We start from the raw sequence: 72089 nt of genomic DNA, 5'->3' as shown, positions 1-72089 counted from the left end.
AGGCTGTTTATTGTTTATACACTATCCAATGTCCTCTATATTGCATGTGGAAGGTGCCTCGCTAAAGAACCACATTTCCCAGTGTCCCGTGTAGAGAAGCATGGTCACATGACAAAGACCGGCCAATGAGATGTAAGCAGAATGGTGTGGCGGGGCTTCCGCAAAGATCATCCTAAGAGAGATGGACTCAGCTGAAGGTGTGTCCTGGACACTGCTTGCTTCTTTCTTCCTAGAAAGAGAACTTGATTACCAAAGCTGAAGCAACTTCCAGTGATCAGAGGGAAAGGCCGAGAGAACTGCCGAGGACTTGGCCTTGACATCCTTAAACCAGTAAACCTACACCAGCGCCTACCCACCCATGGACTTTTCATTATGATGAAAAATAAACCCCTCTGTGGTTTAAGCCATTCTGATTCGGCCATTTGATTACAATCATGCATTTATTTGTTTATTTTTCTCTTCTCCCTGGAATGTAATTCCACAAGGACACCGACTTTGTTCATCACTGTGTATTATTCCTGGAATGTCACATGCACTTGGTAAGAACTTGCTGACCCTGAATGAAGGCGGCCAATTCACTTACTGATACAGTCTGCAAGCCAGTAAGAGCTAAATTTGTCACTGGGTCTTCTCCCAAGGCACATCCCACTCTCAGAGGGTACTAAAAAACCAACTTGCTAAAAGCAGATTTAAAACTTTTCATTTAGGGGCACCTGAGTGGCTTAATCAGTTAAGCTTCTGCCTTCGGCTGGGGTCATGATCCCAAGGTCCTGGGATGGAGCCCCAGGGTCAGGCTCTCTGCTCAGTGGGGAGCCTGCTTCTCTCTCTCTCTCTGCCTGCCCCTCCCCCTGCTTGTGCTTGCTCAAGAGCTCTCACTCTCTCTCTGTGAGTGTCAAATAAATAAACAAAATCTTAAAAAAAAAAAAACTCTTCATTTAAACCATGAAATCTTTAGGATATTTCTACATGGGAGTAAACTTTTGGTAGTTACTAACGATCTTCATTAACATAGTTCCCAAATCATGGAGTAAAAGGGGAATTTTAGAGATTCTCCCCGGAAAAATCTACCTGCCTGTCTAAGCTAGAGTCCAGTCTTGTGCAAGGTAAAGCATTCCTGACCATGGGAGGGACTGCCCTTGGGATACCGCAAGCCAGTCTAATACTCTGCAACATGACCCTTCAGGGATTTTCACAGTTGCTCTTGAACCACTGGCCCAGTGTGAGGCAGATAAGCCAGGGGGCCTTCTTTCACTACCTTGTCTAAAATGAAGGCAGTTGGGCCAAAGGCAGGGTTTGGCATTCTGCTCGGCCAGCACCTCGAGGTGCTTCGCCTCTTGAGAAATCATATTCTGGGGATTTGGACCCTCCATGCTCATTCTATGTAAAGTTTCTCAGTAGTATGTATGGTGTTATTTACTTAGTAAATGCTTCTCCTTGCTTATCTCTTTTTGTTATGTGGTTTAACCCGGATGAGCCGGGTCCCTTGCCACTCAAATTGCCCCCCTTCAGTACTGCTGCATCTAAATCATACCGTACTTAAAAAAGAGCTAAAATTCCAAGGCCAGAGTGGGGCTCTCCTAGTCCCATGACAATCCTGGTTGTCCTCTAGAGACCAAGTGATCTGCCATGATCCTTTTTTTTTTTTTTAGAAGAGGTTCCCCTATTGTTTGTCACCAGATGTCTGATGAGCTGTGACTAGCACTGCCTACTCCAAACCTGGACGGGAGGGGTAGGGAGGACAGGCTTCTACATTGCCCAGCAGCGTCTGGACAGAACCCCGGAAAAGCCCATTAAATATTTATTTAGGTCAAATCATTGAATCATCAACTTATCTTTATACACAAAGAATGGAGCTGGAATAGATTTTAATAAAGCAATGAGGAACTTTCTATTTTTTCTTCTTATTGTTTCCTGGGCAAGCAACTCAAGCATATGCTATATTGGAGGTTGTCTCATGAAAGCCAGTCGGGGAAAAAAAGAACAGCTAGCATTTATACACCAGCTAGCGTTTATGAATTTACAAAGCATTTCACATACATTATTCTTACCTCTTCATTTAACTCCTCTGTGTCTCAGTTTACCAAACTGTGAACTGGGATACTAGTACTCTCCCCCCCAGAGTTGCTCGGAGAGGCTGTCTATAAAGCTCCTAGCCCAGGGCTTGGCACACAATAGGCCCTTAAAAGGTGGTGGTTAATGTTTTCTCAAACATCCTCAGCATTTCAGTGTCCTCACACTGTTCCTCCACATCCTTTCCAGCACCTTGGGCCAGGGTGTCCCCAGCACCCTCCGAGGATGGATGCTTGTCAGCTCAGGGCGCTGGGTGGATGTTCTTCACGCTCTGTGCCTCCAAAGCCGGCCGTCGGGGAGCCTGCGCTCTCCATCATGCTCACCGTGTCCTCCACAGACGCCCTCATTCACTGATGATGTGCTGTGTGGCTCACAGTTGTCAAGCCACCCTGGCCTTGCCAAGCTCCTGTGGCTTCAGTGCACACAGGCAGGGCCCACCAAAACTTGGCTTCTCACATCTTCCATGGACGCACCCCTAGCCCCCACCCTTTGGCCACTCTGGATGTTCCATTTTCTGGGACGGACCACAACACCCCGAATTCAAATCTGTGGCTAATGAACCCTGACTCCTCCACCTGTAGCCCCCCAGGAAATCCCTGCCCCTGTGCTGGCTCCTCAGCCCCCCTGCGGCCTCCTGCTCCACCACTCTGATCTTGTCCCCCTGGCATATGCCTCTTCCCCTCTTGTCCTCGCCTACCCAGGCTGCGGTGGGCCCAGCAATCACTCTCTTGCCAATATTCTTAACTCCCCTTGTGTGTTGCATGTCTGGCCCCCTAGCAACCCTACCAAGTTGCCACCAGTCCAGCGCTGTGCCTTCGGGAGACTGCCACCCAAGGGAATAAGCTGATGGTCTCTGATCTCCGCTTAGACCACAACCCTGCCCCCAAACCCTCTGTGTTCCCCCAGCTCACTCGCCACTATGATTTCAGCCCTTCTGCACTATTACCTCCCTCTTGCTATTTTATGATGATTTAAATTACTACCTGACAAAAAAAAAAAAGGCATATAAACCTTCGTAGGGGAAGTCCCTAGCTTAGTGCCTGCATCCTGACTTGCTTTTCCACCACTGCCCTGCTTGTTTGAGAGAGAAGGCCTCTCTCCAGAGCCCTCACCAGAGCACTTAACCTGCTCTTCTCTGTTGGTTCCTTGACATTCCACTGAAATGTTCAAGTCTCTGACATCCTAGACATAAAAACCAACCAACCAAACAGGAAAGATAACATATCTCCTTGCAGCTGTAGTTCTATCTCCTCTCCCTTCCCATCTCAGCTTCTTAGAGCAGGTGTCCCCACGCAGTGTCCACTTCCTCACCTCCCCTTAGTGCCTGTCCCCCTCTCCTCTGACTTTTGACGTCACTGCCCTGGAATGGCCCACCGTGGCATTTGGAACCTGGCCCCACTTTCTCTCCAGCCTTCACTCACATCACTCCTTCCACACACTCTTCACTCTCGCCACGATCCACGACCAGCGGCCTCCTTATGAGCCAGGCTTTTCCCTTCCCCCTGGGTTTTGACACATGGTCTTCCTTACCTTAGGAAAGATTTCTTCTCACGTTTCCTGACTGACTCCTGCTATTCCTACTATTAGGATCCAAACCTAAAGCCAACCCTGCATCCCCAAAAGTCTGGGTTAGGTGCCCCTGCCATGTACTGTCAAAGAGCTCTGCACAGCCCCATCCCCAGCAGCATGGACAGCATAAATACACATTTCTGCCTCCCTTCTGTAGTAGAAATTGTACCTTTTTTGTTGGAGTATAGTTGACACAGGCTGTTGGACATCTCTCTGTGCTATGCTGGGCTCACTGGGTAGCGATCATCTGTCACCATACAACACTATTACAGCGCCGTTGACTGCATTCTCCACGCTGCACCCTTTACGCCTGTGACTTATTCATTCCATACTGGAAGCCTGTACCTCCCACTCCCCTTCCCCCATTTTGCCCATCGCTCTACCCTCTTACATCTGGCGACCATCAGTTATTCTCTGCACTTGTAAGTCTGTTGCTGCTTTTTGTTTGTTTACTCATTTGCTTTGTTTTTCAGATTTCACATAGAAGTGAAAGCTTATAGTATTTGTCTTTCTCTGATTGACTTATTTCACTTAGCATAATATCTTGTTGCAAATGGCAAGATTTCATTCTTTTTAATGGCTGAGCAATAGTTCATTGCACATCTTCTTTCTCCATTCATCTACCGATGGCCACTTGGGCTGCTTCCCCATCTTGGCTACTGTGAATAATGCTGTGGTAAACACAGGGGGAGGCATATAGCAGGAATTCTATCTCATTCACGGTTGGGAGTTGCTATAGTTTGTAGTTGCCTAAAAAATGTTTCTTCATTTGGATCAAATTTCCACCTGCAAAAAGGATTTAACAACTGCTTAAAAGTAGATTCAGGATTCATTTATTTTATGATCCCACTTTCTTGGAGTGCAAGGTTACGGACACCTGTCTCCCTGCCTGTGTGAAGGTCATGGGCTTCCAGGACAGTGCTGGAATCACAGAGCTCCACAGCTCCTCAAACACAGTGGGTCCCAATGTGGACTCTTGTATCTGCTCTCCCTAGAGGGAGTTTCACGGTCTCCCACCCCAAAATGGGATGCCAGTTCCCCTCAGCCTCCACCCCTCAAGGGTCTGAGGGGGTCTAACAACCCTAATCCCACAAACTCAGGGGCTTAGATGTCACCTCCACGCTTATTTACACCTGGGGCCAGGTGCCAGGTGCTGCCACACAAGGAAATAGCAGCCACCCCAGAATAGCCCCTCTCCTTATAGAATGGCAGCCCCAACTAACCACCCCCACCCCCACCAGGCACTCGATGATGATGTGGGGCCCGTGCAGGGACCAACTGCATGTGACATGCCCCTGTTTGAGCATATCTGGTCCACCACCCTCTCTCAGCTGCTCCGCGGGTCACTGCACCCAAGATACCATCACCCCATATGTGGTCTGGTTTCCAGCGTGTGCCCCTCCCCGGGCTTGGGGCCTTCCCTTCCAGCATAGCCGCTCTACAGCATCCTCTGGCCCGACTTCACGGCCACGGCTCTTGTGTCCACTGCCGCTTCTGGAAATGTCCTCTCTCCTACCCCCTACAACTCCACCCCTTCCTCGTGCACCCGTTTAAGCAGCACATACCTCATGTAGCTGTCCCGAAGTCAGCTGCTGCTCGTGGCTGTAGAACCTGCCAGCGGACTGTCCTTTGTCGGCACTGCCTGTGCCTCCCACTTCCCAGGGCTCAGGGAAGGGCTTGACTTCGAGATTGCATCTCATTCATTCTACAAACCTAAGCGGCACACCGCTCTGTGCCAGGGTCCAACGCCGTCGCTAGGGGGCGTCGGTGAGCACAACGGACGGAGATCCTGCCTCCGCCCAGCGGCTAGTCCAGGGGTTGAAGACCTACAGGCAATCACCACTACACTGACAGGAGGTAATGCGGGGTATTTTAGAAGGTGATCAGTGCTGTGGAAAGAAATAAAAATTAGAACAGAGTAAAGGAGATGAAGAGTGCCCTAAGGCAGTGCCTGCTTTACAATAAATAATTGTTTTTATTTTCATTTAAATAGGTTGGTTTTTTTTTTTTTTAATTAAAAAAATGGTACTTGCTCCTTAGGCGAATAGTACTCATTGCAGATCTAGGAGCCTTTGCACTCCCTCCCGGGGCCCCAGGAGAGCCTGGGCTGTTAGAGTGAGTCAAAGGACCAGTTGGTCCAGGAGGTCTGGAGGCAGTGGATCTGGGGTGGAGGGGCAAGTCCCCGCGCACTCCTGTGGCTCAGTGTGCTGTCTGTCCTGGGGAGACTTGAACAGGTCAACTGTGGCTCAGCGGTCCGGTGGCCACCAAAGACCACCTGCCCACTCTACTATATTTGAAAGGGCTTTCTGTGTTTTGATGAAACCTGGCAGTTCTTTCTTACCTTGAGTCGATCTGAATGGAGAGCCTGGAGCTTTCCGCTTATGATCATCAGCACCTAATCTCTTGGGATGGATATGTGGGTTTGCTTCTCTGCAGAGAGACTGGATCTTCACAAGGATAGCAGGTGCCAATTACTCAGTGTCACCTTGGGGCACACAGGGTTTGCATGGACTAGCAACCAGAAGGTTCCTTCTAGACTGTATTAGCTATAAGTGCATCTTAAAGATCCCAAGGGTCTGTAGACATCCTCCACACCTTGGTAGGCACACTGCTCCTGAGTCTGTTTCTCGGGCCACACCAGCTTGTGGTACCCGTGGGATCACATCCCGAGTGATGATAAGACTGTCACTGCCTCAGCCCCACCATGTGCCTCTTCTAAGGCTTTAGCCACACCTTCTAGGGCATCCTTGAGGATACCTCAATTGGCATAACGAATAAGCCTTCATCAACCTTCATCCCAAGGTTGTTCTCTGCTGTCCTCAAAGCCTCACCCTTGATGCTCCCCTGGGGTCCTCACTCCTGTATTCTGATCTTCAACTTTGGAGGTGCTGGGGCAGTCTGCCTTCTCTGGGCCTCCCTGGGCAGGAGCCATACCCTCCTTCCTTGCTGCTTGGGACAGGCCTCTCATGAGGGGTCCCTGGAAGCCACTTCTTCAGTGTCGCTCTGCAGCCACTTTCGCCAGGGCTCAGACCCAAGTCGCTGGGCCCCAGGCCCTGGTGCCCCTTCTCCCCACCCTGGATCTTGCTCAGGCACCCATGCACAAACCTCTCCTCGTTCAAGCAGAGCCTTCCCCTAGTGATGCTTCCTGGAAGCTTTTGCTCACAGCTCACCACACAGGTCTGGAGCAGCGTTTAGAACCAGAGCACGGTTCTCACTGTGTGTGTGTGTCCATGCATGTGCATCTGTGTGTTTGTGTGTGCACGTGTATGTGTTGTACACCAGAGTTCCTTGTTTGGTAAACTGTCAGAGTGCCTTTCTGTGGCTCAGTGCCACCCAATAATTTATAACCATTTTCACAATTAACGAAAAGAAATAATCTCCAAGAATTCAGCTCTTCATGCTGAGGCTGGGTCACACGTGCCTCCCTGGCCAGGCTGCTCTGGGAGGGAGTTTAACACGGGTTCTAGTACTTGGAGTCTGGTGGCTTTTTTGCTTTTTCTTTTCTACTTTTTACCTATTCACCTTAGTCCCTGTTATGGGCTGAATTGTATCCGCCCCCCTCCACGCATAATACCTCAGAATGTGACTGTATTTGGAGATAAGTTGGTTATTAAAAAGGTGATTAAGTGAAAAACAAGGTCATCTGGTGGGCCCTAATCCAATCTGACTGGTGTCCTTTGAAGAGGAGGAAATTTAGACATAGATGCACCCAGAGGAAGGACTATGTGAGGACACTGGGAAGAGAAGTGACATCCACAAGCCAAGGAGAGACACCTCAGGAGAAACCAAAGCTGCTGACCTCCGAATTGTAGACTTTCTGCTTCCGGAACGGTGAGAAGTTCCATTTCTGGTGTTCAAGCCACCCAGTCTCTTGATACTTGTGATGGCAACCCTAAGCTAGCTGATACAGCCCCTTTAAAATGTTTTGTTTTAATTTTAATCAATGAAAAAATCATCATTTTTAATCTTTAAAAAAACATAAGTTCTGTGTTGGTATCTGGGGAAAGGACAGAGACCACTTTGCTCAAAATTAAGGGATTTATTTTTAGTTACTTCTAACTTCAAATCTTTCAATCCCCTTTTATCTCTATTCCTTATTGAGTCTGATCCCATTGTCTATTTGGTCCTCTACTCTTATCAAGACAAGCCCCATATCTGATCTTGCTTTGTTCCAGTTAAGTAGATTAGACCCACTTTGCAGAAGAGGAAGCTAAAGGCTGAGGGCTCTCAGGTCTCCTCCTGTCTCACCTGTCTGAGAGGAACTCAAGTGAAAATGTATTCCAAGCTTCTCACCAGACCCTGACAGCTGCTTCCCTAAGCAGCCATATGAATGTGGGAAGCAGACAGCCAAGATCCCAGGGACTGAGAACATAGCAAAGGTGGGCCTGATGCCTGGCGTAGAATATTGTCAATAAAGATTTAGTGATTGGCTTAACTTTTGACCACATAAACTCTTACGGATGGTTCTACCCACCACACTTTTGTTCAGATAAAAAAGCAAATTTCCAGGGTTTTTTTAATACCATGGGGAAATTAGCATAGTGTGGTAGTAAGAGAATTAAACTGGGAATCAGAACTAGGTTTGGATTCTGACTGTCATGTTCTAGTTGTGCGACCACAGACAAGTCCCTTATTTCTCTGGTCCTCGGATTTATTATCTGTAAAATGAGGGTGTTGAATCAGATAACTTTTAAAAGTTCTATAATGCCATAATTCTAAGAATTTTGGTAGGAAATGCTAGCTTCTCTAGCCTCTGCTTCTTCTCACTCGTCATGCGTCTAAAGTGAGTTTTCCTTTCTACTGACAGTCATCTCTCAATTATCCATGGGGGAGAGGGGACACTTGGTGCTCACAAAAGCTTTTCTAGCCTGAGGCCAACGTGCTGTTTCTTAGGCAGGAAGGAGCCTTGGGGCTTCGGTGCTGCCCATTCTAACCAGTGAGGCAGCAGGGAGACTGGCTTGTCCCCAGCAGTCCTCTGCCTCCTGCGAGGGCTCCTGGCTCTGAGCATCAGCATTCCTTGAACTGAGCATTATGGGTCAACTAGTGTGCAACTGATATCCTGGGGCCAAAATGGATGAAAATGGCATGACCCCTTAGCACCACACATGACTGAAACTCCACACATGGGGAGCTTACTGTTGTTTTCCTCCTGGTGTCTCTGTTACTGTTGCTCATTTTGGATCCCAGGGTCCTTGAGGGAAGGGACTGTGGCTCACATTTGTGCTCTGTATCCCTAAGGGCTCAGTTAGTGCCACTGAGTGAGGATGTTGCCAGAACATTCAAATACTCTCCAAGGAAGAGCACCTGCTTTGGCTGTTCAGTGCTATTTCTAAATTGGATTTCTCACTAGCTAACATATCTTACTTTCAAGAGGGGAAATACATGGAACTTAATTCCCCTGTCCTCTTCCAGGTGGTTGGGATTACATGACCCTGAAGAAAGTCAACACGTAAGGAGCTTCAGAATGGCCTCCCCACTTCTTACAGTAGGACAAAGTGTAAACAGCAATAGGCCTGAAATAGCTGACCCCTGGCCAGAGGTGGTGTGCAGGCCACGGCCAGGTGCAGGTGAGCTCACTCTCCCCTGCTTGCCACTGCTGATTTTACCAGAAGCTGCTGAGTTTGAGGGGGGTTTTCGTGAGTTGCCTCTTCCTATGTCAGAGCCCGTTGGGGCGGCTGTGCTGTCCAGCTGATGTTCAGGCTATGTCTTACAAGCACCAAAACTTAAAATGTTGCCTGGTTTGTCTGTTTAATCAAATAACCAGATTTTAAAAATTGAATAACTGGCTGTTTCACTAATCACAAATCAAAGGGTTTCTTTAACTATAGAAATGGGCTTGATCCCTAACTGGCCAGCTTGAAGAGGATTTATTCCTTCTTTGTTCCTTATCCCCGTTTGCCATCATCAATCTAGCCTCTGCTTGGGGCACTTGGGTGGCTCAGTTGGTTAAGCATCTGCCTTGGACTCAGGTCATGTTCCTGGCATCCTGGGATCGAGCTCTGCATTGGGTTCCCTGTTCAGCAAGGAGTTTGCTTCTCCCTCCCTCTGCTTTTGTGCTCTCTCTCTCTCTCTTACTTTCTCTGTCTCTTTCTCTCTCTCCCTCTCAAATAAATAAATAAAATTAAAAATCTAGCCTCTGCTTGAGAGAGTGGCAGCATCCCTGTTTCAGACACAAACCAAAAGCCCTGTGGGCCTGTGGAACCATCCTGCTGAGGCCAGGCATGGGGTTTCAGAGAGCAGAGAGCATGCTCTTTCACAGAGAACAGGGAGAACGAGCAGAGGGGTGTGAGGGAGTGTGTGGGTAGCATGTGTGAAACAGGTTAGAGCACAAATTTGTGTGGGCTAAAGATGTATTCAAGCTCGAGAAGGGTTTAGATGAATCTCCAGATCACTGCCTGCAGGTGGAACATGAAGGATGCTGATAGCACCCATCCTTCTAGGCTGGAGCTTGAATTCCCACTTCTCTCGAGCCAGTCCCATTTCTAGAAGCTGTTACTGCTGTCCCCTCTACCTCACCTCCTTTGGACAGACTTCCCTGGACAGGATCCAGCTCTGCATCAGGACCCCTTCACCTCCGCCCTGGATCTCTGAAGCCCTGTCGCATCTTGCTCCCTCAAACACAGAATCTCACTTCTTGCCCAGAGTCTGACTGGAGTTTTGTTGTGTCCCATATGGGGCTTGATTTATGGTGGTAAACCCCTTCCCCAGGATGCATATCCTTCCTGCGGCCCCCAGCTCAGCTTCATGAGCCTCACTCCAGGCAAGCCCTCAGCCTCAGGGTTGAAGGATGGCTTCCCATCAGAGGGCAGGGGCCATGCCTGGGTTGGTCACTGAGGTCACTTGAAACCCGGTACCTGTCCAAAAGCAACACGCATTTGCTGAATAAAGGGATACCATTTGCCTTATGGGAGCTATTTTTGGAAGTCATGAAGAGAATAGTCAACTGGATTACTGTGGGTCTGACTCAGAAAAATTATGTATGTAGGCCGACTCCCTCACTACACAATTAATGTAGTCTCCACGCTACAGCCGATAGCATTTCCCAAACACTGTTTTCTTCCAGTGGTTCCTCTGCTCAGAAACTTGGCTCCTCTTAGAATTCCACTCTCCTTAGCCTGGCAGCAAGACCCTCCAAAGCCTGCATCTCTTCCTTTCTCAGCACTCGGCTACACAATCGTTTACCCAGTTAGCCTGGTCTCTTAGCTGTCTCTGAGCATGCATGCTCATTCCTATTTCTGCATTTCTATCATCCTCCCCATCACTTTCCATAAGCCAACTCCTAACCATAATGCCAATGCTCTGCCCAATGGTGACTTTGTCTATGGATCCTCCTTGAGCATTCAGCTCACAGTATCTCTGTCCATCATAGACCTATGAGACTGACAGCCTCTGCTATTCATGAGACACTGCAGTTTTATGACATCATGGATGATTTACCTCCATGTGTGGAACTCCTCTCCACATTGACTAGACTATAAGTCCTCGCGCTGCTTCACTGTGCCCCGCCACATGCCTATAGGGGTGCAACTTTTTGCTTCTAAAAAGTTGGTTGAATGAATGATTGAAAGGCCAAGACTTCTTCTTCTCCTCCTTCTCTGGACAGCCTGACCAAGGCCTCCAAGGGCTTCTAGAAGGGAGAAGTAGAGAGATGTCTTCTGCCTGCATGCCTTGGGAACAATGCAGGGTGGTAGCATGCCTGGGACTGTCCCAGGCTGAAGAGAGTGAAGGCTGCTCACGGGCAATCTGGGACAGCCCCCTGCGAGTGTTGAAGCAGGCTGCACAGGCTGGGGACATGCTTGGGTGCCTGAGAAAGAGACTAGTGCCCCCAGGGATGGGCTCTGGAGACCAGCCAGTTGGCATGCATGCTATAACTGTGGCAGCCACTTGGGCTCTTTTCCATAAGAATCAGTGAGTCATATTTTAGAGTATTGTGTTAAATGCAGATTTGTCCTTCAACTCCAAAAACACGATCTTTTGCTTCTGTATCAAACCAGCTGGCTTCATAGTATCTATGGACAGCATATTTTCCAGGAATGAGTCTTTAAATCTCCTTTGGCAAATGACTCTAACTGGCATTTCTCCATCAGATGGGCCTTATCCTGCACAGCAAAATTGATTTTCCCTTAGAAGTTGTTGTATAAGTAACTATCATGTACTGAGAGCACATGTGATGTGTCATGATACATATTGTCATTAATGTGTTCACTCTCTTGGTTATTAAAAATTGCCAAGGCTCGGGCTCAGTCTTGAATTATCTCTAGTAGATCGTGGACTTTTTCCCCCCTGAGATTGTAACAAAGAGCTCGTTGTCCTCCAGTATCCAGTCTCCTCCTTTTACTTAGTAACAGGACCCTTGATTTTCAGCTGCACACAAAACTTCTTGGCATAGATAATGCATTTCTAGTCCCCTTTGGAGGTAGGTGTGCTCATGTGACTAAATTCTGGACAATTAGAGGTGAATGGACTTGTCATGTGTGACTTCAAATAAGTGCCTTTAAAGTAAGAAACTATGCCCTTGCTTCTTCCTTTTTCTTTCATCTTCTGGCATGTTGGAATATCAACATGATATCTGGAGCTCAAGCAGCCATCTTGCACCTTGAGGTAATATGCAAAGGAAAAGGAGTAGCTAGATAGAAGGAGCCTGGGTCCCCACTGTTTGGGAGCCGACATATTAACCCTGGACTTCACTTATATGAGACACACTTCTAAATTGTTTAGTTATTGTTATCCTGGTTGCCTGTGGATGCAGCCAGTCATAATCCTAATTGTGGTGACTGTTTTATGTCTGTTTCTACACAGATCCTATGGGCTGCGTAGCTTGTCTCCCTTGCCCTCTGGCTTTTGACTAATTCTAGCCAATGGAGGCACTGGCAAGAGAATGGAGGGCAGGAGTTGAGAAAGAAAGAAGGATGTTTTTCTTAAATGCTTACTCCATGCTTCAGTGCCTTGATACAGCAGTTTGTTCCTTTTTATACTACACTTCTTGCCAGGGGGACTCTCCTCTCTGTCTCTATTTTTCACTGGGCTCTGGCAATGCTGTATTTTCCATCTAGACCAGAAGTAGTAATATCTTCTCAATACTGCTAATCTCTGGGATGCTTAGCAGCCTTAACTGTGCCTACACCTCTATAAATAGTCCTTTCATTAACTTTTTGGTTATACATTTTAATAGAGTTCTGTTTCCTTCTAGTACTTTGACTGATAGACCAAGTGAGGCAGGGACCAGTGGGAGAATTGCAATATTGCTAGTCAACACCTTCATAACCAATCAATAAATTAACATTTTACCAGTGTACTTACACAGACTCTTATCTGTGACCCATGATAACTGCAACCTGGAAAGGACATCCCAGCTATGACTGCTGACTACCCTGTGAGCTGTGTAAGCCACTCAAATGGGCCTACCTACTCTAAGACATGGTTCTACTCTCAAGGAGTTTTCCATCCACTCAGGGACTGTAAGTGACAGAGACAGAAGTTAATTTTCAAGTGACAGAGAGAGTGAAACTATTGTCATCACTGGAGTAGAGATGCTGTGTTGGATAATAGTGAGCAACAAGGTAAAGACTTTCAAAACGAGGCAGAGAAAATTGGATTTAATTTGGAGGAATGGAAACTGATGAACATAAGGTGACAAGATAAAAAGTGCTATTTTATCAAAATATGTTTGGCAAAAACCAATTGGCTTATTCCTCCTGCCTTCTGTTTACTCACTATTCCCTTCATACCTTGTAAGTGCTACTTGAATTAACTTAATTAATCTAGATCTCTTCCTGTCCCCCTCAGATCCCCAGTGCCAATAATGGATATGTCAAGTCCACCCTCCTTTAGAAACACTTAAAATGCCTTTTGCCACCCAGCTCCCCCAGCTCCAGCTAATCTCTCTAGTGTCATCTCCGGCCACTTCCATCTGCTTACCTTCTGCTATAGCCCCCATGTCTGGTCATTATTTCCTGAACACACCACACACATGCAAGCTCTGAGCCTTTGCATGTGCTGTTCCCTCCAACCCAGCACTGTCCACTAGAACTTTGCACAGTGATGGAAGTGTTCTATATCTACATTGTCCAATATGGTAGCCACTAGCCATATGGGGGTTCCAACCACTTGAAATGTGACCATTGTGACCGAGGAACTGAATTTCTAATGTTACTTAATTTTAACTAATATTTTTCAAGATTTTATTTATTTATTTGAGAAAGAGAGCACATGAATGGGGAGATGCGCAAAGGGAGAGGGAGAGGGACAAGCAGACTCCCTGCTGAGCAGGGAGCCTGACCTAAGGCTCGATCCCAGGACTCTGAGATTGTGACCTGAGCTGAAGTCAGACTCTTAACCGACAAGCCACCCAAGAAAAATAAAATAATATTAAAACAGAGAGGGAGGCAAATCATAAAAGACTCTTAACTATAGGGACAAACTGAGGGTTGCTGGAAGAAAGGTTGGTGGGGGGATGGGGTAACTGGGTGATGGGCATTAAGAAGGGAACTTGAAGTAATGAGCACTGGGTGTTGTATGCAACTGATAAATCACTGAATTCTACCTCTGAAACTAATAATACAGTATATGTTAATTAAATTGAATTTAAATAAAAAATTTTAAATAAAATTTAATTTAAATTTCAATAGGCAATGTGGCTACCACATGGATAGCACAGCTCTCACCGAAATGTTGTCTATTCTTCTCTCCTCCCCTTATCCCCATGGGGAGATCTAGGGAACTCCTGTGTATTATAGAGGTCAAATTTAAATGTCGCTGCCTCACTATAGCTTTCTGTTCCCTCATCCTCACCCCATGAGAATTAATTACTCCCTCAGCTACTGTTCCTCTAGTACTGTACACATTCCTATATCTATCACACAGCACAGGGCCTTTCTTCCTTCCTTCCTTGTGCCTTATTCTTCCAATGTTCTAACTGCACAGTACTAATTGCGTTTCTCTAGGTGAGCCATTCCCTCTTACCTCGAGGCTTTTGCATACACGGTTGCCTCTGCCAAAAGCACTCTTCCTTACCCATCTCCCCTGGCCAACTAATGCCTTAAAATTTCAGCTTATCAAAGTTTATTATAGGAAGCTTTCCTTTATGCCATCCTGTGTCCAAAGACTAAATAAGGGGCTTTCCTTTCTGATTACTATCCTAGTGTTCTATGACTATACACCATAGTTCTATTTTGCTTGTGTTTGTAGCCTGTTTCCCTCTCTGTACTTCAAATCTCTTCAAAGACAAGGACCTACTGTTATTCAAACAAGTATTATGGTGCTTGGCACAGAGTAATACAGGCTGAATAAGACCAAAATACTGCTGTTGGGATGCAGTGGAGAGAAGGCGCAGAGGGTGGGGCTGCTGTCCGTGGTCCTGAAACAGTGCAGCTGGATACTGCAATGTCTGAACCCTCTGGTAAAGCAGAAAACAAATTACGGAGTATTTTATGGGGAAAGGAGAGAGAATATAAGGTATAAATAATAGTAGAAAGACAAAAATGGAGAAAGAGAGGGAGAGGGAGATAGAGAGAGAGAGGGAGAGAGAGATGCACTCCTCAGGAAAAAAAAAATTGCTGTCATATCCAAACCATTGGTGCTAACTGAAAGAAACCACAACCCAAAATGAACTAGTGAACCCCTGGAGGAGAGTAAGGATTGTGTGTGCAAGTGTCAACTTGAACAAACACATCCACACAGGCTGGCAATGCCAGCTAGGCAGAAATAGAAAGACTGAAGTGACATTCTCAGCTCTTCTTAAGTGCTGATAGTTTGTCTTTGTTTTTACTTTCTCCTTAAAATATCTGTTCTTTACACTGCCCAAAACAATTTAGAATTTATATCTCTTATGTTTCATAATTTTTGTAGTTTATTTTCTGTGGGTGTTTTGTTTTTTGTTTTGGGGGTTTTTGTTGTTGTTGTTGTCAGTTTTATCATTGTCATTGATATTCAGTGGGAATCAGGTTCTCCTACTCTCTCAGATGTTCTTCTTCCCTTTTCTCAACCTTTCTTAAATTTGCAACACTCTTTCTCTCTACTCCTTCCCCTATCACTCTCCGCTGATGGCCTCACTACTTATTTCACTGAGAAGTTGAAAACAATAAAAAAAATAACTTCCTTATCCTTCCAATTTTAAAAAAAGTACCAATATAAATGTCTTTGCATCCTTTCTTCCTCCTCAGAGGAAGATTTGTCCATATGACTACTGAAGACCAAATCCTCCACCTATGTTCCAGGGGCCATTTCCTCCCATCTGTTTAAGGACTTTGATCCAGCAGTTACATTCTCCCTGCATTGAATATTTTCCCTCTACTAAATCTTTTCTGTGCATACAAACGTGCCCTAATATTTCCCATCTTTTAGAAACACTCCTTAGCCTATACCCTATAGTGACTGCCCCAGTTTCTCTGTTCTCTTTTATAGCAAACTTGAAAAGGGTAGCTATGTTTTCTGTCTCCATTCTCTCTTTGACCCACTCCTGTCAGGGTTTTGCCTTACCACCCTACTAACACCACTTTTTAAAAATCACTGATGATCTCCACATTGCAGATCCAGTGATCAGTTTTCACTCGTCTTTTTTCTTGACTTTTCACCCACCATTTGATGCAATTGATCAATCCTGCCTCCTTGAAACACTTTATTCATTTGAGTTCATTTGTTCTTTTTCCTGACTTTCCTTCTACCTCACTGGATATGCCTTCTTAGTCCTCTCTACTGGATCCTCCCCTTCTTCCAAACTTTTAAAAGTAGGTTCCATCTTTGGTTATTTTCTCTTCTCTCTATATATTCACTCCCCTGTGACCTCATCCAGTTCCATGGCTTTAAATACCATCTATGGGAGGGCACTTGCCAAATGTAATTCTCTGTCCCCCACTTGTCTCCTAAACAAAAGACACCATTCCTGACACTTCCAAGCACATGACGGAAGGATAGGATAGCCCCATATCCATTTCTCCAGGACAGTTCTGATTTGTGACTGTTGTCTCTGTTAAGTATTAATAGCACTTCTTCCATTCAAAATTGTCCCAGTTTGGACAATATTATTTGGCCACCTGCATTAATTTCCTATGACTTCTGTAACAAATTACAACTAACTTAGTGGCTTAAAACAATATAAATTTATTATTTTACAGTTCTGGAAGTCAAAAGTCCAAAGTGGGTCCACTAGGCTAAAATCAAGGTGTCAGAAAGCTGAATTCTTTTCTGGAGACTGTAAGGAAAAATCCAATTTGTTGACTCTTCCAGCTTCAACAGGCTGCCCACATTCTTGGCCCAAGGCCCCTTCCATCTTCAAAGCCATCAGTGATGGGTCAGTCTTTTTCACATCATATAATTCTAACACTGATTCTGCCTTCCTCTTTCACATTTGACTCCAATGATTATATTGGGCCCTACCATATAATCCAAGATAGTCTTATTTTAAGGTAGCTGATTAGCAGCTTTAATTTCATCTTCAACCTTAATTTTCCCTGGCCATATTAAAAAACACAATCACAGGTTCTGGAGATTAGAATGTGGACATCTGTAGGGGGTCATTATTCTGCCTAACATGCCATCCAATAGGCTTCACAAACTTAGCATGCCCCCAAACTGGCTCTTGGCTTTCCCCAAATCTTCTCCCTCTGCAGCTTCCTATTTCAGTAAATTGTGTACCATTCATTCAGCTACTCAGGCCAAAAGCTTTGCTTGCATTCTCTAATCTTTCTTGCTCTTAAACTACATATTCAATCATCAATAAATCCTGTAAGCTCTTCTTTTACCTTTAAAACATAAATTCAAATGCACTTCATCCCCCTCCAACCCATTACCATCTACTCCAAACCACTGTCTCTCACTTAGACTATTGCTAGATCCTATGTGGTCTCCAGCTTCATTTTGCCTACCCTCATTTCCTGTCCCAGTTTATTCTCGACTAGGCAGCCAGAGAGATCCTCTTAAAACATCAGTCATAGGGATGCCTGGGTGGCTCAGTCATTAAGCGTCTACTTTCTGCTCAGGTTATGATCCCAGGGTCCTGGGATCAAGCCCCACATGGGGCTCCCCACTCAGCAAGGAGCCCGCTTCTCCCTCTCCCTCTGCTGCTCCCTCTGCTTGTGCTTTCTCTCACTCTCTGCCAAATAAATAGATAAAATCTTCTAAAAAAAACATAAATTATGGGGGCGCCTGGGTGGCACAGCGGTTGGGCGTCTGCCTTCAGCTCAGGGCATGATCCTGGCATTACAGGATCGAGCCCCACGTCAGGCTCCTCCGCTATGAGCCTGCTTCTTCCTCTCCCACTTCCCCTGCTTGTGTTCCCTCTCTCGCTGGCTGTCTCTATCTCTGCTGAATAAATAAATAAAATCTTTAAAAAAAACATAAATTATGTTATGGTGACTCCTCTACTCAATTGATCTAATGATTTCCCATCATTCGGAATAAAAATCCAAGGTCTTCACCATGACCTGCAAAGCCTTTCCCAATGTGGGCCCTTACACCCTATCCTACCTTATTTGTTACTTTGGCTCTAGGACACTGTAAATACCAAATCTCCTACCTCTTTGCTTCCTGTGACTCTAGGGAAAACATTAAGGTGATTGTCAGGCTAACAAAGCCAGAGCTAGGATAGTGCTATTATCAAAAGGGAACATATGGAACTATTTTGTTCTCTGCTTATATTTAAATATTTTCATAATGAAGAAGAAAATGTTACTGAGGCTTAGATCCTTTCTCTGGGCTTTGTGGAATAAACCACCAGTGACCCAGTAGGGTCAGTTCTGTGCCAGAGTTTTGGAGAGTATTAAAGCATGACAATAACTAGGTTTAATAATAGCCTTTGTACTAGACCTTGGGGGATTTCTGGCAGCCTCAATTACTCCAGTTCTTATTTTCTTTTGCCCTGTATTATCTTTAGTTGCCCTTGAATGCAGAAAGACTTTCAGTTGGAAAATTTAGATTTCCTGTTTCAAACTTGCCACAAAAAATGTCTACCTCTCCCACCATATATTCTATATACATGTACAGATATTCTGTAGACGGTGTAGACTGTGTTTCATCTCGTGTGATTCTGCTTGCTTAATTATTGTTTTCTCCCCTTAATTGCTCACAGTAATCTAACTCTACTGTGCTTGCTAATGAGCACAGCTTAGATGTTCCACATATAACGAGCTACAAGAGGCGTTCTCTCATTATCGTCACTAAATGTTCCCATATATATTCTCACTCGACATGTATGAAAGCAAAAATAATAAAAACTATAAAATTCTATGGTGATATGAGGAAGTATAATGTTCATAAATAGAAAGTTGTGGCTTTGGCTTATACTTATAAAATGCTAGCTTTGAAAGGACCCGGGAAGATCATTTAGTTAGACCCTTTGTTTTGTATGAGGAAACTGAGGCTCAGAGATTTGGCATGCCTTTGCTGGAGTCACACAATCACAAACCCAACCTCCCCACTCCTGGTTCCCTTAAGTTTCCCACTGTGGAGACTCTGTCCTTAAGAACACATTTGCTTATCCTGCTACTAAAATTGAGTTTCCACAAATAAATGGACCAGCATGTCCACTGGGGTGTTATTTATAATAGTGAAAATTTGAAAACAATCTAGATAGCCCACATTAAGAAAATCATAAAATAAATGGTGATATACTTAGGTAATATTATCTAAATATTATGTAATTGTATATTGCATATTATAATTATATAATACTATACAAATATTAAAAATCATTTTGCGGGCACCTGGCTGGTTCAGTCGGTAGAGCATGGGAGTTTGAGCCCCACTTTGGGTGTAGAGATTGCTTAAAAATAAAATCTTTTAAAAATCATTTTTAGAAAATATTTAATGACCTTTTGAGTCCTCACAATATAATGTTGAATGAAAACATATCAGGCTACCAGACTGAATATAGTGTGGTAGCAATTTTGTTTTGTATATATGGTAAGAGTAGAACACGTCAAAGAGTGATTTTTTGAGATGATAGAATTACAAATTACTTCTGCTCCCTTTTAAAACTTTTCTGTTTTACAGATTTTCTACAATTTGCATGTCTTAATTAAATTTATAATTAGAACAGAATAGCAGTTTTTTAAGAGAAAAAGATATGATCAAGCCTTAATAACTTGAAAGAGATTTTTCTCAGACTGAGGTGGCAATTGCAGAAGATTATGAAGAAATTCATAGAAGCAAGAGCTGTTTGCACAACTGCTGTTGAATTATTAAGTGGCAAAACTTAGGCTAAGTAAAGAAGACAAGTCAGCACATGATGCTTTTGAATTTCTTCTGGTTTCTTCTTTCTTCAAACAATATTTGCTGAGGGTCAGTGGCCATTGTTATGAGCATGCATTGTAGTGTATGTTGACAGCACTAATGAGGTAAAATGTAACTTTTCTTTCTATGCATGGGTGCGTATAAGTGATGTGCAGGGACAGGTTAAATGGGATGCCAAAAGAATTGTGCCCCCCCAAATATTCCACTGACTAGAAATAAGACAAGTTGAAGTTAAACCAACCTCATATTCTTTGCATACAAAATAGAAAGGAAAAATATTTGTTGACACCCAATGCTTGAGAGGATATATTGAAAATACCATAGGATATGAAACAGTACTATCAACTTGGAATACAATTGGTAATAAGTTTCAAATGCCATAACTTATTTAACCTTCATTCTAATAATCTTACTATCTCTGGAATTTACACAAAAAGTAAGAATAAAAAAGCAGAAACAGCTATATGCCTCAAGATATTCATTCCCAGCTTATTTCAAACAGCATAAAATTGGAATCAACAAAAATCCCAAAGGAAGAAGGTTTATAATAAAATTATAGCATATTTGGAATGATATTCTGAAGAAAAACAATACAAAGAAATGCCCGTGATATAATTCTTAAAAGTCAAAACATAAAAATGTATATTTTTGTTATTTTGAACATAATTATATAAAATACATGCAGAAAGAAAAAACTACTATCTATTTTGTTAGAATGATAAGACTGTGGATTACTTTCTCTCTTTTCTAAATATTTTTTAATACTAAAATAAAAATGACAATTGCCCCAACCTTGTGGCATCACCTCCTGCTAGGCTTGATTGTTTATAATTGTCATGGATAATGTTTATATGATGCAGTGGTGGAAAGGCAGTCTCTGGAGCCAAATTGTTTATGTTCACAAGGCTGATTCTACCAGTCCTCTAGTTGTATGGTGTTGGGTGGCTTACTTAAGCCTCTGTTTTCTCATCTTTTAAATATGAGATCACCAAAGCTTTTGAGCTTTGGAAATAATGTTTTAACTGTTCACATCTCCCAGGGTGAACTAGATGGTTTCTGCCACAAAGCTTTGTGGAGAAACATATTGTACTCTAGTTGTGGGCAGGGCCAAAATAAGAGGTGCAGGCAAAGTTTTGAGTAGAGGCAAAATCCTAGTCAGCAAGTCAGAGAGGCAGGTCCAAAGGCTTTACCCACTCCAGAAAAAGGACTAGACCCTGCCAGAGAGTAGCAGAGTGGACCCTTAAGGAACTGTAAGTTGAGAGAGGGAAAGTGGGTGGTCCTGGGGCAAGGGCCTAATTTCTTTTTTTGCCTGTACCGTTATCTATCTCTCTGCTTATCTATCTATCTATCTATCTATCTATCTATCTATCTATCTATCTATCATCTATCTACCTATCTATCATCTATCTATCTCTATCTGCAACTTTGGAAAATTCCAAACCTATCCTAAGTAGAAAGAGTGAGAGATGTAACAAATCCTTATATATCCATTACCAAGCTTCAACAAAGTGAATGTTTCATCTATTATCCCACCCATTCCCCTCCCTGGATAATGTTGAAGTAATAATTTTATTACTACATCTGTAGATACTTTGGTATGTATCTCTAAAAGATACAGACTCTTTTACTTAATATGACCACAACAAGATTATCAGACCTAAAAAGTTAGTGATAGCCGTTAAAGGTACAGTTTGAGGACTTGTCCCACAGAGAAGTGAGTGGGAGGGTCTGATACACTTGAACAGTTGAAAGGGCACCCTGGGAGCCCAGGCCCATTAGTCTGACATCACCCTTTCCCCCAGCACTGCAGAGCAGGCAGCTTTGAAAACCACTTGGGTCACCATCCACCAGTTGGGGAGTTGGCAGATTTGGTACAGAGCTTTGCACTGTGTAGGTACTGAAGACCAAAATCAGGACTTGAATGCTGGAGGAGTCCTTCAAATAGACCCAAAACTAAGAGGATGCTGTAGGGCATGGTTTTCAAGCAGGGTGCACAGGGTCGAGGGATCCCTTAAGAGGGAGGAAGAGGCAGAGGAGACGATGAAAAGACTGTTTCCCACAATTCAACCGGTGGATCCTCTTTTATCTGTTTCATCTACTGAACTTCTAGAACAATATCATGCAAAGAAACTGTTTCATGCCTAAATAAGCTCTCGGTTGGAGAGGTCCCTTTGCTGGTCCGGGAGGCATCTATGCAGACATATGTGGAGGTGGGAGAGCACAGGATGGGGAGCCCAAGATCCCCATCGCCATCTGACCTCAGATCAGCCAATTACCTTCAGATGCATCATCTGCAAAGTGAGGGCAACACTGGTCTTTGCAGGAATTAAATGAAATTTGGGATGGAGCAACACCTAACACATACTGGGCATTGAATACATTTTAGTTGATACAATCTAAATATATCTGCTAAACTGATGAACTAACATACTGAGAAACTGAAAAGATATTATTTTTCAGGAAATTTGGAAAAATGGATTTGTCATATTTCTGCATACTGGTGTATGTTAATGTACATAAATTACTTTGTGTTCTCCCAATGACCTAATTCTAAGCTCATGGAGTAGGCTAACCTCAGGCAAGCAAATTCCAGTCCAGAGTTCACAGTCACTGCACTGAGACAAAAGCATTCTAAAAGAGGGACATCTAAGGAATTATTCTGAGCATGATGTAGCCAGAGGTAAGGAGACCAACTGACAAGTGTCCCAGATCCTAGGCACATTTAGTGGCCCTGAGACTGGATTCTTCCCAAATATATATCTTTCTTTTATTGTTTTCTCTTGAGAAAATGAGACTCAGAAACATTTTGAAGTGTGATTCATAGTGACTCTATCTGCATAAAATCAGGGCTCGGAGCTTTAGTCTCACAGGGGAAATGTTATGTGACGTGACATTATTTGCTGTGATTCACCACTGCATATCAAAGAGGAAAGATGGCTGGTGAGAGGCCCCCTATTTGGGGGGCGAGGGAGGCTGAGATGGTGAGCAGAAAGGGAAAGGATGAGATGGTCTGTCAGGGCAACATTGAGGAGTCGGCAGGCTGAGGCTGACCGAGGTCCTGGAAGGTGAATTTGTGTGCTGCTGAAACACAGCTGAGTTCAGCTGGGAGAAACAATACCCTTTATGTATCTGAGTTTCTTTCCCCTTTTAGCTGTCCCCAGCAGAGGCAGCCCACCTGGTGGCAAGGATGGGGTTTTCTGGATTTTTAGCCAGCCTTCCTGCTCCCCAGGAGGGCTATTCTCAGCTCCCGCAGGGTAATGGGCTGTGACTTTTGCCTGATGAAATTGCCTTTGCTTTTCAGCTTACCATAACAAAATCTGGCTCTCAGCACAGAACCTGCCGCTGTCCACCACCAGTTATAAAAACAGGAATGAAATGTTTGCCCGGCACTTGTCAGCCCAGAATTGTGACTGAGTGAATTTCTGTAATCCTCCGTTGTCATGGAGATGTGGAAATAGAGCCTCCAAATTGGGTGTACGCAGGCAAAATTACAGAGATGGGGCAGTGTGAACTGACGGTTTCCTTTGGCTCCTCTGACATTAAAATTCAAGCTCGAGAAAGCTCCTATTCCACATAAATCACTTACCACTGTGCTCACCAGCCCAAATATGCCCACCCCAAACCATCATAAATCCTTTTTTCTCTTTCCCTCCACTCTCACTTTCATTTCCCCCAAACACACTCTTCTGCATTTGACTGCCTTTAATAAAGGTTTTTTTTTTTTTATGGAATGCCAATTCCCTGAGAACTGCAGCTCCCTGATATTAAAGGAACCCCTGGTTCTCCCTAACCTTTTCTCAAACAAGGGATGAAATGGGAATTCCAAGCTCCTGCACAGCAGTGTTCTCTTTGGACAACTGAGAGAGTGAAAATATATTACTGGGAGCAAGTATGGGTTAAGAGAACTCTGTCTTGGAGAAGGGGGTACCATTTATCACCTCTTTTGTTTCCAAAGGACAGTGGTGTTGCAGGATACCAGGAGAAAAGTAGCAACAGCTCTCGAGTGCTCTGGTTGAGATTGGACCAGGGAACTGGAAGGTAGCATAAAAACAAACCCTGAAGTCTAAATAAAACCAGAAATGCCCACTGGAGATGGTCTGGGGGAAACGATCTGGGGTGAAGGTGGAGAGGTGCCCATGTTTATCACAGGTAGATAAACTGACAAGTGGAAAGGCAATTATAGAAAACAGGCTCTCTGATTCTTAATCTCAAGCCCAACTGAACTTAAATGCAGCTTTGCTCTTGTCAGCTATAGGGGGTCAGAGGGACAAACTTGAAAGCCAAGGGCACAGGCTGGTGGGTTTATCCTGACATTCCCACCTCTCACTCTGTGTGTTTCTGCCTCAGTGGGACTGCTCCTGATGCTGTAAGTGACATAAGAAGAAAATATGCTGGACCTCAAAGGAACTCACAATTTAATGGTGTAGTATAGACAATCAATATCCTGGAGGAATGGAAAGAGGGCAAGGAAATGCTGAGGATGCTTTGTGTTGCTGTTCTCTGAGTCCACACTCATCTTGGTTCTTGGGTTTAGTCTCTGTCCTGAAATCTGCCCTCCCCTTGGAGGGATTCTTTTTTTTTTTTTTAAAGATTTCATTTATTTATTTGACAGAGAGAGACAGCCAGGGAGAGAGGGAACACAAGCAGGGGGAGTGGGAGAGGAAGAAGCAGGCTCCTAGCGGAGGAGCCTGATGTGGGGCTCGATCCCAGAGCACCGGGATCACGCCCTGAGCCGAAGGCAGACGCTTAACGACTGTGCCACCCAGGCGCCCCAGAGGGATTCTTTGTCCATCAGGACACCCACTCCCTGGAAGTTTCAAGTGCTCTTTGGCATCCACTCTAGGGCACTCCCTATTCTCTCCTTACCCACCAGCACTGTTGCATCTGTGAGTTGTGGCTCCAGCATCCCATCCTCACACTGACCTCCTCCTTCTAGCCCTTTCACTTTTTTACTGCTGATACCTTTCTTCTCCCATCTCACCACTTTGTGTGGTCCCTAGACAAGCTATGTTCTCTCAGTCATCAGCTTCCCCTTGGCTTCAGTTCCTTCCCTATTAACCCAGAGCCCACGTTCACCACTGTGATTTTCCTCTCTCCAACTCCTAAGACTCTCCTGTCCTTCCATCACACCTGACCTGAAGAACCCCAACCTTAAGGCAACCCAGCCATTTGACATCTTCAATCCTATGCCCTGGCCCCTGTGTCCCACTGGAGAAAATCATGCCCCATGCACATGGGTGCTGCCACAGATGGCTCTCAGTGCAGCTCAGGAAGCCTTGCTTGCCTCCTCCATCAACTCCCCTCTCCGCCCACCCTGAAGTGCTCATTAAAATTATCTATGTGCCCAAATGCTCCAGCCCAAGTCCTTCCCCTCTTCATTTCTAGCAGACAATTTTTCTTCCCTTTTTACTGAGGAAATGAAGATTCACAAGGACTTTTCAGGCAGCCCCCTTCCAGGGAGTCTTAAGAGATTTGCCCCCATCGGCGCTGCTTCTTACTCCCTCTCCTGGCCCAGTCAGGTAGGTATGCTCTTCTGCCTCCAGAATTAATCTTTCCACCAGTGTCACTTCCTCAAAGATCTTGTTCAGTTAACCACTCCTGTGCTGTTTGCTGAGGCTGCAACCTTTATCCTCCCTGAAGACTCTTTCCTTAAAGCCACATAAATAGCCTTGTCTCTTCCGTCTTTTAGCGAAACCAAACCACCTCAGTCCCCCTCCAGCTACCATCCATTCTTGAGTGTGTTTCTTTTCAACATACTGCAAATAACTCTCCTGAAATTACTCCCTTTAAATTTATTGTTTCCATCTTTTATTTTGCTAAATCCTTTATCCCCTTTCTCTCCTTTTCTTATTGGGCATTTAACACTCTTGTCTTTTGTTTAGCACTGATGACCATTCCCTCCATTTGAACCTCCTATATTCCTTCCTGTGGCTTCTGAGATGCCTCTCCTTTTTAGTTTTCTTGTTACCTGTTTGCGCATTTGTTGAAAGTACACTTTATGGGTTCCTCTTTCTCGGTTTACCTCCTAAATAACAATGTCTATGAAGTTTTCTTTTGGCCCTTTACTTTTCTTACTCTACATACTCTCAGGGTGACCTTCTAGTTGATATTTACATTCTGACACTCCTGAATCCTTGCCTCTGCTCTGATCACTTGTTTGTGATCAGGACCTATGACCTATTTTGCATCTTCTCTTGAATGCCTATGTAAGCCCCCACTGATTCATAGGCCCTGGATTGGATTGGGGGAAGTGAAAGAGGTCTCTTAATTATTGGGTCTTTAATGACTTGAGTTCATATTGCTTTGTGATTTTTATTAGCCATGCTCATTTGATATATTTTGCCATTGGTTAGTGGATCCCATTTTAATTCCCCGTTTTTTACAACCATGTCCAAGAAAGCAATGAGAAACCTAAAACCTGCATCAGAACATGTCTCAAGTCTTCTAAGATACTGAACTTACACCATAGGTTTTGATACACAGATTGGCCATGTTCACTCTTCTTCCCTGCTGGTGAACAGGGGAACTGACATGGGCTTGGCAAAGCCCCGAAGATTAACTAAAAGAAATCAAGAGCAAACATGCTGTGTCTAAGCCCAAAGAGGAAAGCGATTCTACAGGAATCTGGACAGACATGAAACCCAGTATATCAGACCCAGACAAGCCATTTCTCATGGAGAATATCCTAGGATCCTCTGGGAGTTTTGACTTCTGTGGTCTCCGTCTGCCCACCAAAGGTGCCAGACAGAGAAAACAGTGCCTGGTTTATAGTTCTAACAACAGTAGCACCATGCTTCCTGACTTTGTGAAGAGAAAATGAGTTCATGCAGTAGAAAAAAAAGATGTGAAAAATTAATTTTGTTGCTCAGTTTTTAGTTCTCGAGTATGAATAAAAAGATGAAGGTGATTTTCTAAAACCTCCTACTGGAATATTAATTTCAGTCATGAAAAATAGCTCTGAAACAGAGACACTGTTTTAGGTGGGGTGTTTTTTTCCCACTGATCTTTTTTTTTTTTTGAATTTCAAGCTTATGGAGAAATGAATAGAATAGTTTGATGGATACCTGCATATTCTTCACCCGATTTTTAGCATGTGATGGTAGACTGGGTTGTTAATATACTTGTCTTTTGATCGTATTGACAGTTTTGTGTTCATTTATGATTTAAACAATTTAAAAACAAATATTTATTGAGAACGAACCCACAGGGGCCAGACACTGCTCTGGAGATACACTGGTGACAAGGACACACAAAATCCCCATCCTTGTGGAACTTAGGTTCATCTTGTAGGAAAGACAGACAGAAAATAAATATAGCATGAATGCAATGTAATTTGAGGTAGTAATAACTTAACTGATTCACTTTTAAATGCCTATAAACCAATTGGCCAACCTGTGGAATTTGATCATGTTATTCAAAATGTCTGTGACTCCTTTTAGAACCCAGTCAGAGGGTCAGGAGACCACACAGGGCCAGCAAACACAGGGGCTGCAGACTACTAGGCCCAGTTGACGTGTCCTTTGAGAAGTTTGCCTGAGAAGGGCAGACTAAGGGCCAAGCCGGTGACAGAGGGGATTGGGAGACTCTACCTGTTGTGAAAATGGACCCCACCTCAACACTGGGTGCTCCTGAAATGCAGTGGGGGTGGCAGTGGAGAGGAAGCTATGTGGAGGGTGGAAGGCTTAGGACACAACCTAAGACCCCATGTCCCTGTGCAAGTGCAAGGGACTGGGAACCAGAGCCAGGAGGGGAAGTCAGCTTTTGCTCCCTGTGGAAGGAGGAGGAAGGAGAACCAGCTGGGAGTGGCCAGTAGCTTCCCTGACTTGGGGATAAAAGCTTTGAGATTTCCCAACCCTCTTTGTCACAAACCAGGAGGTGAGGAAGTCAGCTGAGGTTAGGAACAGAGGAGAAAGCTTGGAATGTTCCCTGTAAAGAATTGGGAGTGAGGTGACAGGGATTTCTGCTGGTGCTCAGAAAATCTTTTTTGATTGAATCTGCATGTGTCATTTTAGAAACTCCCACCTGCATTTTGACAGAAGGGAATCAAAAATACAAAATCCCACTCCCACCTCCCTCCAGCCTCCGTCAGAAGTTGCAACAAAGTGGGTCTCGTTCTTGTTAGAAATATAAATGGGTGGCTTTGCAGCCGTGGCCTGCCTTTCAGACTCCTGGGTCCCCTAGCAAGGAGGGGACAGGGTTAGGTAGGTGGGCTCACCAGATGACAGGTCAGTGTCAGTCCCTAAAGTGGGAAGGGAATGAACATGTGTTCCTGAGTGGGACAGGGACTGCCTTCTGTTTTCAAGTAGAATGGTGGGGTCCCTAGAGCTTTCTGCCCTGCAGCAGTGAAAGTTGTAGCTTATTAGAAAGGGAAAGACCTGAATGAATATTGAGTACAGCCCATGCCAATGCTTAATTAGAATGAGTTTTTAAAAATCTTACTGTAGCTGGCTGAGTCAAATGTATGAGAAAGGCTATATTTATCACCCCCTCCAGTCCCAAGTAGCTCATTAAGAAGAAAATGAAGGGTTCTAAATTTTAACAGCCCTTCCTTCAGCAGAACGCTGTAGATTGATCACTAAAGACATTTCCATTTAATTTATAGCAAAGCCTTTCCTTATAATCCATGTGTAAGGGGCTGAGGGAGAGAGGAGATGAGCTAGTGGTAATGGATATGTGAACGAGGAAAGGAAAGAGAAGGGAACTGGCTTTTTTGGTGATCTACAATTGATGGACTTTCTATTTCTCTCTCATTTCTCCCTTGCAACTGCCACAGACCGTAGCAGCCTCTCCCTACCACTCTTCTTGCCTGGGTCCGTGGAAATGACCTGCTTCACAAGAGGGTCAGACAATTTTATAAGTTGCTTGAAAATCCAGAGATAATAAGAGAAAGATCTTCCTGTCCCCAAAGCCAATTTGTTTTTAATTAACTATGTCACATGGAATCCCAGAGTTGAAAAAAGATGGTCTTAAGAAAAACAGTGTATGTATGATCTTCTGGTTCAGATTGTTAGGAAATTCTCTCAGCCAATAAAGATACATGGTCGGAGCAGAGGGGGTGGGGGGGTTCTGTGTGCTCAGTCAGTTAAGTGTCCAGCTCTTGGTTTAGGCTCAGGTCTTGACCTTGGGGTCATGGGATTGAACCCCACGTCAGGCTGTGCACTCAGCGGGGAGTCTGCTTCTCTCTCTCTCTCTTTCTTTCTCCCCCCCCCCCACCGCCCCTCCTCCTGTTTGTGCTGTCTCTCTCTCTCTCTCTCTCTCTCTCTCAAATAAATAAGTAAATCTTTTAAAAAAATATAAAGACACATGGGGTATCTGTTATGCCCCAAGCATTCCTGCTGGGTTGGCTGGTGTTTGGGGATGAGTAGGATATGTTCCCACCTGTAGGAGCCCAGAGAGTCCCAGAAAAGGATAAGAAGAAGAGTGTGAATCTCTGCCTTCGAAGTGCCTCGCCGGGAAGAAAAGACATTCAGGCAGAATTGTCCAAGAACAAGCCAACACCTTACATGCCTATTAGTTAGTGTGAATGTTAGAGCATATGGGACAGGTACATGCTTCAGGTTGCTGAGGAAAGTGGGAGATGGCAGAGGCCCCAGCTGCCGGGAGAGGATTTCTGCAGAAACAGGTCATGACTGGATGATGCCTCTCTGGGGTCATTCACTTGATGTGATGGAAAAGTAACATTTGTTGATCTTGCCCTGACTCTGCTACTCACTGCTGGACAGCCTTGACCAAGTAGCGAATGTCTTTGGCCTAGGCTTTGATGTCTTTCTTTCTCACCTACAGTGAGGAAGTGGAGTGTGATAAGCTTTTTTTTTTTTAACCCCATGGCTATTTGGCCCAGAAAGAACCACAGATTCATCCTCTCAGGGTCTCTTGGAGGACAGAAGTTCATTTGACTTCATGATTGTGCAAGGAATCTCCCAGGACTTAAGGCAGAAAGATAAAACATGAGATAGAAAAATGAGACGGAAGTTAAAACAGGTAGAGATACATCCAAGTTACCTAACATCTATCTAATGGGCAGTTGCACTAAAGAAGATGGAGGTGAGGGGGGCCTGGGTGGCTCAGTCGGTTAAGCGTCTGCCTTTGGCTCAGGTCATGATCCCAGGGTCCTGGGATAGAGCCCCGCATCGGGCTCCCTGCTTAATGGGGATTCTGCTTGTCCCTCTCTCTCTGCCCTTCCCCTGGCTCATGCTCTCTCTCTCTCTGTGTGTGTCAAATAAATAAATAAAATCTTAGAAGAAGAAGAAGGAGGAGGAGGAGGAGGAGGAAGAGGAGGAGGAGGAGGAGGAGGAGAGGACAAAAGGCACTAAGAAAAGAACATTTCCTGAGCTGAACAAGTATAGGAGTTTTCACACTGAGAGGACTCACTGAGAACCAAATAATTTTAATGAAAAAACCTCCACATCCACTCTCATTCTGGTAAAACTACAAGACTTCTACAGTGGGTAAATAGTTTGAAAACTCCCAGCAGAATGAAACCAAGGGGCTTACATAAAAACAAGACTAAAATTGCCACCAAAAAATTCCTTCAATGTTCTGAAAGTTTTTTTGAGCCTACGATTATATCTCCAGTCCAGTGATCAATGAAGGGATAGCCAAGTGGCCAATAAATATATGAATAGGTCCTCAACATCTTCACTTAATGCAAACCAAAGCCACAATGAGATGCCCACGGGGATAACTGGAAGTAAGAGCTGTGCTAACAAGTGTTGGTGAAGTGGGTTGACTGCAGCTCTCATCCTTTGCTGGTGGAATGTGATGGCTCAACCACGCTGGAAAACTGTTTGACAGTATCTATTCTCTATCCAAGAGATGTCCACAAAAAGACATGCGCAAGAATGTTCATAGCAGACTCATTTGTAATAGCCAAGCCCTGGAAATAATCCAAATGTCCATTGACAGGAAAACGAATACACTCCTTACTACCAAGCAATTTAAAAGCGCAAACTACTGGTACACACAACAACATGGAATCATCTCATAGTTAATACATTGAATGAAAGAAGGAAAATATGGAATAGAAACTAGTAATTTATGTGACTTCAGAACAAGCAAAACAAATTTATGTCAAGAGAGACCACAATAGTTTTCTGAATTGATGAGGTAATCTCATGGACCCAGCAGGGAACTTTCTGGGTAATGGAAATGTTCTGTATCTTAATATGGGTGGTGGTACCATACAAAAATTCATCCTACTATATAATACACTTAAGATTTGTTTTCCTTACTATGTACAAATTATACTTTAATAACCCTCTCAAAAAAAATCAAAGCAAAAAGAAATTGTCAAACAAACGGGAGGAAAAGATAGATATTTGGGGTATGAAGGATTCAGATAAAGTTGTGCGTTTTTACAAACTATTACAAACAAAATTATTCATGGACACACACTAGCAAAATAGAAAATGAACCAAAGACGGAGAATGATAGGGGAAAATACGCAGTAGTCCCTGAATTAGATATGGATCAAAGAAAACCATTTTAACTTGATGCTTGGATGATTCTTCTTTAAGAGGCAAGATTCTGGGGGCAAAAAATTCTATTTCCTTTCCTAGACATTCAATAACACTCTCATTTATGCAATGATTTTTAAGTATAATACTATAGATCTATCTATGCAATTTCAATGTTTAAAATCAACTTAGAGATGAAGTATGAACAACGTATTTAGTCACAAAACTGAATGTAAAGTGTGCAAACCTGGATGATGTGAAGTTGATATAACTAACTGAAACCAGGAGTAGGGGGTGCACTTATTTCTTATTCCCTAAGGCTGGAAGTCCATAGGTACAATCTTAGGTAAATGAATCAAGAAATTGGGGGTTGTGCATATTATTTAAAGTCATACAGGTGATTAACTATTATGAAGAATAAAAATAACACTGTAACAAAAATTGAGAAAGAGAGGAGATGGTGAGAAGTAGTATAAGGCTAAATCCCTTATCTTTCCAAGCCGATTGTCTACAGATACTATTCTCAATCTGTGGACAATCTGCTCTGAAAGATAAGAAACAGAGCTATAAGAAATGATCATAGAGCTTTAGAAAATAAGGAAAGAGAAAAAAAAGTTTCCCAAGAATGAGTCCAGAGACGGAATTTTAAGGACAGAGATATTTATATTTTATTTTGTTTATGCCCTCCCATATGTTTAATTATGTTGAGTATATTCTAGGTTATTTTAGGAAGGAAGGGAGGGAGGGTAGGAAGGAAGGAAGAAGGGAAGGAGGGAGAAAAGAGAAGAGAAAGGGATTGTGATGGGGGGCGGGTGGTGACAAGGAGAAAGGAAGACAGACCACACCTTTTCTGCCTGAGGAGCCCTGAGATGAAGTGCTAAGGTGGCAGAAGTGGGTCAGCTGAGCTGGAATCTGGGTTTCTTAGAAATGCATTGAAATGATCATTTTGGTGGGAAGGCAGAAACATACTATTCTTCTGCTTATAATGATCCATGATGGAGAGAGAGAAGAGATTCAGGCTCAGGACATTTGCGAATTGAGATACGAGAAGAAAGTGACTTTCCAGTTGGAAGGGTAAAGAACTCTGCCTTACCTCTGGGGAGCAGTTTTCTGTAGATGGTCTAAGGTCTTCTTCAGTTCGGACAATACTTTTAGAAATTAGATAACCATCTGAGAAAATAGAATCCCTCAACACCTGTACCCCCACCCCTGCATTCATTCTACAGAGACTTACTGAGCCCAACTCTGGCCAGCACTGTACAGCCTTGGAATAAACAATGAGAACCACCCCCCCTCCCCTCAGTACTTACGCTCCTGGAGCATGCAGTGGGGGAGAAGGGCCCTGGCACGAACCAGGGCAATCTCAGTAAGGATGGAAACAAGACCCAGGGGCTTATGCACAAGAAGGAAGCCATAACACATTGGCATGTGAGCCAGATAGGACCTGGTTTCAAAGCCTGGCTTAGCCACTTACTAGTTAGCTGACCTCAGTTTTCTATCTGTAAAATGGGCACAATAGTTGTAACGAGCTGAGAACAAGGCCAGCCAGCCTCACAGTAAGTGCTTCAAAAGAGTCAAGATATACACGTGAGGCTACTCAGGACATGAGGTAGGACCACGAAGGAGCACTGCTCAGTGCCAAGTGCCACCAGCCAGGACTTGGGGATCCAAAGAAGGAACAAACAAATCAGGTCCGAAAGGCTCCATCACGAGGTGCACCACCCCACCCTTGCTTTTAGATAAGCCAGCTGGGGTCAGAAACTGCTCCAAGGCAGACTGGCCAGAGCGGTAAAGGAGCATGGGAAGAGCTCTGCTGCCCCTGCGCCTCATCCTCCTCTGCCCATTGATGTGCACCCCATTGCTGGTCCTTTCTCAACACCCCACCCCACCCCTTCCTGCTTCCAGGCCACAGAGTCTGTGCCCCTTCCTGCTGAGCTCTGAGGTGTCTGAATTCCAAGTAGACAACCTAGGGGCTCAGAAGCAGAGGAAGGGAAGGTGCTGTGATGAAGCTGAGCTGCTGTGGAGAGCTGGTCCCAGGTCACCACGCAACAAAGGCTAGCTTTTGTCAAGATCAGGATGGAAACTGGGCCAGTCTTGCTCGGGAGCCCATATGCCTACTGATGAGTGGGACTGGCTTGGGAGACAGTCACCTCTCCCTGCAACACTGTTAGTGTCCTTCTGTTCAGAACCACCTCTTCTGTTCAATAGCTCAGTCCCAGCTCTGAGTCCTCACAGCCTTGGTGCCTGGGCTCTCTGAGGAGCACGCAGCCCCACGCAGCCTTTGAAATGTGGGGCTGGCATTCAAGGCTGCAGTCCCAGGTCTGCACCTTTGCTTCACTTGAGGCCATAAACCTGCAGCCTCCTTGGAACCGTGCCGGTCCGCATCTTCAAACCCCCGTGCTCTCATCCCTTTCCGCGGTGGAGCCTGGGAACTGGCATATCCCTCCCCTCCCGTCCATGAGCTGTGTGTGGTCTCGCCTCAGGCTTTTATCTAGCGCCACCTTCTGCGAGGGTAAAGGTACTACAGGACAATCGGCCTGGTGCTCTTGGGCTCTCTCCTGACCTGTCTGAGGTGTCCATTGAGATTTTTATTGTCTCCAAAAATCTCCATTGAGATATTTATAGTCTGGTTCCTTTCACCCAATCCTTCATGGAAGCCCAAGCAACATCTTAATTCAAGAACCATCTTTTTCAGACTTCTCTAAGCATCTTCCAGTGCCAGGAGGGATTTTCCCCTTCTGGGTGGCAGGCTGTCCTCTGACACCATTTCCTGCTTTCCCTATATACCACATCTTACTGTAACACTCCATGTTGACAAAGCCAATGACCAATGCCTGTTCTTCTCATATAAATAGAAGCTTTTGAATTTAGAACTTTTCTGCATCAATGAAGTCTGGCTTTTAAGACTACTGTTTCTTTTCTGAAGAATCTCTAATTGGAGTCTCAAAATGCAAAAGGATTTCTTTCTTCAAGGTGGTATCCACCTTCTTCTCCCCCCACTGCTAATAAATCTCATTGATTCAATACGTGAAAAGCTACAGGAAAATAATCTATGTGGTATAAATAACACATCAGTTTAATATGGTAAAAGTGCACACACTCTCTTCCCATTGCACAAACTACTTAAAAGCAAATTATTTAGCAATTGAAATGAGAGTGCCATTTTCTAGATCTTAGACCCAAGATGGAAGGTAAGCCCACTTAGGTATTGGTCTGTGGATTCCCTTCTTCTTTGTGAGGAGCTGAAGTAGAACTGCCTTTGTAGTACAGTAGGTGCCCATATCGGCTCTTTGCTTTGCGTGCTTTCAGTTACCTGTGGTCAGCCATGGTCCAGAAGCAGATGATCCCCCTTCTGATGCATGGTCAGAAGGTCACAATGCCCACATCACTCACCTTGTTCGGTCTCATTATGTAGGCATTTCATCATCTTACATCATCAAGGGAAGAAGGGTGAGTGCAGTACAAAAAGGTATTTTGAGAAAGGGAGACCACATTCATATAACTTTTAGTTTATTGCTATTGTTCTATTTTATTATTAGTTATTGTTGTTAATCTCTTACTGTGCCTAGTTTATAAATTAAACTTTATCATAGGTATGTACATATAGGAAAAAACATAGTGTAAATGGGGTCTGGTACTATCCATGGTTTCAGGCATCCACTGGGGGTGTTGGAACCCATCCCAGGTGGATAAGAGAGGACTACTGCATATAGAGCCATTGTCATTGTCGAGGGAGAGCTCTGAGATGCAGCATCAGGGGTAGACATAACCTGATGGTAAGTGAGACCAGCCACAGGAAGAAGGGCTGACTTAACCAGTGTCTGTCCCGAAAGGGAGGCCACTGCAGTAAAACTGTTCTTTCGTGTATGACACGGATGGGGCATTTGTACAAGATGCTAGCAAAAAGTAGTCATTCTGGAGGGAGGGTCCTGGGTGACGATAAGGTTGGAAATGGTTTAAACAGTGTAAGTGGAGCCCCAGTGCCTCTGCTTTGCTCTGTAAGCCCTGCTGCCATCTGAGGGTCAAGATTCCTCTAATGCACAGAGGCCAAGAGGAAACAGAGCTCATCAGATTTCACCAGACTGTGGACTGTGAGGCTCTGAGAAGTGTAAACACAGGCGGGTGGCCCTCAGGAGAGACAAAGAGAGCCTGGCAGGCATTAGCCTGAGCCAGGGCTGGGCCACTGGTTGGCTGAGGAGGGAGTCCCTCACAGGCTGGCTTTCCCCCTGCCCACAAGCAAGCCTTTCGTTGCAGGAAAACCGCCACACTAAGCCTTGACAGACAGCGCTGAGGGCCAGAGCACCTGAGCCATGGACTGTACTCGTGTCCAAGGCTGCTGTACCTCTCCTTGTGTGGATCCTCCTGGAAGGTGGTAGGGCAGGTATCTCTAAGTCGAAAGTAGAAGTGACAGAACTGCGGTTCTGACAGCTTGAGGGGTCCACATACCCCAGGAGTAAGAGAAGTAGGACCTAGACGGGGAATGCATGGGGGACACAGGGGCTGCAGCTCACCCAGGACTCTGGAGGCTTGAATGAAGGGCTCGCACCCAGGATCTGAGTAAAACCCAGTACCCCCCAGGTCAGCCTGGTCTGCCATTACTGCCCCTGTCCACATGGTTTATGCTCATTTATGGCATCAGACTCTGCTTGTGTGGCCCAGAACTAGAGGGCTCTCTTACCAGTCCAGCCCTTGTCCGGTGGGGTAGAAGCTTGACTTGGAAGCTCTGATGGTGACCCTCCCTGGCCAGGCTGCATTCCTACTTTTCTCTCTCAACACTACTGATATGGCCATGGGGGTCAGGGAGGTGTATATGAAAATGAATCCTGTGCCCTGGGGGCACGTCTTACTGTCTTGTTTGCTGGGTCCCTCCCACAAGGAGGGAACCCTGCACATTGTTACTGAATCAATGTCATGCCAATGGTAGCTTGCGGTGGGGAAGTAGGGTGGCTTCCCAAAGTGATTTTTTAAGCTGACAAAAGTTCATGAACTAAAGCTATTGAAAGTACAAGAAAGCAGCTTCGTAAGTCGAGAAAACCGTAGTCAAGATTTAATTGCTTTTGTACAAATATAAAAGTTTTACTTATGATAGTACATGGAAAATAAAACTAAAACCTTAGGGGCTTTGGCATAACTCAGCTCACCTGACATTGCAACTCTGTTATCCTGAGAAGGAACCTTCTCTTCCCACATTCTAGTGACGCTCTGCTTATGGATGGCTGGCTCTAAGAGGTTCTGACACCCAATTTCTAATGTGTAGGGAGGTGGAAGAAGGCAGTTTCACCACACATTCAAGGAATGCTTCACAACACCAGCTTCATAACACCTACAGTTCAACTCAGTTCTGACACTATCTACCTGGGGGCAGCATTGGATTCCATGGGTTGAGGGCTCAGTCCCACAAGACTGCCCTTCACTTCAGATGCCAATCACAAGTCCAGGTTCTGATGGACTGGCTGTAAATCAGAGGGCCCATGACCCCCTTCTTGACTTCGATTAATTGCTGGAGCCGCTAGAGTGGCACACAAAACTCAGAGAAATATTTTACCTACTAGATTGAAAGGCTATAAGTCAAGAATAGCCAGATGGAAGAGATGCATAGGGGAAGGTGTATGGAAAGGGTACGAAGCTTCCATGCCCTACTGAGCATGGCATTTTCTCCCAAATTTCCAAGTGTTTATCAACCTAGAAGCTCTCCAAACCCTATCCTTTTGGGGTTTTATGGAAGGTTCATTAGATAGGCATGAGTGATTAAATCATTGTCCATTAGTGATGGATTCAACCTCCAGCCCCTCTCCCCTCCCAGAGATCAGGGGGAACGAATGAATGGTCCAACCCTCTACTCCCTCGGTGGGTTTTCTGGGAACCAGTTCCCATCTTTAGGTGCATTCCCAAAGTAGCCTCATTAGCATAACAAAAGACACTTGTATCTTTCTTAGGAAATTCCAAGGGTTTTAGGAGCTCTACGTCAGAACTAAAGAAAGACCCAATGTATGCTTCTTATTGAAAATCACATTATCACTGCTGCCTGGATCAATGGAGCTAATCCCACAGAAGCTTCACATCCCAACACTTGCAATGTGTATGGCTCCAAACTGATGATTCTTCCAATGTAGGAACCTGAGATAAGGTATTCTTGGCCTCTGAGACTATAGACAGAGCTGGGAACCCCAGGTCAGTGCTTTGGTTCTCCAAGTAGAAAGTGCCCATTTTTTTGCTGCTTGAATGCTTGAACACATCACACACCAGCCTGTCTCATGGGGAAGGGATCACTGGTGATTTGTTTAGCCTTTTCTCCATCTTTAGGCATTCCTCCTGAACACTTTTGAATTTAATTCCATCTACTCTGCTCTCCTCCCTCTGTAAAAAAAAAAAAAAGGTAATTTAAAATAAATTGTGTCATTAGGCAACTCTTGTCTTAAGTAGCATCTGCTGGATAAGCTCATCAGCAGACTGAAATGACCCAGACACATTTCTGCCATTCCTGGTTTGTTTGTTTGTTTGTTTGTTTGCTTGTTTGTTTTAAAGATTTTATTTATTCATTTGACAGAGAGAGAGACAGCCAGCGAGAGAGGGAACACAAGCAGAGGGAGCGGGAGAGGAAGAAGCAGGCTCCTAGTGGAAGAGCCCAACGTGGGGCTCGATCCCAGAACGCCAGGACCACGCCCTGAGCCGAAGGTAGACGCCCAACAACTGAGCCACCCAGGCGCCTCTGGTTTGTTTGTTTTTTGTTTTGTTTCTTTTTATCAGCTGAGACTTGGCACCTGGGTTCCTTGCCATACACAGGAGGGAGAGCTCTGAAGGATCTCCAAGTCATTCTGGCCTCATGCCAGCATCTAAGTCTGCCATGCACCTCTGCTTACCTGTACACATGGAGGAGTTTAGCCTCCAGGCACAGGGTCACCCAGGTCCTGGCTTCCTTACTCAGTTTGTAAGATTACTTGTTCAGGGTGTAACCCACTCCCATGTGGTTCCTCTACACACTCCTAAGGGGTGCTGACCATGCTGGAGCCCCTCTCCTCTGGCTGCCTTGTTCAGTTCACTCCCCTCCCCCATGAGTCTCTAGGTCAAGGCTTTGCACTTTTCCCCGGTTCTTGCACTTTTCCAGGCTTCGGCCAGTTTTGCTCACTCATTTCTTTGCTTTCCACGGAGATAGCTTGGTAGGCTTAGGACCATCCCAGTGGTGGAGGGTCTGCTGTGTATTAAGCACATACAGAACAATCTTCCAAGAGGGACTTCTTGTATAAATCCCACATTTTATGTTAAAAATGTCTTGGTCACTCATAGCCCCTCTTGAGTTGCATTACAACGGACTCCTGCTTGTATAGTCTGAACTCAGTAAGCATGTGCCTTTGGAAGTATTATTCTCCTTTGGGGAATGGAGGAGCTGGGATCCTAGCCCAGCCCCTGGCTCTGGAGCCGGCACTCTTGGTCATGGCCCGGTACTCCTCAGAGTCTGGACGGCCGCCAGGACATGTTTGTCCATGCTTTCCAAGAGCAGCCCAGAGGTAGGAAAACCAACTAGCCTCTAAACAACCAGTTCAACCCAGGTGGAGCTGTCCTGGGTCTTTGATGGATGTGGGCCTTCTCTGTGGGTGCCTGTCTTGCTCCCTTCCTCTTTTCAAAAAACCATTTCAAGAACTTCTGCAAGGAGCCAACTGGGGGCAAGGGGTCTGGAAGATACATCTTTGCTCCAAGTGATACCTTCCCTTTGCTGCAGAATGTTCAGCAGCAGACCCAGATGAATATAAGTTCTGAATGCAAAATCTCTTCCTGAGCCATGGCTGGGTGTCCTCAAGTGGGCAAGGCCAGATTCCTGGGCACTGTTAAGAGTCTCACTCTTTCTGTATCCTCCCCTGCAAATGCAATGAGAGGTTACCTTGAAGGCCACAGGTGACTTCACAGACCAATAGGGACACATGCTTGTCGGTGGAGAAGGAGTCTTTGGCACATATTTGGGGCATCTTTCACCTCCAGACAGGAATGACATCGGGTTCATCTCATGGGGCAGCTCCAAATGATTGGTAGTGTCTGGAGCACAGAAGTCATGAGGGCGCCCCTGGATGGGGATAGATTAGTCTTGTCTTCAGGAGACAGAGAAAGGAGGTGTGTGATACAGGTTGCTCATTGGGCAACTATCTGCATTGGCTGAATGTGCTGATATGACAGAGGCCCAGAAGAACAGTGGCTTAAACAAGGAAGAAGTGTATTACTGTTTCTCAGAAAAGCCTGAGCCACTGGGGGCCCAGTGGCTGTTAGTCCTGCCACGCCTTCCCCGGCCTCACTGCCAGGTCCACTCCTCTTGGGTCCCATAACAGGGATGCTCATGCGAAACTATGTGATGCCTTTGAAGGGAGTCTGCCTCGGGTAGCAGAATGTGTCTGTGATGTAAAAATCTGAGGAAAGATGATAAACTGGCCTTAATAGGTTTTGTTTAATTAGAGATGAAGAGTTGGATAATAGGAATCAGAATCTTTTCTGGTGCCTCAGGAAGCAAAGTGATAAAAGGTGAAATAGCAACTGTAGATAAAATGTATTTTAATTTGCTTTATATTCACCCAACCGGGGCCAGAGGCTGAAGGATCCAAGTGTGTAACTCTAAAGCAAAGTTCAATCAGCCAGAATCTTGGTTCCTATTCGGCTCCAGACTCTCATCAGAAAATGCTCTAATAGAGAGTACAAGAGGAGTCTCATAGGCCTAATTTTAAATTCTCGTTGTTTAAATTGCTATCTGTTTGGGCAAATAGCAAAGTGCTTGCTCTCTTTTACCTTACGGCAGATTTGTGGGAGTGTTCAATGAAATGCAAGTGCCTGGTCTCACTCGGTATAAAGTAAGTGTTCAACTAACACCCACTGTTACTTCAACCGAGGAAACACCTGGGCTCAATCTCCTATATCTTCTGCATGTTCAGCAGCCTGCTGGTCTGGGCTCCAAAAAGACAATCCAAAAAGCCCTAAGTAGTTACTTTCTGACTCTAAGAAAAATTCTCCCATGTTTAGTAGTTTGACAATATATGTTACCTTATTTTCATCATTTAAAAACTTAAAGATTCACAAATAAGCACATGAAAACATTAAGGAAACGTAAGTTAAAGCCATAGAGAGATATTACTACACACTCACCAGAAGGGCTAAAATAAAAAATAGTGACAACACCAAATGCTAGTAAGAATGCAGAGAAACTGGATCACCCAGCTATCACTGGTGGGAATGTAAAATGGCACAGCCATCCTGGAAAACAGTGTGGCAATTTCTTTTAAAGCTTAAAATGGATTGCTGTATGACTTAGCAATTATATTCTTGGTCATTTATCTCAGAGAAATGAAAACTTATGTACTAAGTACTGTGTACACAAATGTTTACAGCAGCTTTATTCAAAATAGCCCCAAACTAGTAACTACCCAAGATGTCCTTCAACGGGGAGTATTTCCACTAATGATTAAACTAAACAGCCACCTCACGGAATACTACACAGCAATAAAAGGCATGAACGATTGATATACACAACAGCCTGGATGAATCTCAAGGGAATTGGCTGAGTGAAAACAGCCAACCCCAATTGTTGTTTATTGTGTGATTCATTTATATAATATTCTTGAAACAACAAAACTACAGAGATGGAGAACAGATTACTGGTGCCAGAGGTTAGGGATGAATGGGGGAGGAAATCACTATAAAGGGAGCCATGTAGTGATTGAATAGCCCCTTATCTTGATTGTGGTGGTGGTTACATTAAGCTACATATGTGATAAGGTTGCACAGGACTACACAGATACACAGACACACAGAGACACACACAAGTGCATGTATAACTGGAGAAATCCAAAACAGCCTTTGGATTGTAAGAATGTCAACTTCCTAGTTGTTTTTTTTTTATAATTTTTTATTATGTTAAGTTAGTCACCATACAGTATATCCTTAGTCTTTGATGTAATCTTCCATGATTCATTATTTGCGTAAAACACCCAGTGCACCATGCAATATGTGCCCTCCTTAATACCCATCGCTGGCCTATCCTAATCCCCAACCCCCCCTCTCCTCTGAAGCCTTCAGTTTGTTTCCCAGAGTCCACAGTCTCTCATGGTTCATTCCCCCTTCTGTTTAGCCCCTCTTCCTTCTCCTACTGGTCTTCCTATTTCTTATGTTCCATAAATGAGTGAAACCATATGATAATGTCTTTCTCTGCTTGACAACTTCCTAGTTTTTATCTTGTTGCACAAGATGTTAACTTTGGGGAAGACTGGAGAAAAGGTGCATGGAACTTCCCTGTGCAATTCTTCATAATTTCCTTTGAATCTTTGATTATTTCAAAATAAAGAGTTAAAAGACTTCTTTTTTTAAGATTCTATTTATTTATTTGAGAGAGAGAGAGAGAGAGAGAGAGAGAGAGAGAACACAGTGAGAGAGAAAGCACAAAAGATGTCTTGTAGTGTCAAAAAGGAAATGTAAAAAAATGTACACTGATGGTAGTATGCCAGGGGATACAGAAGCCAACAGAAAGAGCTCTCAGTGGCCAAACCTGGAACAGTTTGGGCAACAAAATAAATAAAATAGTTTTGGATCATGACGTGAATTATAAAATAAATACCCATGAGTTCATATTAATATAGATAAATTATTAAAAAATAAATAAATGGAGGGGCGCCTGGGTAGCACAGCGGTTAAGCGTCTGCCTTCGGCTCAGGGCGTGATCCCGGCGTTATGGGATCGAGCCCCACATCAGGCTCCTCCGCTATGAGCCTGCTTCTTCCTCTCCCACTCCCCCTGCTTGTGTTCCCTCTCTCGCTGGCTGTCTCTATCTCTGTCATATAAATAAATAAAATCTTAAAAATAAATAAATAAATAAATAAATAAATAAATAAATAAATAAAGAGAAGAGACAAATCTCTCTTGTAGGAGAATTCTAAATAATTTATGTATGTACTCACCCTCAAGAAGTTGGAACATAATTGTTTCCTTAAGTGTGGATTTTGCATAGTGACTTCCTTCCAAAGGGTACCATATGGAATGGGAGAAAAAGAGTAACTTTGCAGTAGAGAACTCTGACAAACACTCCCTCAGCCAGGTGATCAAGGTCAATATGAACAGTGATAAATCATGGTTGTGCCCTTGCTATGGTGTGATGAGAATGCCTCTTTCCTCTGTGGTCTTCAACCCCAAAGCCATAACCCCAGTCTAATCATGAGAAAAATCAGACAAATTCCAAAAGACAGACATCTTACAAAATACTGACCAACACTCCAAAACCATAAAGGTCATTGAAAGGAAGGAAAAGTCTGAGAAGATGTCACAGCTAAGAGGAGCTAAGGAGACACACCAACGGAATGTAATGTGCAATTCTGGAATGGAAAAGGGTCATTAGGTAAAAACTAAGGGAATCTGAATGAATCATGAACTTCAATTATTAATAGTGGATCCATATTGATCCATTAATTCTAACAGATGCACCATACCAGTGTGAGATGTTAATAATAGGTAAAAACCGTGGGCTGGGGATATGGGAGCTCTCTGTACTATCTCCTCAGTTTTTTTGCAAATCTGAAACTGTTCTTTAAAAAAATAAGTGTATTACCAAATAGAAGTTTTAAAAAAGTAAGGATTTAATATATAGTTTTTGAGCAACTACTGGGAAGCAGGCACTTTCATAAGGATCGTATGGTTGAAATCATCCTAATGGTGGGAAAATTAGCATTCACTGTGTCAATGAAGGAGACTCTGAAGCTCGGCAAGGTCAGTTTTTTAGAATCCTCCAGCTGGGAAGTAGCTAAGCTGGAATGAGTGCTCAGGTCACCTGACTTTCATCCCATGGTTTTTCCCATTATGCCACCTAAGGATCTGAGGTTCAGTTATGGCGTTGAGACCAGTTACCAGAATGCTCCCTATTCCTCAACCATGCATAGCTTTGGTTTTCCTACAGGACTCAACACAATTCCCTAATCTTTGCATAAACAAGTGCTAATTTTCACATCCATTCAGGACAGTAGGAATTGTTTGCTCCATGTTAGGGATGGAGAAAGAGACGCATACAGGTAAGTAACCTGCTCAAGGTCACTCAGCTAGTGGTGGATCAGGATACAAATACAAAGCTTGCACTCTTCCCTGTAACCAGCCGCTTGAATGACTAGCATGGCCTTATTGAGGAATTTCAAACAACCCCAGATATAGCCATGATTCCTTGGTCTTTTCTCTGGCTGCTCTTTGTTTTGCAAGGATAATTAGTGAGTAAGGACTCAGTTTCACCTAATGAGGAAAATCTTTGGAATACTTTTGTGAAAGGGATGAGGAGAGAGAGTTGGTCACTGCCATTACAGGGGCATTACAGAATCCCTCTTATAAATTTACATTATAAACCACATTGGCAAAATATTGCACAGCAACCCCACTGTCCCCATGCCTGCTCTGATGGTAGACATGATTAATCAATCTGGAGCTCTTGCCAGCAGAGCCTGGACTCAGCCCGACAAGTCCTCCAGGCAGCCACCACTAATCCTCAGGGCCAGTTATAGGCACTGCCACACTTTTACACTTTTATTTTTCGACATTTGAAAAACAGGATGAGAGGATGCACAAGCTGCATTGGCAGTTAATGCTATAGTCACAACACAAAATTATTTCTTCAGCTTTTAATTAAGATGTGTCATCCCAACCACATTCTTGATGCAATATGCCTGTGCTCTGGGAAGGGGCAAACCACTGAATGTCTAGCCTGCAGTGTCATGATACCACAGTGCCTCCTCTGGGCAAAACCAGGATGCAGGACACTGGTGGGCTTTGAAGGCCAGCCACCCATGGGAAGCATCATTAAGGTTTATCCTTGATAGAAGACTCTGGCAATTGTAAGAAGTGAGCCTGCAGGATGAGGCTTTATATTTTGTTCCAGATTGTGACCCAGTACTTGTAATGGCAGCAACAACAACAGAAAGCAATAGCCTACAGGCTCAGGAATAAGCCAGAAAATGGCCTTGTGATCCCTGCCCACTTGCTGACCAAATCAGGCCCAAGGGATCCATAACAGTGGGAAGTCTGGGGTGTTGATCACAAACAGTACACATATTCAAAATATAAAACCAAATTACCTGAGACTAGTACTGATGGGAATTTGCCAACCCTGATCAAAGCTAAAAAGAAAACATTAGTCCATACCATAGCACTTCTAAGGAGCTCACAAATTGTGTGTTAGGCTAATTCATGTTTACTAACATTTTTGTTTTCCTTTATAGCCATGTTTCCTCCTTTGGTGGGTTCCCACAGCTCAGGACTGAGGGACCACATGGCCCCACACAACATAAACATGGGGACATGCTCTCTGCTATGTGAGTGAGAGTGAGAACATTTCCCAGAGACAGAGGGACTGGCCAGGTGTTTGAGGACATAATGTCCTACCTTCTTTTCATTCCCAAAGATGTCACCACTGCTCTGCCACAGTCCTGTGTCCCTGGGAAGTGAAGAATGGGCAGTCATTCCCCTCTCCTGCTATACATACATGTGCACACCCACACACACATGTGTGCGCAAGGCTACTGGGCACTGAATTCTCTTGACCAATTGGAGGGAAGAAGAAGGTGGCCCCTGCCACAGTGTGTGAAGTTCAAATCTGTTTCTGTACTGTCAGATCAAGCCTGGGAAGCCGAAAAGTGAGAGCACACTCTGAGGAGCGGGCCGCTTTACAAAGCACCAGTCAAGTGTCCCTGGTCTCCAGGAGAGATGAAAGCTGACGTCAACCATTTGTTTGTGTGGCACTGAGTCTCAGGCAGGAGACAGAAGAGCCGGGGTGCTAGGGAGACCCGCACAGAGACCTGCCCCAGAAAAGTAGGGCCAGGAGCTAAATTCAGCACCCCACAGAGCTGCAGCAAGGGCCCTCCCTTAGGGCCTCCCATGCTAGCCACAGAATGTCACAGGCCCCCAGTGGGTAACTTCTCCCACCTGGTCAGGTGGGCTCCTGAAGCTCTTCCACACATTCACAGGATGGTGGTGGGGTTTGTGCTGCCTGAGGGATGGGCAAGAGGAAACTGCTCAAATGTGACATTAAATAGGCATGCTTACAGACCTCTAAGAGATGTGATTTTCTTCTGTATAAGCCAGCAGATGAACTTTGCACGCTAAATTGAAAACTCTTTTTATTCTGCAAAGTCACTCTCCTCATTTGGTGACCATGTTCCAGACACGGAGGATAATTCCCAGCTGCTTATCGTGACAGCCTCAGATGTTCTTGAAAGCTGTTTCTTCCTTGGGCACGACTCAGGGCCCTCCCCGCTGAGTTGGCAGAGCCCTCCCCCTCCCCCTCCCCCTCCCCCTAATCGGAGAGGCCCATCCTCCATTTATTGTCACACATCAGCAGGTTTAAAACCTGAACGATTCCCTCTCAGTATTAAAACAGCCTCCTTGGCATGGTTTAGGAGGAAGTACCCAGGTAGTAAATCAGGTCTTTCGCCACAGAAAATGAATAATGAATGTTATTCAGTGTGAAAATGACAGCAATTCTTCACCTGTCAGATTAAAAGGGCACAGAAAAGAGGGTTTAAAAATAGCACCGACACTCAGGGTGTGATAGGGACAGCTGGGAGCCTGAGAGCCATTGTCTGGGAGGCAGGGAGGTGGTGGGAGTGAGCCAGTGGGGCACCGCCGGAGAAGTTCTGGAGCTCCTTGGGGCCACCGGTGTCCTCTGTGAGGATTGAAGGACTTTCTTGTTGGGGGCCCTGACCTTGGGACAAGGTCTTGTTGCCCGACCTCACTTGCAGACCATCCTCATTCACTCCTGCAATGAGGAAAAAGCACAGAGAGGGGCTTCTCTGTGCAAAGCAATGTGAAGTCTCCAGATTTCAGCTTCCCATGAGCTCACTCAGAGACCCTTTGTAAAATGAGGGTCTGGAGGAAAGTTCTGGGAGGCAGCATAATGGAAAGAGCATAGAGTCTGGAGTCAGAAGACCCAGAATTGAACCAGATTATACAATAACTTTCTGCACAGCCCCGGGGGTTGGGGGTGGTTATGTTGGCCTCTAGCTTCGACTTCACCGAGCGAATTTGGGGGATGGGACTCTTCCCCCCGAGGGATTTCGTGAGATATTCTACGTGAACCACCTGTTTGAGGATCTCAGTGAATAGAAGTTCTGCCCCTATTAGCTTCAGCACTCCACCTGCAGCGCTGTATGGCCGCCTGTGTTCTTCCAGCGCTGTCCACCCGCTCGGAGCTTCTGCGTTGGTCTCCACCTTTACCATTTCTCTACGTTAGACAACTGCCAGCCCACGAGGGCGGTGGCTGTCTCTCTTACCACCGTTACTCAGTGATTGGAACGCACCCCAGTGCCTAGGAATTGCTCACTGTATATTCAGTGATCTGATCCTCCCTAAATAACTCTTGGTTTTATGAAAACAAAGGTGCAGATTCAAAAAAAAAAAAGATTGATTCAACCAATGGTCAGGTTACTGGCTGGCAGCTGGAAGAGCATAATCAAAACTTCTACTTTAGTGGAACTTCATAGTTATTCCCTAATGATTTACTAACCATCCTGCTTCCCATCCCTGATCAGGCCCACCCGACCCCTGCACACTTCAGGGAATCAGTGCTTCCTCAGTGGGCCAGTACGCCTTCCTCTGAAGGGGCAGCTGAGCTGCACAGGCAGGACTGCCCAAGGAAAGCCAGACCCCAAACTTCTGACCCTCAAACCTTCACTAACCGGTCTAGCCCTTCTTCCTAGATCCCGCTTTCAGAGAGGAAAAGAAAGTGATCATCGGGTGGCATATAACTCACTATGTTGACAATATATCTGGTTATTGTGATAATTAGAACATTTAAACATTTTCAAAAGAGTGTGTATGACTAGATACCAAATCCTCAGCTCAGATTGCGACCCTGGAGTGGAATCAAGAATGGTTCTCAAACAGGCCCTGACTCTGGTCCCTGAAAGGCCCTGCCTTGTCCACCCAAAGACTGCAGACCTGCTTCTGGCACTTCATTCATTCTCCACCTCATTGCCTCCTTGCCAAGCCCTCTGAGTCAAGAGAGACTTCCCAGAAGTCAAGAGAGACTTCCCAGAAGCATCACCACCATCAGCTACCTGGCTGAGGGATAAAAGATCAAAGGACTCCCTGTGCAAAGCCTGGGTAAGAAGGTCCCATTCTGAGGATTACAACACTGATGACTTTTGGGAGGGAAACTTGTGAGGAGGAAAGGTCTGTGCCTGTGTTGAGCGGACATTGGCAAGCCCAAGACAAAAACATCAACACCTCCTGATGAGGTTAGGAAATGTGGCTTCTACAAATTCAACCAAACTTGCGCCTCTTGTGTCTCAGAGTGTTGTTTCATTAAGGTGCAGGGAGAGCAGGTGATCTCTCCCTCTGCAGTGCCCCTGCTGCATACCCACCTGCTCACCCAAGTGCAGTGGGAAGATGGACTCATGCTTTTAACCTTCATTGGAGTTTCTGCCTCACTCCGGCAGACTGCCTATTTGTGTCCAGGGCCAATGAGTTTTCAGGGAAAAGCAATTTTCCTCTGGGAGCTACAAACATTGACCTGTAACAGATGAGTAACAAACACCACAGTGTCTGGAGAAAAAAATAAAACAGTCACATTTCCATTTTCAATATTGTCCTACCAGGTGCCAATGATTTCTTATTATCAACCACTGAGGACAGCCAGATCCTGTCCATTATAAGCTGGCTTTCTGTAATGATTAGCACCGTACAGGCACAGATAGAAACTAAAAAACAAAAACAGCAAAAAACAACAACAAAACAACCCCCAAAAGCCCAAAACTGATGGACATGATTAAAAGGCTGAAGATTTTCAAACAATCTCTACCAATTTCTTTTAAAAATCGAAGCACAATCTGTTTACTTCACCCAGTGATGTCTCTATAGTTTTCTCAGTGTTGTAACCTGAATTTAGATGAAAAGAAAATGCTAGATTTGTGTTCTGTGTCCTTGAGGTAATTGGTGACTAGTGATAAATAGATGTATTCAGTGAATCTGTCAGAGCTAGGATGTTGAGACTTAATATTATTAAAATGCCATATCGTCCAAATTACTCTACTGATTCAAAACCCAAGCTGGCTTTTCTTGCAGAAATTGACAAACCAATCCTGGAATTCATAGGGGCCCAAGTAGCCAAAATAGTCATGAAAGAAATAGCCAAACTGGGAGCACTGACACTTCCTGATTTCAAAGCCTACTATAAAGCCGTGGTAATCAAGACAATGTTCTACTAGTGTAAGGACGGAATATAAATGGGCTAGAATTGAGAGTCCAGAAATAAGTCCTTACATTTATGGCCGGTTTATTTTTGACAAAGATACCAAGACATTTTATTGGGGAAAGAATAGTCTTTTCCACAAATAGTACTAGAACAACTGGATATCCATATACAAAAGGTTGAGCTTGGACCCTTACCTCACACCATATACAAAAAATTAACTCAAAAAGAGATCATAGACCTAAATGTATAAGCTAAAACTATAAACCTTTCACAAGAAAGCAAAAGAGTAAGTCTTAATGACCCTGGGTTTGGCAATGTTTTCTTAAATATGACACCAAAAGCAAAAGCTACAAAAAAAGCAGATAAATTGGGTTTTATCAAACTAAAAGCATTTATACTTCAAACAATACCATTAAGAAAGTAAAAAGAGGGAAAGATGACGGAGCAAGAGTAAAGAAAAACGATCCTTTTGGTTCCAGAAAATCTGAAAAAAAGGAAACTTTATCAATCCTTCAAAACTACTCAAGCAAAGCAGGCACTTTTGGAAAAGAAGGAGCGGTAGAAAAGAAAAGGGGTCAGGATTAAATGACTGGATTGGTTCCTACGTGATTGCTGGAGGCAACAACATGACAGGGTGCACCTAGGATGACTAAAAGTGCAGCCTTATGTCTTGAAAGTGCCAGGTTAAACATCCCTTGGCCTTTGTTTTTTGCATCCAAAGGATTAATGGGGTGAGTTTACTGGTGCAGGGGACCATTGCAAGGCTTCTCCTGAAGAATATTTTTGGTAGTGTCTGTGTCAGAGTAATCTCCCCGGCCATAAAAATGCTACATATAGGAATCTTATGTGACCTGGAGATTTCCAAATCTGAAGTTTGCCTGAGAATTCATCTTGAAATGCAGACAAGCCAAGGTCAAGAATAAAAGCATCTCTTTGACAGACAACAGTGATTGAGGAGCACCTGAGGAACTTTGGTGTCATTTGTTTAAAAAACCTCATTCATGAAATTGCCTTTCCAGGGAAAAATTTCCACATAATGTCAGGGTTCTTGTACCCTGTCCATCTCTTAGTGGGCTGTCATCCTACAGAGAATAGAGTGGGCTTCCTCAAGGGGGTGGGCTCACCTGGCTCTCCAGGTGAATGCATCAATCAGCTCACTCGGCAGCTGAACCAAACCCAAAATATTGGTAAGCACAATGTGTTGAAAGCATGTGGGTTTTTTTTCTTTGTTTCTTTTTTTGTTTGTTTGTTTTTTTGTTTGTTTGCTTTTTTGGAATTGTTCTACAGTATCTTCAAAGATGATTATATTCTGCTATGTCTTCAGAAGCTGCAGAGAGGTCAGGGAAAAGATGATGATGTCCCTGGCAGACACTTCCCATCACAGCCCAGTTCCAAGGGAAGGTTCAAGTGTGTTTTCCATATTGGCTGCCACTGCCATCTCTGAAATCAGCAAAGGACTCCTGCCATGGAGGAGGATCCTGCTTTGTCACATCTTCTATCCTGGGGCTTAATGTTGGTGAATGAATACTCAAGCATGCTTACAAGTTGGCAGTGGACCAAGCCCAGGAGTACACTTGAATCTGGGGGTTCCAAGAGACTTGTTTTGGAAAGAACTTGAAATACAATCAGAAAGGAGAGAGAAAGAAAAAAAAAAGACATCCCATAGACTCAGAGACAATACTTGCAAATCACCTATCTATTAATGGACTTGTACCCAGAATGTGTAAAGAACTCTCACCACTCAGTAACGGGAAGATGAATTTGTATCTTTGAAATCACATGCTACTTTAAAAATGGACAGAGGATATGAACAGATACCTCTCCAAGGAAGATACATGCAGAAGGTCAATATACATGTGAAAAAATGCATAATATTATTAATCATTAGGGAAATGCTAATCAAAACCACAGGGAGGTACCACTTCACAGTTAATAGGATGGTTCTAATAAAAAAGAGACAATAATAGGGTGTGGAGAGATTAAAACTCTCCTACATCGCTGATGGGAATGTAAAATGCTGCAGCCAGTTTGGAGAGCAGCAGTTCCTCAAAAACTAAACATGGAATTACCCTATGATGTCATCTTGAGAACTTCTCATCTATTGAATTATTTTTAAATTATATTTTAATAAGAATAATGCCTAGTTCATTTATTATGCATTTTCAGAAATGATCTTTTAAAAATGTCACTTGGCAGTGTATTATACATAATCTAAAAGTAATAAATGATTCAGGTGCTGATTTCTTATTATTCACTATTATTCCACTAATTAACAAGCAGGCCAGCCCTGGAGCTCTTTTAGAGCCATGTCACAGAAATGCTCAGCTCTTCTCAGGCTCACGTCAATTGGCTAGAATTGACAGAGACTGATAACAGAGAGTGTACTTTCTTACGCATCATCTTTCGTGAGGCTAAAACTTGAATCTTGAGTTTGAAGAATTTCTCTCAAATCCTTGATTTCCTGTTTAAGTTGAAATTTTTTTCCTACTTCATGCAACCCTGATGCTCACCAATCTCAGTGGTTTTCCTCGTTACTGCTGTTATTTCCATTACCTGGTCAGCATGGGCTCACAATATCTTAGAGTGATGCTCATTAAATTTCATTATTATACCAAGGTCATCCTTTTGGCTAGCGATTAGCAACCCAAACATTTGCTCTCAGTATTTGCTCATCATAAGTCCCAAAGCCTACTGATGTTCCTCCAGGGATGTATGAAGTTCTTTGTGCTCTTGCTGCCAGTCTCCATCTGATCTCTGTTGTGCCTACACCAATATCTTGAGTCTTCATTCAGTTCTTGAATTTCTTCCTAATATTGCTTCATTACTTCCACTCCTCTTGAGAGCCATGGTTTGCTCATAAAGAGATTTTGCTGCTTTGTCATGGTCTCTTGATATTTCAGCAAGAGTCATAGCATCAGCAAAAGTCTCCAATCTACAACTCATTTTCTAGTCCCCATTCTTTGCAGCTAAAATGGTTTATTGAAGGATGACACGACCTCATTCACCCCCAAAGGTGCAAGGACAGTCAGCATGAATCCTTTCAATGAGGGAAAAGTAAGATGCCAAGAGGAACCACGTCCAAGACTTGCAGTGGGGTTGGCTACCTAGGCCCCTTCCTGAATCCCATTACGGTTCTTCTGTGCCCCCTCCCTTTAGCCTGGCATTCTTTTGCTCAGGATCATGCATGGTATGTGCTCTTTCCCCACAGTTGGGGTGGTTAATGATTCCCTGATGAAACAATAAAATGCAATGCTCATCCCTAACTGAAAGCAAGGTGTCTCCTCCCTGAAGCAGATCTGTCTGTTTTACTTTAGCATGGGCCTGCTTTTCTATTGTGCATGACGGCACGTGAACACATCCCCACTATTCTAGTTAGCTTAGAAACTTTGGCTGTGCTGAGGGAGTAGTCATGGAATATCCCAACTATACGATGTCCCTCAGGCAAAACTCGTAGGCAATAGTCCGTCTTTAGAGCGTCCCTCTCAGACCAAGAGGGCCTTAAGCAAAGTTGAACCAAGATGCCAGCTGCCCCATGTCCCCCAGCCTCAGGTGGAAGGCTCTGGAGCGTTCGCAGCATTTCTGACGGTGTTTTAGATATGGGGTTTCTTTGGGCTGTGGAGTGTAAAATGCTTCTTGACAGGCTAAAGCTCTGCATGCAGGCGCCGGCGTGAGTTTTGTGATATGTGAGGACATACCTAATGGGACATCCGTTGCACTCGCTCTAGACAAACACTTAGATTGGAGCACTCGGAATTGATTTTCCTCCCTCCAGCTTCCATTAAACTGTAAATATTCTTCACACCGGATGCCGATAGGGTGGCTTAGAGTGCTCTTAAGAAAACCAAATACATTAAGCCTTTATCCCCTGTCCCTAAATCAGCATTTCTCAACATGGGGCCACAGATCATCTTTGTCACGTAGTCACCTGGAGAGTTTGCTAGTTTGTGAGACGCACCTTTTCTAGGTTCCATCTAAAAACATTAGTGCCGGGGTGCCTGGGTGGCTCAGTCAGTTAAGCGTCTATCTTCAGTTCAGGTCATGATCTTGGGGTCCTGGGATCGAGCCCCTCATCGGGCTCCCTGCTCAGCAGGGGTCTGCTTCTCACTCTCCCTCTGCCCCCCCGCCCCGCTTGTGTGCCATGCTCTCTTTCTTTCAAATATATAAATAAAATCTTAAAAACAACAACAACAAAACAAAAAAACATTAGTGCCTTCCAGTCTTTAGGCCCAGAGGTGGGGAGTTGGCATTTGAAACAGACTTATTCTGCACATGGGTTTAGGAACTATATGAGCTGAGCTAAAGCCTGGTCCCACAATTCTAAACCCTGGGGCATCCAACTGTCCCTCACTTTCCAAGGATATGTCATGAAAAAGACTAATGGATGCAAATCTCAACATACTGAAGAAATAAATTGATTATTCAAATTTCCACCACAGGGGTGCTTTAAGATATCTGTGGGGCATTTTAGTAAGATTTTGTTTAGGAAATCTAATTCCTGTTTTGAGAACCCACAGATTGAGTCATTTAAGTTACTGCTTCCTTACCCGGCTACCATGCACCATTCACTTCCATCTCTCACCCTTGGCCCAGTCTGTGACATGCACAATTACCCTTCCCCTCTAAGCCAGCGGTTCTTAACCACAGCTGTACATCAGAACCACCACAAGAGCTTTTAAACCCAGACCAATTGCATCTGAATTTCTGTGGGGGTAGGACCCAACTACCAATATTTTTAAAGCTGCTCAAGCAATTCCAGTGAGCAAGCAAAGTTGAAACCACAGTTCTGAGGGAATATTGAACCCATTTCTCATAGACTCCAAGCCCACCCACGTTTGGGTCAATGATCCTGTCTCCATATTCTTCCCTGTCTGTGGGAATTCACTCTCCCATGACTCCATCCATCTCCTGGCTCCATCACACCAAGGAAAGACCGACATTGTCCCCATGCACCCTTGCAGACCCTCCACCATCAGTGAAGTTGCACCATTTGGCTCCTTGCTACGATCATCCTGTTCTGTTGCCCAGGCTGCCAGTTTGCTTCCTAGGACTGTCTTCCCTCACTTGCTCAGCCTTGCCTTCTGCCCTGACACAGCCAAGCCACACAGCTCCCCCATTAGAGTCAGACTTTAAAGCCCACCACTTCAGGAGCACATATTCATCTTCATTAACCACTGAAGTCAGTTCACCTCCCTGGCCAATGCCTGAAGTGTTGATGGTCGTGTGGGCAAGGAAAGAGAGAGGCAAGATAACCCCTCTAAACTTCGGGCTCCTAGTCTGCAAAATAAGAATAATAATACACAACTCCTAGGCTCTAAGAGCCAATGGACGAGGCTGCCCTGCCTTCAGGGTGACCATGGATGTCTTCTGGGCCCATCTATGGGCTAAGGGCATGTCTAGAGCATCCTGAGGAATGAAAAAGATTGTGTTGGAGGTTGGTACTTCTGGTGTCCTATTCCAGAACCATGCTCTGGACCCCCAGGTTATCTTCCAGTCTTCTCGGAGCCTAGACCCTACATCTGCTGTGTCAGGGAGCCCAAGCAACAGGCTGCCATGCTTCACTGGCCAGATCCAAGCTTAGGGGAAGGGCTTTGGGGAGAGGCAGGGCCAGACCAGGACATATTTAGAAAAAATATGCTATTATTCGGTCCACAAGGTCAAGACCAGTCCTCCTTGGGGGTACTTGCTCTACCCCCAAGCATCCACAGCCCCACCTACATGACTATCCACATCAATTTCCCCACCTTGGCAGAACTTCTTGGTTGCCCTCTGCATCTCCTTGCAGACTCTGGTGCTGCCACAATCCTCTGGGAGCCACACTACCTCCTGTGCAAATAATAAAACTGCCCAGCAGGATGCATGTGAGGGTTAAATAGACAACACATGGAAAAGGACTTCTCATTCTAACAAACTGTGGTACCAGTGTTAGGTGTATGGCTGCCAAGGAGAAAACCAAATTCTTCCACTGAGTGTCACTCTGGGCAGCTACAGAGCCATCCCAGGACTTTGGCTTCTCCCTGTCTGACCATCTTCACAGTCAGATGTTCCTGGGTGTGACTCTCAGCTCTAAGCTTTCTATGTGACCTTGGCCATGCATTGCAGGTTTCTTGAGAACCAGTTTCTTCATTTGAAATATGAGAATAGTTCAGAGTTGTAAATATTACAAATGTCATAATGATTCAAGATTAGAAATAACATCACGTATGTGTGAAACATCTGGCTTATCATACACACCTATTAAACCATGGCTTTTACTATTAATATTACTCTGACTGAGAGCCAGGAAGTGAGGGATCTCACTTTGGGGGAAAGGTTTTTAGAAGGGGACTTCATTGGTGTTTTCAGTGGCCCCCTTGAGGCTTAACTCTCCCCTTCCTCCACCTGAGCCCCCTGCTCTAAGCCCAGTTCTGCCCCCCTAGTTGCCTCAGAGCCCTTGCACACACAATGACTGGTGTCATGTTCTGGTCCTCCTTTTTATAGGTGGGGAAATGGGTCCCCTCTGTGCACGGGTGACAGAGCCAGGACCCACATTCAGTAACTTCTGGCTCCAGACTCAAGGCCCATCCCTCTGCCTGCCTAGCTCTCTCTGCAAGAGTTACATTTGGTAGCAGTTTTTGTGTTTTGTTTTTATAAAATCATGATTATTGCCTTTTCTATCTATAGCATCATAGAGGATAACACAATGAAAAGAGGAATGAGAAGCTGCCAAATCCTGATTCAGAGATGGGTTTGGTGGTTTCCTTATGTTGGTTCATTTCTGTTTCACTGCAGCCCTGTATCTCCTGCCAAGGGACAGCCTGGAATAGATCCAGACTTGGCCTCAGTCCCAGGTCTCCTATTCTTGGTATTTTTGATACCCAGGGTAATGGGTTTCTGCTTCCCAGGCAGAGTGGCCTCCTGGACATCTGGACATTAGCCCATTGTTTGGAGCTGGGATTGGATGTTTTCTCCCAGCATATCGTGTCTCAGCATTCGCCTCATTGAATCATGCCCCAGGGTTCCTGTTCCATTCATCTGGGTCTGTTCTGCCACCCCACCTGGCACTTTCTGGCTCACTGGGTGGTGGGAAATGGTACCAGGTAGTGGAGAAAATGACCTAAGGTTAAATTTGAAGACCCCTAAAAACTGAGAGACCCACGACCACCACCACAGAGTCAACATTCAGTGGTGGTTCTTGTGGGTGTAGTGGAGGCACATCCCTAACATATACCACCCAAAGGATGAAATGACAGCAAGAAGATACAGGGTGCTTACCAGAAGCCCCATATTTATTAGATAATTTGGAGAGTGCAACCTGCTTGCCCTTGAGGAGACAAGACACATTTACTTGAAATTCAGTCCAATTTTATGTATAATGTATACTAATAATACATACTTACATTTAAGTTACAGAGTATAGACTAGAGGATTATTAAGATGGGTATGGATTCCCATTAAATCAGCCTGCCACAGTTCCATGGATGTGGGCAGAAGACATGAGACTCTAGGGTCAGAGACGAAGGACTTAATTACTCATGGCACATCAAGAAGTATGTTCCTCTGAACCACTCCCCCAAGTTTATGGGGCACAGTGGAGCAGTCCAACGTGTGGTGAACACACAGTGCGTCTTTGTCACTATGCTTAGTTAGGAAACCCTCAATCCTATAAGAGGCTCCCGGCAAATCTGACCAAACTTTGCCCTGGATGGAGACATTACCTTTATTCTGGTCAGGAAAAGAATAATCTGCTTTGTGCCCAGAGGGGGACACTCTTTCTACATTTCAAGTTTTTTACTACACAAACATCCTTGAAAATTCATCCAGAACAAAGGCCATCATTGCCTCTGCTAATAAGACATACAAAAATGCAAAAGACCCATGGAAAATAGTCTCCAAAAAGCTATAAAAATCTATAAATGAGAAGTTGCGAAGTGAGAAAGACTGCATTTTATCCAACTAAAAGGATAAGGGGCACTTCCAGTTGATTAAGGACACACACTGTGATTTTTCCTCCTGGAATTTCCCTTGTCTGATTCTATTTAACATCATGCCAGCAATCTCCATGGAGAGAGTTCTTGAACACATGCCTGGGAGGAAAGACCACCCAAAGAATGTTGGTTGCAAGGGGGCAATCAATCTGGCAGGTGTAATTTTCTTGAAAGTGATCCAAAAGGCAGCTGATTCAGTGCAGGGGATGGAGAGCTGGCTAGAAAACTTACTGGGGCAGAGCCCATTAAGGGGCCTCCTTCAGAGTTGCTCACCCAGGAAGGGAGGGATTGACCATGAGTGCTCTTGCAGGGGTGGAAACTTCATTCCTTCTGTTCTGTGGGAAGTCTGTATTGGTGATGATAATGATCATGAACCTGGTTCTTAGTTATTTGAACTCACAGAGAGGTGTGAAATCCCAAGAAGAAAACAATCTGGAAGTCTTGCTTCTTTTGGCTTTGGGAAGCATTCTGTGACTCAGAAAATTCTTCCTTCTCCATAAGGAGGAGAGAAACCAACAGAGCAGCATGTACCCTTCAAGTTCACAAGACTGTGTTCTTCTTGGGTCTATGTACCCAGCATTGTGCCAGGATGTACAAGATGCCATAGGATAAAAATGGTGCACATTTCTGGGACATCAACTTTTCATTCATTCATTCATTCAATAGTGAATTTGTTCATTTGTTTAATAATCAATTTACTTGATTTGCCATATGCTAAGCATTTTCACTCCATAGGTAATTTAAATTATAGTTTTATAGTAAATTAACGTAAATGTCTTGAAGTGGGCTGAAAATTTCCTGTTAAATTTTTAAAATATACATATAGACATTAAAAATATTTCTCACTAGTTCTTTCCTTGATTCATTTACCCAACGAAACGTTACCAAGGAGCAACTATGCACCAGACATGGTTGTAGGTGTATAAATAAATGAATAAGATAATTTTAGGAAAAGATAAGTGTTGTAAAGGACCTAAAAGTGAACAAAGTATGGACAGTGACTAGAGGAAGGGATGGCTAAATTAGATGGATGGTCAGGGAGGAGGTGACATTTAAGCTGATCTGAATGAAACAAGAAGCAATAAGAGGTGAGATGACCTGCAGGTGATGTTCCAGGCATAGAACACAGCAAGTGCAAAGGTCCTGAGGTTTACAGAGTTTAAAAGGTAGGAAGGAGGCCAGTGTGTCTGGAGAGTCATGAGCAAGGAGGTAAAAGGCAAGAAATGGCAACAGAGAGATGGAAAGAGACCAACCTCTGCAGGCTTTTATAAAAAGCCACAGTGAAGAGCCCCAGGGTGACAGGAAGCCTTGGGAGAGCTTTCAATACTGGGGCTATTTGATGTGACTTATGATTTAAATAGCAACCTTGGGCAAAAGTGAAGGTGGGAAACCTGTTGGAGGACTACTATTGGTTTATATGCACCTCTCCCCTGGCATTAAATGTACCTGGATGGAAAAGCTGATTGAGAATCCCAGGCTTATGTGAATACTGGGGCACAAGTGGGAGAACATCCCCAGGTTTTATCTGGAGTACATGGGGCAATGGTAAATGGTATCCTGAATGTAGATTCTATATGACAGAATCTTCAAAGTACACCATCAGCATACAGACCATCAAGTAAACAGCAACTGGTATGTCTGTAGCAGCACAAAGCCAGGAATTGGCCTTATAGAAAGAAAAATAGACAAGACTTACCCATCCACCTGCAAAGTCCTTCTCTCCCTCTTATCCCCAAATTCAGAACATCTGACAGGAAGCGACATTCTGACCTCACATGTACTTTTCCACTTGAATCCACCTGCTGAGCAACATGGCATTTTGGAAGTAAGAGTTAGCAAAGAGGAGAAGGAGAAACCAGCCAGCCATATCACTGCCAAATAACATTTATTAAAACCTACTGAGTGCACAGTGTATGAGGAGATATAAGGACTTGGCCCTGTGCTCCTGGAACTCATGTCTGGATGGAGAGGCAGGACAGAGTCACCTGCAATACATATCACAGTTCTCAATCCTCCAAGCAATGGAGACTGAATTTAACATTCGTTATGGAGTAGCCAGGCAGGTGCAGTGCAGCTGAGGGTCAGGTTCAGAGTCAGGAACTGAGCCAAGTCCCTGGATAGAGGAGCTGCCAGAGCCTGGCTGTCCCAAGAACACTGATCTCCACAAAGGCATTGGAGAAGACCCAGAGAAACCTCCCAAGAGGGGAGGCCCTGATGAGGAAGTTTCCATCACCTCCTCCATGGCTGCTCAGGCCACGGCTTATAGCCTAGCCGGCCAGCAGAGCCAGGTCAAGACACAGGCCCAGCCTCCATCTGTGTCCACCACAAAACAATTCCATGCATTGTTCTCTCCCTAATTTGTTTCTCATTGTTCTCTCACTAATGAGTCCTTTCAAGCTTGTTAAAGGGCCTAAATTATTATTTTACTCTTTCAGGGAAATTGCACACAATTTAGTGAGTACTCTGTAGTATGATCAGCATCCCTTACAACCTCCCGGGGCAGGAGACTGAATCACACCAGGTTTCTGGGTCTGAAACACAGCCATCTCTCAGCTGAGTCTGCAGCAAAGGATGGAGCTGCCACCTGGCCCTCTAGAGTTCTCAACTACTTGGTCACTGAATTAGTCATGATCTGTGGTTGCAAACAATAAAAACCCACTCTGCTTAGTTTCTACAGACAGGAATGGATTGAAAGGGTATCAGATAACTCATAGAATTAAAGGGAAGTCTCAGAAAGAGGCCAGAACCAAGGGGCGGGGGAGAGGGGGCAGGTGGCTACAAGGACACCCGACTCACACAGAGGAACAAACCTGGCAGGGATGCCATGGCTTTTACTGCTGGACCAGAACCATTGTTACAGCCTCCACCACCAATGCTGGCATGAGGTCAGTGTGGTTTCTTACACCTCTACCTCATTCAGTCCAGAGGCAAAGTCCCAGTGGAAACATCTGGTTGACCAAGGCGGGGGTCAAGTGTTTGTGCAGAAAGAATACCCAAAACCCTGACTCCTGTGCCCCAAACATAAGATGAGCTTGGACACACTGAGCTGTAGTCAAATTAACAAATATCCACTAAAGCCACTGAATACTGTGTGATATTAGGCCAAACCTTTTAGCCGCTCTGTGCTTCAATTTGGTCCTTGGAGAAGATATTTTACATTGAAATAACAAGTTTTGAAAATACAAACCAGTAAGAAACAATCTGAGTATAATATTAGAAGAAATTAGTGTGGGCCTAAGTGACTTGAAATAGCCGAGGCAGAAAGGCCTTTTGAGGCTCTTGGCTGGAGGGATTTCCCGTCAATCTGAGATAGACAACAGCCGTGGGTGGCGTGCTTCTCCATGACCAGGCCATAGAAACTGAACCACAAGAGATCCAGCCACATAGTGGAGTATTCAAACATGCATCTTTAAATAATGGTGATCGATGCTGAAGGAATTAAATGCTAAGATGGTGAATTTCAGCAGTGAACTGCAAAGTATTTTAAAAAAAAAGAATAACTACTATACTATAATTAAAAATTCAATGGATAGGTTTAGAGAAAATTAGTCAAGAATATCAGAAAATACTCAGACCAAAGCATGGAGAAAAAAGAGATAGGAACACAGAAAAGAGCATAGAGATATATATTGGTCAAGTAAAACAAGCTTGAAAATATGTGTAATGGGATCCCAGATGGAGAAAGAAGATTAATGAAGAAGCAATATTTAAAGAGATACTTAAAACTGACTGAGGACATAGAGCCACAAACTCAAAGAGAGGAACTCCAAGCATATACAATATTATAGTAAAAGTGCTATAAAAACCAAAGACAAAGAGAAAAACTTCCAAGGAACCAGAGGGAGGGAATACGTCACCCTCACACCAAAAATAAGACTGGCCGCTAATTTCCATCGGATACAACAGGAGCCCAAAGACATGGAATCCTATCTTCAAAGCGCTGAAGGAAAACAGCTGAAATCTAGCATCCCACAACAGCCACCAAAAACATTCTTCAAAAGTTAAGGTAAACTTGTAATATTTCCAGACGCCAAAAACTGAGAAAATTTGTTTCCAGCACACACAGACTAAAGAATATTCTTTGACAGAAAGAAAATGATCCCGGTGGAAGCATGGAAATATAAGAAGCAATGAAGAGCACTGGGAAGTGTACACATAATCACAGATGAATCTAAGGTACTGTGTCGCCATTCCCACGTGTCTGTAAGATGCCTGGAAAGAACGTTGTTGATCATTAAGTAAAAATTATAATTTGTTATTGGGTATTGAGTACTTGTTTATCATACAGTTTAGTATACTGCCTCCCCAGGACATTTAATTGAGAAAACACCACATTGGAAAGTCCACTTCTCTGCATTTCTACAATTTCTCATAAAGAAAAAAATTTTATTATAAAATTGAATTAATTAATTAGATTAATTAAAAATTTCATCATGAAATTTTCATTAATAAAAAAATTAAGTTCGAGAATAGCAAAGGAGAAGAGCATAACAGCAACCCCCCCAAACAGGGTGGCTGTAAGAATTAGAGGCAATGAATAAAAAGTGTTTATTCCACTACCTGAAACATGGTCATTAATTATTGGTTATTAGTAACCGTTTCTCAATCCATTTTCCAATCCTATCCCTGGAGGGCAGAATACAGCAAGAATATGAACAATTAAGGAATGAAAAGAAAACGAGATCACACACTTACAGGTTTTAAAATGTGCACAAAAAGAGTAAGATGGCAGGTTATATCTGGTGTGTGTTTACTTTCTACGAGAAAGATCTTGAAACCTTGGTCTCCTGCCTGCAGGGGTGTGGGCGACATTAAGAGGTGGCTTTGGGGCACCCTCTCGTGGAGGCCTGTGGTAACTGTTCCTTACTCAGCTGCTGAGCCTTGAGTTGAAAATGAATTTATTTAAGGAATGTTCAAGCATATCATCTTCCAGAGTTGGTGATGAAGCTATGGGGTTTGGTGGGCCTCTTTCTCAAGAACCATGGGTGGCCAGCCAACCTCTTGCCAACCACCATCTTGTAAAACAATTCAGAGCAGTATGACATTGAGAAGAAAGGCCACAGAACTGCTGAGTGGGCAGTAGGCATTTGGGGACCTTCCAGTGGTTTTTAGTGAAATTACATTTTTTGCAAACATGGAAGTGATGAAAGCTGCCGTCCCTTTTCTAGAACCCTTGTCATTGACTGAGGGCAATGTCTTTATCCCCATACACTGACAGGCTAGCCATCATACCAAAGACACCAGAGGGCATAGGATGCCCTCATATGCTGTTTGGAGCTGACAGACAATGAGGTGACATCAGTGGGGAGGATTATGTTCATAACAATAATAGCAAAAGCGCCATGAGTGGGCCAAGACCCATAGTCAGCACTTGACCTGGATTTCCTCACTTACTCCTCACAACAGCCATATCCCAGAGGTACCATTATTAATCCCACTTTACAGATGAACATGCTGAGGCAGGGAGAAGTTCCGTCACTAGCCCATAGCTACATGATTTTAGGTGGCACAGTGGCGCCTGTGTCTAGGACACCCTGGCCAAGTATATATTTGTAATCTCTGTCTCTTTTAACTGATATTTCTTCTCCTCAACCTCATATTCAGTCCCTCTTGGACATAGTCTGGGAGTAACTGGGGAACACTGACTTAGACAGACACCCATGGACAAGAGATCCTTTGTAGAAGTCCAGGTTTTACAGAGAATACTTTCCAGCACTCCACTGAAAAAAAGAGAAAAATATGTCTGGGCCCATTAGAGTCAGTAAGAGAACCTTACCAGAGCTACAGGACACCAGGGATCTCTCCTGTGGAGGAAAGGGAAGAGCAGTGAGTGAGCCTCCAGCTCCTTGGCTGTGCAGGGTGCTATTGAAGAAACCCATCGCTCTCCCATCTCTCTCTCCAAGATGGGATGGGATGTGGGGGAGGGGGTAGGGAGAAGATTGGGAAAGTGGCAGATACAAATATCTGAGGGCATTAAAGAAACACAATTCCTGCCAACTGCATGTTGGACCCCAGCAGAAAGCCCACCCATAAGCAGCTGAGAAAACCTTACTCAAGCATCCTCCCACCTGGCCCATGGGCATCCCCAACATCCTGAGTGCCACACTCACATTTCCCCCTGCTTGGCAGCCAGCTCCTGTGGGCACTCCTGAGGACAGCAGTGAGACTGAGCTGGAGTGGGCCAGGAGAACATGCAAGAAACAAGCCAGAATTTACAAGTAAAGGAGAAACTACCATCTAAAGCTGTAGTGCCACCTTCTAGAAAACAAAAAAGAGGTTTTGAACCAGTCAGCCTGGTGTGTTGTAAGATGGAGAGAAGACATATGAGCTGACAAATTCAGCCACAAGAGGGAACAAGAAGCATGGAGCAGGTACACCCAAACAATGTCAGAAAAAGCCCCAGACATAAGTAGGACCAATGAGAAGTATCTCCCACCTGAAGGCAGCTAATAAAGATTGGAGGAGGAGGCTGCTAGTTTAAATGCAAAAATAGCCATGCAAAACCCCAAGGAACCTGAGAAATCAAGAAAATATGACACCACCAAAAGATCATCCTGCAGAGGTCAAACCCCACGACATGGAGACCTATGATTTACCTGATAAGAAATTCAAGATTGCTGTTCTGAAGAAACTCAGTGAGCTACAAGAAGACAGAGAAAAACAATTCAACAGTCAGGAAAACAATACATGAACAAAATGAGAAGTTTAACAAAGAGAAATCATTAAAAAAAAGAACCAAACAGGAATTCTGGAGCTGAAGAATTGAATGAATGAAATGAAAAATGCAACAGAGAGCATTAACATCAGAATGCACCAACTAGAAGACATAATCAGTGAGTCAGAGGATTGGTACTTTGAAATAACCAAGTGGGAGGAAAACAAGGAAAAAGAATGAAAAAGAGTGTGGGGGGGGGGAGCCTAAATGTTCTATAGGACACCATAAAAAAGAACAAATACCAGAATTATTGGAGTTCCAGAAGAAAAAGAGAGGAAGAAGGGGGAAATGTTAATTTAAAGAAATAATAGCTGAGAACTTTCTTAACCTGGGAAGAGACTTGGAAATCCAAGTTCATGAATCTAATAGACCATCCTATTATTTCAATTCAAAACAATCTTCTCCAAGACACATTATAATGAAACTGTCAAAAATGAAAGACAAAGAAAGAACCCTAAAACAGCAAGAGAGAGAAAAAAGATTTTAACCTACCACGGAACCCTCATTAGGCGATCAGATTTCTTAGTAGAAATCTTACAGGCCGGGAGAAATTGGAATGATATATTCAAAGTTCTGAAAGAAAAAAAAATGCCAGCCAAAAATACTCCATCTGGCAAAATTATCCTTCAGAAATGAAGGAGAAATAAAGACTTTCCCAGACAAACAAAAGCTGGGGAGTTCAGTCCCACTAGACCTGCCTTATAAGAAAGGCTGAAAGTAGCTCTTTGAAATCAAATGAAAAGCCACTAATTAGTAACATAAAAACATATGAGAATATACAACATAATGGTAAAGCTAAATGTACAATTAGATTTAGAAAACTCTAGGGGCGCCTGGGTGTCACAGTTGTTAAGCGTCTGCCTTCGGCTCAGGGCGTGATCCCAGCGTTCTGGGATCGAGCCCCACATCAGGCTCCTCCGCTAGGAGCCTGCTTCTTCCTCTCCCACTCCCCCTGCTTGTGTTCCCTCTCTGCTGGCTGTCCCTGTCAAATAAATAAATAAAATCTTTAAAAAAAAAAAGATTTAGAAAACTCTAATTCTGTAATATGATGGTATGTTAACCACTTAACTATGGTGTAAAGGCTAAAGGAAAAGAGTATGAAGGTAACTATAGCTAATGTAATTTGTTAACAAATACACAGTATAAAGAGAAGTAAATTGTGACATCAAAAACATACAAGTAGAGAGAGTAAAAGGGTAGAATTTTCGTATGTGGTTGAAATTAAGTTGCTATCAGCTTAAGACAGACTGTTCTATCTGTAAGATGCTTTATGTGAGCCTCATGGTTACCACAAAGCAAAAACCTATAGTAATTTACATAAGCTAAAGAGAAAGGAATTAGAGCTTACCACCAAGGAAATTACCAACTCACAAAGGTAGGCGGCAAGAGAGGAAAAAGGAACAATGGAACCACAAAACAGCCAGAAAGTAATTAATAACATGACATTAATAAATCCTTACTTATCAATAATGGCTCTATTTATTTTATTTAATTTATTTTTTTAAATAATATTTTTTATTATATTATGTTATTCACCATACAGTACATCCCTAGTTTTTGATGTAAAGTTCCATGATTCATTACTTGCGTATAACACCCAGTGCACCATGCAATACGTGCCCTCCTTAATACCCATCACCAGCCTATCCCATCCCCCCTCAAGCCCTCAGTTTGTTTCCCAGAGTCCATAGGCTCTCATGGTTCATTCCCCCTTCTGTTTACCCCCCTTTCTTCTTCCCTTTCTTCTCCTACCCATCTTCCTACTTCTTATGTTCCATAAATGAGTGAAACCATATGATAATTGTCTTTCTCTGCTTGACTTATTTCACTTACCATTATCTCCTCCAGTGCCGTCCATGTTGCAGCAAATGTTGAGAAATTGTTCTTTTTGATGGCTGAGTAATATTCCATTGTATATATGGACCACATCTTCTTTGTCCATTCATCTGTTGAAGGGCATCTCAGCTCCTTCCACGATTTAGCTATTGTGGACAATGCTGCTATGAACATTGGGGTGCATATGGCCCTTCTCTTCACTATGTCTGTATCTTTGGGGTAAATACCTAGTAGTGCAATGGCTGGGTCATAGGGTAGCTCAATTTTTAACTTTTTAAGGGACCTCCACATTGTTTTCCAGAGTGGCTGTGCCACCTTGCATTCCCGCCAACAATGTAAGAGGGATCCCCTTTCTCCACATCCTCTCCAACATTTGTTGTTTCCTACCTTGTCCATTTTTGCCATTCTAACTGGCGTAAGGTCGTATCTCAGTGTGGTTTTGATTTGAATTTCCCTGATGGCTAATGATTTTGAACATTTTTTCATGTGTCTGCTAGCCATAATAATGACTCTAAATGTAGCACACTGAGTTTCTTCAGAACGGCTATCTTGAATTTCTTATCGGGTAAGTCACAGGTCTCTGTGTCTTCGGGTTTGACCTCTGCGGGATGATCTTTGGTGGTGTCCTGTTTTCTTGATTCCTCAGTTCTTGGAAAGTTCATAGCAATGAATGCATATATTAAGAACAAAGCAGTATTTCAAAGGAGCAACCTAACTTTACACCTCAAGGAACTAGAAAAAGAAAAACAGACTAAGCCCAAAGTTAGCAGAAGGAAAGAAATAACAAAATTCAAAATTCAGAGCAGAAATAAATGAAGTAGAGACCAGAAAAACAATTGAGCATCAATGAAACTAAGAGCTTGTTTTCTAAAAGGATAAACGAAATTGACGAACTTTTAGCTAGACTAACAGGAAAAAAGAGAGAGGACACAATACTGTATTGTATACTTCAAAGTTGCTAAAAGACTAGATCTTAAATGTTCTCACCACAAAATAAAATGATAATTATGTGACATAATGGAAGTGTTAACTAACACTGTGATGGTAATCATATTGCAATATATAAATGTATCGAATCAAAAAGAGAGAGATAAAACTATAAAACTCTTAGAAAAACCGTTAGGAGTATATCTTGATTTTGGATTTGACAAAGTTTTCTCCGATATAAGGCTTAAATTACAAGCAACAAAAGAAAAAATAGATAATTTTTTTGTTTTTGCTGATTCATCATTAACCACTTTTCACCATCAGGAAAGTGAAAAGACAATCCACTGAATGGTAAGAAAAAAAAGTTGCAAATCATACAACCAATAAGAGAATTGTACCTAGAATGTACAAACCTAAGTGGCAATGTCGAAAAATTGGAACCCTCGTACACTGTCAGTGGGGACGGAAAATGGTGCAGCCACCTTGGAGGAGGGGCAGAGCGAGAAGCAGACTCCCTGCTGAGCAGAGAGCCCACTGTGTGACTCGGTCCCAGGACTCTGGCATCAAGACCTGAGCCAAAGGCAGACGGTTAACCGAGTGAGCCACCCAGGCACCCCAGTGCAGCCACTTTGGAAAGCAGTGTGACAACTCTTCAAGGTATTAAACTCTTCAAGGGGGTTACTACTTGACCCCGTAGATCCACTCCAAGGAGAATACATAAGAAAAATGCAAACATGTTCACACGAAAACTTGTACAAGAGTATTCATAGCAGCATGACTCATAGCAGCCAAAAAGTGAAGGGAAAAACCCCCACTGTCTGGCAACTAACAAATGGGGAAATGTAATGTGATATATGTATCCCATGAAATAGTATCAGCAGTAGAAAGGAATGAAGTATTACTATTTGTTGATACATGATTGAACCTTGAAAACATTGTATATGGAAGTTCTTCACAAAAGACTACATAATCATATGATTCCATTGATGTTCAATGTCCAGAATAAACAAATCTACAGAGACAGAAAGTAAATCAGTGAAGTACAAACTTCCAGTTACAAAATAAATAAGACCTGGGGATGAAATGTACAGCATGGTGACTGGAGTTAGTAATACTCTGCTGTATATTTGAAAGTTGCTGAGAGAGTAGATCTTAAAAGTTCTTATCACAAGAAAAAAATTGAACTATAACTGTAGATGTTAACTAGACTTCTTGACGTGATCATTTTGCAACATACACAAATATCAAATTATTATGTTGAACACCTGAAACTAATGTTATATGTCCGTTTATATCTCAATTAATAGATAAATAAATGTAGGGGTACCTGGGTAGTTCAGTCGGTTAAGCATCTGACTTCGACTCAGGTCATGATCCCAGGGTTCTGCGGTCGAGCCCCGCATAGGGCTCCCTACTCAGTGGGAGGCCTGCTTCTCCCTCTCCCTCTGCCTCCCACCACCCCCCCGCTTGTGCCCTCTCTCTCTCTCAAATAAACGAATAAAATCTTTAAAAATAAATAATAAATGTGATTCGTAGACAACCATATTTTTTAAATTACAAAAAATGAAAAGAAAGTTGATTAGCCATTGTGATGGCCTCAGAGAGATGAGAAGATTGGGAGGTAATGGCTAAACGGTATGTATGGAGTTTCTGTTTGGAGTGATGAGAATGTTCCGAAACTGACGGTGGTGTTGGTTGCACAAGTCTGTGAATATAAGAGAAACCACTGATTTGTACCCTTGAAATATGTGAATCGTATGGCACATGAATTATATTTCAATAAAGTAGTTATGAAGAAGGAGGAGGAGCGGTGGGAAAGGGGGCAGGGGAAGTTCCTGCCCATTCTAGACCTTCTTAAACTCAAGACAATCAGGGAGGCATCCCAGGCTCAGATTTGTCCTCCTTGTCTCTGTGGATGGGGGTGGAAGCATGGTTGCTGGGTAGTTAGCCCTCCTCCCAATGCCCCAGTGGCTCCAGACACAGCTTCCCCTCTGGGCAGTAGAGTCGGGGAATGGCAAAGGGAACAAGGACTGTATCTGCCGTTGCCCCCTGTCACTCAAGGGCATGATTCTGACTTTGGCTCTCAACAGTATGAAATACTTCTGACAGAGCATGACTTTTTCCATGCCCCCACACCTCACCCCGGCCCCCACCTTGACTAGAAATGGATCTAGGTAATCCTGTGCACAGAAATTCTTAATTCTGGCTTGAGGGTCAAGTTGCCGTAGGTGCGAAGGGCCACGCTTTAGTTTCCCACCAGATGGCAGTATTGTTATACGCCAGTTCTAACACATGGCCCTGTTCCAGGCTCTCAGTAAGTACAGGAGATACACGTGGAATGGATTCTAGTTTTCTGCCCCTCTGAAAACGCAGAAGCCTGAGTTTTATTTGCATAAATGACTTTAAAATAACTATTAAACTATTAGTTAAAAGGGAAAGAACTACAGTTATTCAAAACGAAGTACTTCTTTATTAAACTTCCTTCCTAAAAAAGGGGGTGTGAAAAAAAGTTCAAGAATTGAACTAAGATCTCATTCTGATGTTGTTTTTAGAGGGCATTGGCCCCATGCAATTGCAACTTCCCTCGTGGGGAAGTGGGAGGACCCCTAATTGAGCTCAGGAGCTGTGGGGGCCACAAGATCTGGACTTGAATTTTAGCCCCACCACCTTCCAGATGAGCAGTCTTCACCTCTGGGTGCTTCATTTTCTCATCTGTAGGAAAGAGAGTGTCTCCAACCTCACTGAGTGGCTGTGGGGAACAAATGGGGATGTAGAACAGGGCCTGGCAGTTCATATGTGCTCAATAAAGAATGGGCATTTACTCAGTGGTTCTCAACTCTGGATACTCACTAGCCGTCCTGGGGAATTTTTAAAATTATTAATCCCCAGTGGAAATCAAAATCACAGTGAGATATTGCCTGACGTCTCTTAGGATGATTATTATTAAGCAAACAAACGGAAAATAACAAGTTTTGGCAAGAAAAGTGGAGAAACTGGACTCCTTGGGCATTACTGGTGGGACTGTAAAATGGTACCACTGCTGTGGACGGTGGTCTGGCATCTCCTCCTAAGCGAAACAGAATTCCCGTGCAATGCAGCAGTTCCACGTCAAGATATATACACATAAGAACTGAAAGCATGCTGGGCACCTGGTGGCTCAATCAGTTAAGCATCTGCCTCTTGATTTCAGATCAAGTCTTGATCTCAGTGTCGTGAGTTCAATCCCTGTGTTGGGCTCCATGCTGGGAATGGAGTCTACTTAAAAAATAAATAAATAAATAAATAAATAAATAAATAAATAAATAAATAAAAGAATTGAAAGCAGGGACTCAAAGAGATATTTGCACAACCATCTTCATAGCAGCATTCTTCAAAATAGCCAAAAGATGAAAAGATCCCAAATGTCTATCAACAGATAAACGGACACATACGATATCCAACATAATGCAATATTCTTCAGCTGCTACATGGATGAAGCTTGAAGACATGATGCTAAGTGAAATAAGCCAGGCCTAAACCCACAAAGACTATGATTCCACTCGCATGAGGTGTGTGGAGTCGTCACCTTCATAGGGACAAAAAGTAGAAAGGTGTGTGCCAGGGGCGGGAGGAGGAGGGGAATGAGGAGTCTGTGCTTCCTGGGGACAGAGATCCAGCTTTGCAAGATCAGAAGAATTCAAGAGCTGGACGGTGGTGATGGTTGCACAACAGTGTGAATGCTCCTACTGCCGCTGGACTGCACACTGACAAATCGTTAAAATGTAAATTTTCAGTTATATGTATTTCACCACAAGTTTTTAAAAGCTAACTCTTACAAAGTTTTGAAAACATTTTTTAAAAAGAAGAAATCACCAAGATGAGAGAAATCCACATTTCTGGGATAGAACCCAAGCACTGGTACAAAAGCCCCCCTCGGATTCTGATGCTTTGGAGAGTCCTCAGATGGGGTGGTCATTCCCAGGGTGAAGCAGAGAAGAGAAAGCAAGGGAGAGCCTCTCCCAGTGGCTCAGAATCTCAAAACGTCTCCTTTCTGCCCTCTGCTGGCCCAGCTCTACCTCTGAATCGCTCAGCCGCTGGGATTCTGAGGCTGGGAGCTGTTCTGGGCAAGTCCAAGGGGTCACCAAAATTCCCGCGTGGATAGTGGCTTCGAGACCAAATGGTGGTGAAAGCTTCCCTTAGGACTGAAATCTAGAAATGAGCCCATTGGGTAGGGCCCATCTACAGCTCTGCAAGACCTACTCTGGATGAAAACCAGCAGCTCCCTTCGAAGGGCTGCCTCAGCAGCCCAGACTGTATAACGTCTCAATTGGAAGCTTCCATCCTCCCAGCGTGACTGGTGTGCTGGCCTGTGCCCCACACACGCAGGCCTCCCACGGAGCTCACCCTCATGGTCTTTGGGTCCTGGAACCATAAACGGACCCCTCCAGGCCTCCTGGCCTCTTGGGGCCCTGAGGAATAGAGGTTAGTCACGGGGTCAGGTCGACAGTTCTCAGCTGTGATTGCAATCACCCCGGAGTAGAGCGAGGCCCCAAGGAATTCAGAGCGGTGTGAGGAATCCTTCCCCAGGAGGTGGGCTCGGCTGCAGAACAGCAGATGTGGCCTGCAGGGCGGTGGAATGAGGGGACAGACAAGAAAGAAATGCTTAATAACCCGAGGGTGCTGGGGCCTGTGAAAGGGCTATTCTGGAACCCCCGCCCCCCCCGCGGTCTCTGCCCCCCGCTCTGGGCTCCTGCTCGTCCAGCTGCCACATGAGCCGGGTCGGAGGTGAGGCTGATAGGTAGAGTTCAAAGTTTCCCCAGATGTACCCTCATGCACACACGCACACAAATGCACACCCTCACACACCCTCACATGGGCACAGGAACACAATACCAGCGGAGATCTATATTATTATTTATTTATTTATTTTAGAGAGAGCGAGTGGGGGAAGGGCAAAGGGAGACGGAGAGAATCTCAAGCAGACTCCGCATTGAGCATGGAGCCCATAGGATCGATATGATCTCTATTATTAAAATATGCACAGACAGTGTATTAGGCACCTTGGAGAAACCATGGAACTATTCAAAACTAGCTCTGATAATCTGTTGTATTTTTCTCTGGGAGCAGCAACCATGTCCCAACGCCACAGAAACAGCACAAACAGAAGCCCGCAGGGCCTCGGGGACACCTGCACGAGATGCTCCTCTCCGGGTGCGTCTGGGCCCAGGCTACTGTTAATCTCTGAACACCCAGCACTGGAATTACCGGGAGGCAAAGGAGAAGGGAACTCATTAGATAAACCCTCGTGCTTACGGCCCCATTAGTTAATTAAATTATCTCTTTACTGTGCCCAAAGTGAGCTGTAAGACTAATCCAAGTGTCACCGGCTTTATGGGGTCTGCGGGCTCTTTACAAGCTTCCTCTGCTCCCGAGTGTCAAATTGGGGCTGTATGGAGAGATAAAGGGAAAATCAAGCTCGCAATTGCAGCCTTTCCCTCCGATATCTTTATACTGCGCTATAAAAGCCTATTATACTTAATTTAAAGAGTGAAAATTGTTGACATCTCTTTCAATTGCTAATCTTTAGGAAACAATAAGTGGCATATTATTTGAAATGAATAATGCGCTCACTTTATTGAGAGTAGTAAAAATCTAATAGTTGGCAAAACAGCGTGGTGTTTACTCTTCAAGATAGTCGGGTTTATCAGCTCAAGCACCGAGAGCATTCTCCAGTCCGCCCCAGCAGCCACCTTCCAGAGTTTTGCTTGGGTCACAGCAGCTGAGGGGTTGTTCGTTGCTGTCATTGTTTTCCCTTTTTGTTGTCGTTCTCTTTGTTCTTTCTTTCTCCTCTCCCTTCACCCCGAAAAGGATCACGGGCTACTCTGTCGAGGAACATAATAATTTCCAATGTGGTACATATTCATTTAATTGGAAAATATCCTGCGAAAGAAAAAAATAATGTGTGTCAAATGCTCAATTCTTGAGGGTTGTAATTTTCCAGGGCAGGAGGCTGGGAGTTCGCGGGCACCAGCCGGTTTGGGAGCCAGTCTGATGGGTCTGCGTGTCCACGTGGAACACATACGCACACCCATGCACACGCGCGCACACGCAGCGGGATTGGGAGTGTGGAGGCTGGCCTAGGACCCTGTGGCGTCTGT

At 44.1% G+C, this 72089-nt stretch overlaps 2 pseudogenes; one reads left to right on the top strand and one right to left on the bottom strand.

Annotated features, from left to right (window-relative positions):
- The first annotated feature begins 48946 nt into the window (after window positions 1-48946).
- Window positions 48947-50034, top strand: LOC123791810 (large ribosomal subunit protein uL30 pseudogene; annotated as a pseudogene).
- An 826-nt stretch (window positions 50035-50860) lies between these two features.
- On the bottom strand, window positions 50861-51453 carry LOC123791809 (FGFR1 oncogene partner 2 homolog pseudogene; annotated as a pseudogene).
- Window positions 51454-72089: the final 20636 nt, after the last annotated feature.

This window comes from Ursus americanus, chromosome 10, assembly GCF_024610735.1.
Source record: "Ursus americanus isolate L20-20 chromosome 10, mUrsAme1.1.p, whole genome shotgun sequence".
Taxonomy (NCBI): domain Eukaryota; kingdom Metazoa; phylum Chordata; class Mammalia; order Carnivora; family Ursidae; genus Ursus; species Ursus americanus.
This window is presented reverse-complemented; position numbering and strand designations above follow the sequence as displayed.